Genomic DNA, 72,089 nt, shown 5'->3' on the forward strand with positions numbered 1-72,089 from the left:
ACATCCTCCCTTCCGTGGATATTCCATGGGTTTCGGCTAGTTCACAATGAAGTGTAAATAACATCCAAGATGGCGGCCAAGATGGCTGCCTATTGTACTATAAAACATTGCAATTATCATTATTCTGCTTATATACCTCATGAAGTAATACCTAGCTTTTTCTGTCAATATATCTGTTATGTCACCCATGTATTTCAAATGAATGTCCTTGTATGACCCTTGACATTGATGAGTAAATATAATCCAAGATGGCTACTATTATTATTATGAGAGCCATAGCCTATGTGAATGTGTATTCTGCTATTTTTAATGCTTGCCGTTTTCTCTTCTACAGACTTTCGGCATACCGGCCAAGAGTAAGTGATGGCTGAGCTGTGTGGCATTCCCACGTGTAGTGAGCCGATTACATCTGATCGTGCTTTAGTTCATGAAAAAGGACTTGATGGTCTCATCCGAGCCAGTATTGAGAGGGACGATGGTTTCCAACCTGTATTTGAAGGCAAGAGATCAGAATTACCTCTAGCCATCCATGGCAAATGCCGCAAGGAGTACACCCGAGCCAGCAATATAAACTCTAGTCAGGTCAAAATACAGTTTAACCCCCAAAAAATTGCTACAAAAGGTTTCTCAACTGATTCTGGTAGGGTTTAGCGTACGTTATAACATACTAAAAGTTTACCAAAGTAGGACCCCCGGAAAAGTGTTTTTTTCAAGATGGCGTCCAAGATGGCCGCCGAAACCTCTTAATGATCATAACTATGTAACTATCAACTCAAATTTGATGATCTTGGTGTCTATCCCTAGGTTTTTGGGGGCAAGGAACACATTAAGACCATTAAAAATGAAAGTGGGCCATTATATGTAACACAAAAATCCAATATGGCGTCAATAATGGCCACCAACACCTCCAAATGACCGCAAGTCCATAACTATTGACTCAAATTTAATGATCTTGATGTCTATCCCCAGGTTTTTGGGGGCAAGGAACACATTAAGACAACTTTGGATATTCCTGAGCTGTTGAATCATTATGAAATTGAACTCATGACCTTCAGCTGTCACCTAATGCACAAACACCTTTGTCCATAGAATAAGTTTCAGAGCGTTCAGTTTTGAGTGTCATCCTCCTCCTCAGTATCGACCTCTTGAGTGTTGTTTGGATTGTCACAGTTTTCAGTTTGGCAAGGGCCACATGCAGCAGTGCAGCAGAGTCCATAGCGTCTGCAGCTGCATCGAGAGGATTTGCATCCCCCCAAACAGTTGCAATGGATAAGTTTCAAGAGTTCGTCAGGCGCAGCATTGTTTTGGGTCATAATTGGAATTAACTGATCATTTTCCTGTTTCCATCCCCATTCAGTTGGGTTCATTTCATTTGCCATCCCCATCCATACCATAATTTGAAAGTACACACGTTGGCTATGGAATATTGTTGCAGGTGATGTTGGGGGGAGCCGTTCAGAAGTGACAAATGCTTGAGCAGTTGCCACTTTTTTGGTGAAAATGATATGGCGCAGTGATGATAGCGTATCATTAGACTTGCCACCAAAGAGATCAACCATCAGGTCTTTGCCAAGATCTGATATGTCCTCTTGAGATTTGTTTTGAAGGATGAATGCACTAGCACAGGACTTCATGACAGGATCAGATTTCACTAATTTCCGGAAGGCTGACTTTTTTCCGATGCCGAAAATCCTTGAAGTAGAATCACATCCTGAGTAGGCATGTACAAAGAGCAACTCATTGCACACATCGTCTCCTAAAGTTTCTTTCAACAGGGTAATGTTATACACTCTGTGTTCTTTTGACTGCTTGTTTGCATCAGAACGGAAGTAGATGATCTCATTGTCTGTTCTGGAGTAATGAAGGAGCAAGATCAGCAAATCTGTATCCTCACCGACCAACGTTGTGGTGCAATGACGGGATCGTTCAACAGTTGCCTTAACGATATCAACGTCTGCATCCCCTGGTGACTGAATGACATGGCATCCCCTTTTAGTTAGTGCTGTGCTGATGAGAGCAATCATGTCTGCCTTGTTTTTGTCACGAGACAAAAAGTCGTCCTTTTTGCCTGCAAACTCTGTTTCTGCAGTGAAACTAACAATAGGGTGCAGGTTTTTTCCTCGTCTCTGATGTGTGTTGTCTTTTATGGAGGGACCTTCACCATAGCCATCGAACACCACTGTCGCTTGTCCGTAATGTCTCACAGTGAAGTCTGCATAAGACTCAGCTATTGCATTATATGAGTCGCCTTTGTTCCACGGTAAACGATGGAGCAAAGAGCCACCATCAAGCACGTAACAATCTGTTTTGGGAATAGAGTTCATCACAGCCTCACTTGATAAGTCCGCAGCATGGTCTCGAATTGCCTGAGCAAGCTGAGGTTTGTCTGCTTTTCGAAGAATGTTCCTGGTCTCAAAGAGGGCTGGAGGGTAGGGGCTTAGTTCATACGTCAAAACCTCTTCAAGGGAAAGATCTCCTGACCTTGACACCAGAAGGAAACGCTGGAACAGAAGGGCAGGATCAATGGTACGATCAGGAGCAATCTTCACAGCAGAGATATTCCCAAGGGTTTTGGCTCTGTCTTTCCGCTTGAATTTGTAAGTAAATGCCGACTTTCCGATTATATCTTCAATGATCTTGTTTCCAACCGATTCAAAGTCATGTACATTCACATCTGGCCCAGCCACTATCCCGTTGACAATGTTTCTCAGAGTAGGATCAGATGTGAAGGGTGAGCAGGCTGCAAGCTTTATCCGAATTTTCTCGAGATCAGATGCATCTCTTTTGATGCGCGCCTCAGTTGAGTCTTTGTGTTGCGGACTTGTAGTATAGGTTAGGTTTGTGAAATCCTGCATCGCAATGTTGTACTCGGATGTTACAGGTGCAGATAAGGTCCAAAGGTTTCGCATGTCCTCGGTCATCCCACTGCCGCGAGTTAGACCACCAGTGCTCTTCAGAGACCTCATCAACGTTTGTTCGATGACAAGATCACTACTATGACAGCTCGTGGGCAATGACAGCTCGTGGGCGAACTGCCTGAATTATGGCATGACCAACTGCCGCAACCTTGCGTCTTGTGTCTTTCCCAACGAACAATGTTTCCAGTGCTGTCCGCAGACTAGTCGGAATGAACGATAGGGCTGAATCAAGTTTTAAATCATCACTACTTGGATACTGATTCGTCACGCTAGAAACCTGAGATTTTATATCACTTCTGATTAACCTAGCAGCAGTTTCAATAATAGCGCGTTTTTGGGACTCTTCATCGCCTTCCTGACACGTTTGCTTGTAGTATGATCTCAGAATCTGCGACGTTTGTTCTCTCATCGTAACAATATCGTCCAAGCCTTCTCTTTCACCAAAAATAATTGAGTCCTTAAAGCGTTCTTTAAGACGCTTTTTCAAACTGTAATTGTCATACGGTTCCGAATCAGGATTACAAAGATACCCTTTCATTATGAGGCTCAAAGATGTAACAGTTAGTTGTTCCTCACTGTTCAGTTCTAGGTAAGCACACATTTTCTGAAATGCTTCATACTTATCTTCATCTTTAGGACGACCACACTTTCTGCGCTTGGCTTCGGGGGCTTTCTGGAACTCTAAAGGCACAGACTTGAAGGACCGGAAATTTCCACTACACGAATGATGATAAAGTCCGTCTGCTGCATGTAAATCTCGTAAATAGTATTCAATCCGACCCTTTACAGTATGTCCCCAATCATCTGAACGGGATTCACAGACCTCCACAATTGTCTCCACAAATTTGTCAGTCCGTACCCAGCTAAAGTGTCCCTTGTCCAAATCAATTGTACATCCACAGAATACGCAATCCTTTTCACTGTCAAAACCTCCAATTGATTGTCTTGTGGTTCTCTTTGGTGGCACAGAACCACTACTTTTCTTTGCAACATGGCTTTTAATGTTTTTATCATTTATGTACTGTTGACGACAGCTTTTATGCACTTTAGTACTGGCTTCAACTACAAGATCGTCCTTCCGCTTTACACTGGCTTCATTTATTCCCTTCGCCCCCTTCCACTGAATTGCAACCCAGTTATCACTGGAATCCTCGATCTCCTCCTTGCAGATTGGACAAAAAGCTTGACTGGCTGTGCTTGCACTCATTGTTGAATCATGTCTGAAAAAGAGAAAGATGAGAATTAGTTATTCAGTTAGATCCAATTCGACACATTCTTCAGGTCAATATATGGAAAATGCCCCCTCAACCTGTTAGATAATGGCCCACTTTCATTTTTAATGGTCTTAATGTGTTCCTTGCCCCCAAAAACCTAGGGATAGACACCAAGATCATCAAATTTGAGTTGATAGTTACATAGTTATGATCATTAAGAGGTTTCGGCGGCCATCTTGGACGCCATCTTGAAAAAAACACTTTTCCGGGGTCCTACGTTGGTAAACTTTTAGTATGTTATAAAGTACACTAAACCCTACCAGAATCAGTTGAGAAACCTTTTGTAGCAATTTTTTGGGGGTTGAGGGGGTATTTTCCATATATCGACCTTACTACTCTTACAAAAGGCAAAGAAAGATGAGTTGGCCTCCACTAGTGACTCCTCAGCTTCAGTACTGCGTTCAAAAACCCCGACCTTCAGCCTCAAAGAAGACTGCTTGTACTGTGAGACTATAGTGTGGAGTCAAAGATACCCCGCCACCGAAGGGAACGGTCACATGATGCTATGACCAAGGAATCTCTTCAAAGCGTTATCAAGAAAGCTGATGATCGTGGTGATGAGTGGGGTGAGACTGTCAAACTTCGCATTTCAAATGAGTGTGATCTCGTTGCCGCTGAGGTCAAGTATCACCATGACTGTCAGGTCAACTTTTATGCTGGTAAACCACGTCCCAATGAAGATAATGTGGATGGCCAGCAACATGCCGGCCGACCTGTTGATGCCACAAAACACGAGGCTTTCGAAAGGTTGTGCTAGCACATACGTGACAATGATGAATGTCAGTATTCACTCTGTGAACTTGAAACATTAATGAGTGACTACTTAGATGGAGCAGAGGGGTATGACCCAAAGTGGCTGGGGCAAAAACTGGAGGAACATTTTGGGAAGGACATTGTACATACTCATGAGATTGGAAAGCCTACCATATATACTTTCTTTGATGAGAGCAACCGCATCCTCAGAGAGAATTATGAGAAGGGTACCATGACTAAAGACTCGATCATAGATATGGCAGCGGCACTCATACGGGATGATATAAGGTCAAAGGCATATGTCAGTTCTGAATATCCAGCAATGAACAAATTTCAGGACAGTGACAAATTAGTGCCTGACTCTCTGAAACGATTATTGAGTGGTATTATCAGGTCCAAATCTGAAAAGGTTGAAGTCTGTGAACGCCGGCGTATGGCAATTGCACACAGTATCATATCTGCTTGCCTACCTCAATCCTTCATATCGCCCATATTGCTAGCAATAGGTGTGTACATTAACCGAAAGTACGAATCTCGTGAACTTGTTGATATACTGAGTAGTTTGTCATTTGCAGATGATTACCGGGAGGTTCAGCATCTATATGGTGCTTTTCTTACAAATGAGCAGTTGTATGATCTTGCTGGCGAGTTTGTAAATTTTATTTTTGACAATGCTGACATCAATATAAGAACACTCACGGGGCATGGTACGTGGCATGTTCTAGGTGGTATTGCATGTGTTACTCCTACAGGGGAGGAACCGGCCACTACCAGTAGAGAGGGAGTTGACAAAAATGTTGCCCAAACTGGTCAATTTGGACAAGTGCCAATCAAAGTGTACAAAAAGAAAACTGCACCAGGGTTCAAGTCCATCAAAATAGGGCCCAATGAACCTCCCAAACCCAAACCACCCCTCCTCAAATTATCTGAATGCTTGGATAATATCTGGTTAGTAAGCTTCTCTCTGGGTATCCCTGTGTCACAATGTCCGTCATGGAGTGGCTTTGTGCAATGTGCTGTGAAGGGAGAAAATCACGAAATGAGTAAGATTCATATTCTGCCATTCATTAACCAGGATCCATCTCAACCTGACACCATCTATTCTGCTTTGTGTTTTGCCCAGAAGCTGTCTGAAAAGTATGGACTGGGTCTTTGTCCTGTCACATTTGACCAACCCCTCTATATCAAGGCAGCTGAAATTGTGAAATCCTCTCACCCAGGTCTGAAGAATATTGTTGTAAGACTTGGGGGTTTTCATCTACTCATGTCATATATGGGAGCAATTGGATATGTAATGGGTGGTAGTGGTTTAGAGGATCTGTGGGAGACCATGTATGCTCCAAACACTGTGATTCATATGATGACAGGTCATGCATATGCTCGTGCACTCCACGCTCATCTTTTGTCTTCAGTTGCCATAATGTCAAAATTACTTGACCAACCTGAATGTCTCAGTGGTGTGGATCTGCCCCCATCTTAAGGCTATTCACAAAGCCCTGCTGAATGGGGAATGCCCCACGTCAAGTGTGGAAGATGAGGAATGTGTCAACCAGCTCAGTGATATCATGGATGCTCTCATGGTAAAGGCAGAAAAGCAAGGTAGAACCGGTAAACTATGGATTGAATATTTGAAGCAAGTGTCCATGATCAGGCGTTTCATCCGAGCAGAGCGCACTGGGGATTGGGACTTGCATCTGCAGGCAGTCAATGAAATGATCCCCCTGTTCCATGCTGCTGGTCACCTTGCGTATGCTAAGTCTGCCCGCCTCTACCTTGACCAGATGAAAGACCTTGAAAGTACCATGTCTTCAGTGCAGTTCTATAACTACACAGAAAGAGGGTTCTTCACCATTCGATGGACAGAAAAGTTCTGGAGTGGCAATTTCAGCGACCAGACAATCGAACAAAATTTGATGCGATTGCTGAAAACATCTGGAGGTCTGGCTCATGGTCGTGGAATCACAGACAGCACAATAGCCAAATGGGTTCATGCCATGCCCCGATGTATCCCAATTTGTGATGCGTTGGAAGATTTCACTGGGGTTCATAGTCACACGTCTGACCAGCATGTGGACCTGCACGCCAGCAGCACAGCTCGTGACAGGAAAGACTACGAGACTTTCTTGCAGTGGCTGGAAGTGCACTCTCCGTTCTCATATGGAGAACATGACTCCCTAGTCAACATAGCAAGTGGGGTGGTTGCCGGCAAAAATGTAAATGCGGATCAAGCGGTTACGGTTGGCACCAAGGCAGCTTCGGCGATGATGGGCAAAACGTATGCCGACGTGAAGTTAAAACGAAACGATCGAGTGACTAGTATCAGTGGTGACAGAAACAAGATCACTGTTCGCGGCGTTGAGGTGGAGGTGAATAGCACATTACTATTCCTAAGGGTCACATGCGTGATCAAGGAGAGTGCTGAAATGGAGGGATATCTCCTTCATGAATTTGCCAAACAACCACTCTCCTTGTTCGATAAAGGGCTTATGAGAAAGAATGTGAAGAGTGGCCTGGCAAGTATCCTGAAGTCTAAAGTGAGTGTCCACCTCAGCCTTCCTGATGGAGCACGCTTCATCCTCGATGGGGTCACCTCCTTCAAAGCTTGCCCTGGCCTGAGAATGCCACATATGATCAGGTCTGTGACCACTACGTTTTGTACATACTTGAACATTATGGGATGCAGACCATAATCGTGTTTGATGGGTATGGCAGTGACTCATCGACAAAAGTAGCAGAACAGCAGCGACGAGCACAACAGAACACATCAGCTGATATTCTGTTTGAGCTGGAAATGAAAACCACCACAAGAAAAAAAGCATTTTTGGGTAATGGCAAGAACAAGGATCGATTGATTAAAAAGATGATGGAAAAATTTGCAGCCAAAGGTGTGAATGTCAAGCAGAGCACTGCAGATGCAGATTGCCTGATTGTATCAACGGCCATGGACACTGCCAAAGCAGATACAGCACCGGTTGTTGTTGTGGGGACCGATACCGATTTGCTTGTGATGCTGGTAGCACAAGCTACCACAGACATGGACCTCCATATGCTCTTTGGATGGAACCCATTGCAAGTGCACTCTATAGGGGCAATTCAGGCAGCCTTCCAGAACATCAAGCAACACCTGATGTTTGTGCATTCAATAACAGGATGTGATACCGTCTCTGCCCTCTACAATCAAGGGAAGAAGAAGGCTCTTGCAGTGTTGGATAATGGTGACAACTGGGATTGCCTGAGTGTTTTCTCTCGATCTAAAAGCACTCAACAAGAAATAGCGAGAGTGGGAGAGCTGTTTCTGCTGAAGCTGTATGGAGCAGCTCGATCGAAGTCACTGGACAAACACCGATATCTCATGTACTTCCGATCAATCCATAGAACATCTTTGACGTCATCTGGTTTCAAGCTGGAATCACTCCCACCTACTTCGGCAGCTACCAAATTCCACAGCTACAGAGCATACCATGCTGTTCAGCAGTGGCAGGGGAATGAACTTCTGCCAACTGAGTGGGGGTGGCAGTACAGAGAGGGACTACTTGTTCCAATCGAGACTGATAGGCCTGTCGCCCCTGAGAAAGTGCTGAAAATGATATCTTGTGGATGCAAGGTGGGGTGTGGAAAACGATGCACTTGCTACAAGTCTGGTCTGGAGTGTACCCTCTTGTGTACTGTTTGTAATGGCCATAATTGCAAAAACTCTCGGGACATTGATTTAGAGGGTGATAACAGTGTTTAAGTCAGGAATAAGAAAAGTGACATTCAGTTAACACGGTACTGTGCAAAACACTAGAATCAGGTTTGGATGACTGGGATCAAAGAGTTGGTCTGCTTTTGTGTCGTATTGTAATTAAATGTCAAATCCCCATGTGTTGTTTACCTCTTGCAGGCCTTGTGGTCACAAAGTGAAACATTTTGCATTAAATAAAATAATAGCAAATGAAACTTATCATGATTTTGATGTTTTTTTGCATTACAGCAGCGGCAATTTTGTCAGCCATCTTGGATTATATCTACATATCATTATCTGAGGTCACTGAAATATATTCTATTAAAATCCTAGTGTGCTAAAACATATATTTAGCCACGAAAAGTACACTTTTATGAGGTTCTAGGCTGAAGTTATCCATATTTATGTATTTTCCATCCAACCGGCGGCCATCTTGAATTTTGAAAATGCCACAAGGTGGGACTCGTGGGACTTTATATTGTGGGCATCCACATGGTATTCTGAAGCTCTGTGCAAAAAATCAGCTTTCTACTAATTTCTTCTAGGTCCTAACCTAATGCTCCTGGGCTTAAAAAAAAGGTGTATATGTAAGCCGTAATTCATTATCTCTGTGCCAAGTTTGAACAACAACAGTAAATGGATGTCCAAAAAATGGTTGAGGACGTGTTCATAATTGGGTTTTTTTTACAACTAAAATGGCCGCCAGTTGGCCATCTTTCATCGCATCGCGAAACAAAATAAAGTACATATATGCATACCGTCATGTATTGTCTTTGTGCCAAGTATGAACAAAATCGGAAAATGAATGTCCGAGAAATGGTTGAGACGTGTTCATAATTAGGTTTTTTACAACTAAAATGGCCGCCAGTCGGCCATCTTTCATCACATCGCGAAACAAAATGAAGTGCTTGTACGCATACCATCATGTATTGTCTTCGTGCCAAGTATGAACAAAATCGGTAAATGAATGTCCGAGAAATGGTTGAGACGTGTTCATAATTAGGTTTTTTACAACTAAAATGGCCGCCAGTCGGCCATCTTTCATCGCATCGTGAAACAAAATGAAGTGCTTGTACGCATACCATCATGTATTGTCTTTGTGCCAAGTATGAACAAAATCGGTAAATGAATGTCTGAGAAATGGTTGAGGACGTGTTCAATATTGGGTTTTTTACAACTAAAATGGCCGCCAGTCGGCCATCTTTCATCGCATCGCGGAACAAAATGAAGTGCTTGTACGCATACCGTCATGTATTGTCTTTGTGCCAAGTATGAACAAAATCGGTAAATGAATGTCCGAGAAATGGTTGAGACGTGTTCATAATTAGGTTTTTTACAACTAAAATGGCCGCCAGTCGGCCATCTTTCATCACATCGCGAAACAAAATGAAGTGCTTGTACGCATACCATCATGTATTGTCTTCGTGCCAAGTATGAACAAAATCGGTAAATGAATGTCCGAGAAATGGTTGAGACGTGTTCATAATTAGGTTTTTTACAACTAAAATGGCCGCCAGTCGGCCATCTTTCATCGCATCGTGAAACAAAATGAAGTGCTTGTACGCATACCATCATGTATTGTCTTTGTGCCAAGTATGAACAAAATCGGTAAATGAATGTCCGAGAAATGGTTGAGGACGTGTTCAATATTGGGTTTTTTACAACTAAAATGGCCGCCAGTCGGCCATCTTTCATCGCATCGCGAAACAAAATGAAGTGCTTGTACGCATACCGTCATGTATTGTCTTTGTGCCAAGTATGAACAAAATCGGTCCATACATCTCCGAGATATGGTTGTGGATGCACGAACGGATGGATGAGACCAAATCCAGAAGCCCCCGTTTTGGACAAAGTCCAAAGGGGGCTCATTACGAGGAAACATTGATTATGAATCTCACGATACGTTATGGACTTACAAACACAGATTACATTTTGAGTTCACGAGCTAATCATCTCATCACCTGGACGAAAATTTAAAAAAGGGCTCTATTCGTTTTTTACTTTTGGCTTTTTTGGGGGGGTCGAGGGGGGCTTTTTTCGATCGTTTTTTAATTTGTTTTTGATCTCCAACACATCGACATCATGAATCATCATGCCGAGTTTCAAAACGTCCATTTGAATCGTCTTGGAGGAGTAGGGAACAAATGAAATTTGTTTAATGGACTCATTGCCGGAAGGACTGACTGAAGGACATCGCTATGGCTTCAACAGCTCTTCTTCATACATGAGCTAAAATGGTTGTTTGAATTAGGAAAGGTTATTGGGGGTAATAAAGATCATGGATCATAATTGGGAATGACATGACGGTAATTCCCTCACTCAAACAAACTCCCTCACTCTCTGGAACAAACTCCCTCACTCTTTTCAATCCCTCTCCTCCCTCCAGGTCGATAAAACAGCTGTTCACCACCATCTCTCATCTTCCCCCATCCAAAACCTTGATCTCTTCTACCCCCGTTAATTCACCCCAGATCCACTTTTTTTGAAATCCCGACTTCTTTCTTTCCTGGAAGTTCTACCAGTGTCCATGTGCTTTATATCTTCCCCCCCTCCCATCCCCCCCCCCACCCAAGCCTTCTCCCTCCCACGGATCTTCCGTTGTCCCTGTTCTCTGCTGTTGTACTTGTGTGCATCCTTCTCTCTCCCCATCTTGTCTCCCGCTCCCTTTATTGTATGTTTTGTGTGTCCGTTTTTTTGTGATTGATGTTAGCTCTTACACGAGTCTGGATGTTGCATACAAAAAAAAAAAAAAATTACCGCACAATATGCGAACAACAAGCATCACCCGTCACACTAACAGTTTTCTGCATTACTCGAGCACATCCATAGAACAACAATTTGGGGTTGGGAAGAAAAGATGGGAAACATAATTTATTCATTCCGATGCATCATCATGATATCACCCTCACAATTGGGATGGTGATGTCATGCGGTTGCTGAACTGACACATGAATAGTCTCAACTAGCTTGAGCTGCATATTAGCAAGCTCGCTGCCATTGCCCACCCAACACAAGCGGGTCCATCGCAAAAGATGCATGGCACTAATTCAGATAACTCTAAAACTGTACATTCAATTGCTGAATTGCTTTCACCATTAGATGCCGAATCGTCAGTAACAGTGTAGAACAAACCACACTCTGACGTTGCAAGCACCCAGCCATGTGCAATGCCAGGAGCCAGACACCATCTCCCATGCATTATGAATCCTAAAAGCCAAATTACATTTCTCACCTGCAATTGACAGAGCTAATCAATCATCTCTTACGTAATCAATTCTCCCCAGCTAACTAATCAATTGTGCCGAACTTGCTTAGTACATCGCGCTACTCAACGTTGGAAATTATCTTTAGGTGGGGATTTCTAGTTTTGTCCCAACTGTGTTGGTCTTGATAATTTCTACTTGTTGCTAATTGATTGATCCAAACAGACGTAAATGTATTATGTTGAGTTTCCTTTTCACTTTGATTGATTTCTTTATAATAATTTTTTAAAAACAACCATGTAGAACCCAAACTTCCCCAGGGATTTCCATGGAATGTTGAGCAGATTCCCTCTGCACTGTCGCTCACAAATGGTGTGTAAATGTATGTCTGTAATGCAGAAAAGCATTTATTTTGTCTGAAATGTATTTACAGGTTTTACTACATCGTGTATTCTTACAAACAACACCTTTCTCTCTTTTTTTGTGCATACAAGATCGAGGCTCGTGTAAGAGCTAACATCAATCACAAAAAACAAGCAGTCACACAAAACATACAAAAAAGGGAGTGGGAGACAAGATGGGGAGAGAGAGAAGGATGCACACAAGTACAACAGCAGAGAACAGGGACAACGGAAGATCCGTGGGAGGGAGAGGGCTTGGGAGGAGGAGTCATGGGAAGGCGGTGGGGTGGGAAAGTATAAAACACATGGACACTGCTGGAACTTACAGGAAAGAAAGAAGTCGGTATTTCAAAAAAAGGTGGATTCGGGGTGAATTAACGGGGGTAGAAGAGATCAAGGTTTTGGATGGGAGAAGATAAGAGATGGTGCTGAACAGCTGTTTTAAAGACCTGGAGGGTGGAGTGGGATTGAAGAGAGTGAGGGAGTTTGTTCGAGAGGCGGGATAAAAGAGGAATGAAGGAGTGAAGGTGAGCAGAGAGTCTTGATTTTGGCAATTTCACCAGAAGAGGGTTACTGGCAGATCTTTTGTGACCTGTAGGAATATTTGGCGGACAGAGCCCAGAGAGAGCTGGGGGAGCAAGGCCGGAGAGGAGTCGGTAGAAGACAGAAAGACCACCAACCTGCCTGCGGTGAGTGAGTGAAAGGCCCTCGGAGTTAGCTTCATCGCAAAAGATTCCAATGATTCTGAAAATATTTTTAAATATTTTCATTCCATAAATTTTTTTATTCCATAAGTGATTGAATAATAATAATAAATCTTTATTGTCCCATATTCAGGGGATTATTATTGGGTGACACCGTAAGTTGACCATCATTAAAACATAAAACTCAAAGGGAATAAGAAAACGAAATAAAAAGATATAAAATATAAAATAAATATAAAATATGGAAGATTGACGAAACAGCAAAATGGCTTGGAATTTGAATTTAGCATTTGAATTGCACATGGTACAAATGACCTTTTGAAAATATTCTTCTTCATCCTTACACGAAAACGTCTCCTGATGGCAGTTTTTCAAAAAGTCCGTTCAAGAAATGACTTTCATCGGCACACACCTGCACCGCCTTCCTTTTCAGTGCCCGCAAGTACAGAGACTCCAGACTGGTTGAAGGCCCACCTACAGCTTTAAATGCCAGTGTAATGACCTTTCTCAATCGTGACTTATTCCGCACATTAAGATAACTGTACCAGGAAATCAAATTAAATAACAAAACACTGATCAGCAAAAATTTGTCAACATCCGCATCACATGAGAGCTAACACCAAATGAATTAAACTTCCTGAGAAGACACAATCTTTGCATTGATTTATTGTACACAGCATCAGTATTTCCATCAAAAGTTAGCTTGTTATCAATAAAGGTGCCCAGGTATTTAAATTTGCTAACAATTTCCACCTTATCACCATTTATGGATTCAGGCTCATGATTGTGACCTTTCCGAAAGTCGAAAATCATCTCTAGTTTTGCACACATTCAGAGTAAGACAAAAGTCCCCACACCACTTATTCAATATGTCGATCTCATCGAGGTAAAGATACAAAGGATGATTGATCGGAAAGACAGCCAACGATGGCAATATCGTCTGCGTACTTAATAAAGTTACAAACCTATTTTAGGCATAAGTCACACATAGGCGGATTTGTCGGCGACTACTGGCGACTGGAAAAATCGCCACCACCCGCCGACAATCGTAATGAAACCGTAATGGACGGTCGCCTGTAGTCGTGGTTATCCTCCCCAGGTCGGCTGCAGTCGGCAAGAGCCGCAAAGGGACCAAATATTTTTTTAAATGTTTAAAAACGGCGCGCTCAGTCGCACTCGAAAAAAATCCGCCATGCTGTCGTGAAGGAACCGCCATGCTGTCGTCGGTATCCGTAATAAGAGCGTAAAGCGGCCGCAACCCAGTCGCTCATAGTCTTCCGCAATCGCCCCACCAGCAAGCACGGCAGAGATGCGAATGCCATACGGCCTTCCTGCGGCATCTTCCCGACTACGGGCCGACACTGTTGCGGCTGCATATCGACTACAGAAGAACTGCCACGTCTCCCCTGCGGCTATGGGAGACTGACGACGACAGCAGTAGGACTAGTGGCGGCCGAGTTACGGCTATTGGCGACAGAGATACGACTGCCTGGCGACTGCATTACGACATACCACGATTCCATGGCAAGACAGGATGGTGTGAGGGTCTCCTTGGAGTGAGGTCCTGTGGTGCCGACAAGGATATGGCTTTATTGTTTGGACTTGGGATTTTTGAGAACTTTATTTTTGGGACTTTGGTCCTTTGGAAACTTTATTTATGGGACTTGGGACCAGTGGAAATAATTTGTTGGACTTTATTTCCATTCTCTCTCCCTGCAGAAAAGTTTGATTATTACATTACAATGATACATCTTTATTAACTTTCTTATTGTACATCAAACATCTTTATGCTTCATGTCACACATCATTGAAATGAATAAAGTGAAATGTAAAATAGAGAAATAAAGATTTAAAAAGTTGTGTGAATCGTCTCCAATCGCCGGCGGTCTTATTGCAGTCTTGCGGACGTCGGAGTAAACCGCCACCCGGCCCCAATGCAGTCGCCGCGATCCGCCATCGGTCGTAATCTAGCCGCCAGACTGTCGCCACGCTGCCGCCGTGCATCCGCAATGCAGTCGTCGTCGATCTTCAACAGTCGCCATCCCACTCGGGGCGTCGTCGCAATGCAGTCGCAATGTGGCCGCCTGCAGTCGCCATACTGCCGCCTGACCATATTTGACCGCCCTAAATCGCCAGTAGTCGCCGAAAAATCTTGATCGCCGGCAGTCGCCAAAATATCCGCCTATGTGTGACTTAGGCATAAGAGCCACACATCCATTGATGTACAAACTGAACAGTAGAGGTGACAATACACTGCCTTGTGGAGCACCAGTATTCAAGATTGATAACTTTGATAAACTACCATTCACCCTCACCTGCTGAGGACGGTCTCGTAAAAAAACTTTCCACACTTTGACGTTAATTTGACAATTAACATCATATTTATTTTCTGGTCAGGCATATGCAATGTTTTGTCTATAAACCATGCTTTAGAGAACTGGTCTGTATTAAAATTAACTCCTCTCTAGTGTTATATGAGGACATTGGCTCGGTTGCATAAAGCATCCTTAAGGGAAAAGTTAAGGAAATCCTTAAGTTGAGGATGATTGCATAAACAAATATCCTTAAGTTTTTCCTGAAATCCTCCCTCAGAGTTAAGGGAGCCCTCCAACACACTCCCTGTTATCGGCTTTTCTCCACCAATTAGAAGCAACCTTTCATAAATTACTGGGTATTATACATTGTAAGAAGGATTATGATTCGCTGTTTGGGTTAACGTCAGTTTAAACTCACTTGCATATGTATCGAGCACCATCGTGGCTCCACGTGATTTATGGGTTAAGGAAACATTTCCCTTTAGTTTCCCTTAGGCAAGGATTTCCTTAAGTGTTGTTGCATAAATATTAAGGTTAAGGAAATCTTCAGGAGCCGTTGCTATGCCAGGCAACCAATGAGATTAGAGCTAGAACACTCGACCGAAAGCAAAAGCTCCGTAACGAACATGTGATTTTAATTAAATGACGCTTGTTATATTGATACATGGGGAACATGTGATTTTAAGGATGATTGTTATATTGCTACACCAGTAAGGTACATAAGCTACACTTCCGGGAGCCAGAAGCAAACAAAAAATTCGAAAACGGTGAATGTTAAAGCATAAAACCAATAAATTCCACATTCCTGTGCCACCTTCAGCATTTATGAAACCTCCACCTACCTTAGGATGCCTGCTGGGACCCCAAAACGTTCCACGGGTCTTGTAGGTTAGCTCCAAAACTGTGAGAGTAGTACTGTATAAAATCAATGTGCCTTTAATCCGAATCCTACTATATTTTACGACATAATCCTACCACCTGAAGTCTTTTCGGACCTCGACTCAAAACCATTCAATTCCACTAAACATGCCAAATTTGAAATCAATGACCAAACAAATGTTGATACAAAACACGAATTACGAACTAATTACGAATTAATTAATTATGAACGAAAAACGTAGCCGTTTGAATGGTTCTATAACCAATCAATGGCGAATCTGCAAATGGCGATCCGCGAATGTCACGCTTAGAAAGTAGAAACTGTCATGGCTGGTTCTATACCCAGTCAATGGCGAATCTGCAAATGGCGATCCTCGAATGTCACGCTTAGAAAGTAGAAACCCTCATGGCATTTCTTCATTCACTTGAACTCAATATCTCTATTTTCATTCCAAGCAGCATAACTCCAATCACAAATTAAATAGCATTAATATAAAAAATAAACTTTCACCAACATTCGTGACATAAACAAATATTTAAATCTGGATGTGAAGTAGTTCCGTACGGTTGGGTGAATACAATTACGAATTCAAAATCGTAATTGTATTCACTCAATTCCAAACGTCAGTCCAATCATAAATTGATACTTTAACAAAATACTGTTTTAAATGATGGTTATATTGGGATATTATCAAACCAGCTCATTGCCGTCATCTGTCCACTTCCGGATTTGCGGCAGGTTCGTATCGAGTTATTTTCAAAATCATTTTTTTGAGGATTTTTTGAAACCTCCTACCTACCTTACAACTGCCGCTGGGACCCCAAAACGTTCCACAGGAGGTTTGGTGGGGCTAGCCCCAAAACTGAGGGAGTAGTTTGGGGACGGCCAGACAGACAGACAGACACTGCTGTTTTATAATATCGACACACGCTTGTTATACGTTGCATGGGGAACACGTGCTTGTGGTTGAAGGAGGAATAAAATGATTTTTGTGTAAAATTCATTTGATTCTCATTGGGCATCTTATTTTGAACGTGCAATATGTGCAGTAACTGTTTGGAAACTTTCCAAGAATGGTGAAAGTGTGAAATTATAAAAGTTAATTACAAGCGAGGAACTACAATCACAATATTGTGGATGTCATGAAAGAGTGAAAATTGTGCAGAGTTTTGTGATATCAGTCTCTGATAATCGTGATAATCTGCGATAATTGTCCTCTTTGTGACCAATTTTGATGACGAGCGCCTTTTGGAAACTCAAACGTTCATGTTTAAGGATGGGGGGGATGCTCCCTTAACTTTAAGGAAGAGTTTAAGGAAGGAGTGAAGGATTATTGGAATATGCAACAACCATCCTCAACTCAAGGACGTCCTTAAGGGACAAATTAAGGGAATCCTCAAATTTTCCTTTAAGGATGCTTTATGCAACTGGGCCATAAACTCCGCCCATCTTCAGTGGCGGAAGTAATAAAATGCTCAATGAGCATCAATTAATTTTACACAAGAATCATTTTATTCCTCCTTCAACTGCAAGCACGTGCTCCCCGTGCAATATATAACAAGCGTCATTTGATATGTGTTCATTACGTGTTCTTGCTTTCGGACGTCTCTTCCTATCTCTAATCTGATTGGTTGCCTGGCATAGGAAGTCTCTTCCTATCTCTAATCTGATTGGTTGCCTGGCATAGGAACGGCTCCTAAGGATTTCCTTAACTTTAAGAGGAATCCATATCCTTAAGGGTTGTTTATGCAACAGCACGTAAGGAAATACTTAGCTAAGCAATCACAGCGTACCTTAAGGGAAATCTTGAGATCTTTCCTAAAGGTTAAGGGAGTTTTATGCAACCGTGCCAATGTATTTATTATGAGGACAACTGAGTCACACTGAGAAGCCAGACTTAAAACGTGATTACCTGAACTCAAACTCAGCGCCTATGGACTCGGACTCGATTAGGTTATTGTAAACACCCTGGTGGTTGATTCTAACAGGGAAAGCAATTAAATTGTGAAGGATGGTCTTGCAGGTGTCGTGGATTGCAAGTTTCCACTTTGGTGGCTTCACCATGGTCCAATAACCTTTCCCCTGGAAAATACTTTCAGGAAAGTGTTGCTTCTGATGATTATTTGTTGTTTTTTCCATTGCCTATGTTTTCTGTTGGGTCACTTCACAATGGTGGTGGCAATGTTTCGCATGATTTGAGATCCACTGTTCAGATGTGGACTGACATGATAACCTAGGCCATAGAAGTATGCCTACCTGCCTCTGATCTGTCTGGTCTGGGATTGAATCTTGCTGTTTCACATGCACACTGAGGCATCAATATATGTCTCGTCCCTCGGGTGGATGTTAAACTGGGCATCCCGTCTGCCAACACAAGCTGATGGATGTTAAAGACCTCATGGTGTCCTTCAGGAAGAATATATAACTAGTTATGTAGCCAGTTATGTTCTACATCCTGAAAAAATTACACATTCGTGCCTGCACTGGGTAGAGTGGTCTCGTTTTCTTGGAAGTTCTCTAACATCTGGTTGTACTGATTGCAATCTTAGAGTGTGGTTGCTGCCTGGGCAGAAGTTTCTGTGTTAAAAACAAAGTAGATGAGGTTTATATGTATTTCATGGGATCACCTTTCTACTTTGGACAACCAACTTATTTTAGTTCAGATGTTATCCCTGCAGGTTCCCGACACCGACTCGAACACATTCAATCTTTGATGTACCATATCATGTTCTGTGAACTATTTACCTTCCCTGCCAGACAGAATAGACCTTGAGTCTTCATCTACAAAAACAAAGACATTTTATTAATGAGAAAGTAGGAAGTTATGGAGGCATTAGAAAATGCACAACATGTAGAAAATAATTAAAAACAGAATTTCAGTGAAAACGCTTTTTAACTTCTGTGGACGGAGATTGTGTTTTAACCCCTGTCTGTCTGTCTGTTTCTCTGTCTGCGAGCAGGATATCTCAAACAGTTATGGACGGATTCAGGCGAAACTTGGTGGACATGTTGACAAGGATGAATGGGTTCAATTTCGGTGAATATCCAGATCTGGTAAGGTATTTTGTTTTAATTTTTCACGTGATTCTTCACTATTGACCAATGGGGCCAAAAACAATATATACAGTCACGTGAAAAAGCAAGTACACCCCATGTAAAGTTTTGACTTTTTCAACATATTTCAACATACAGCTATTTGATCTTCATTTCAACAATATTGATAGATAAAGGTGATATAATACAACAAATATCATGAAACATTTACATTTTGTAGTCCATTGTATAATTTAAATAAACATAAATGCAAATTTTGCATGTGGAAAAAGTAAGTACACCTCTCCATTTATCACAACTTCAAATACCTAAAATTAGAATCATGTGCACCAGCTCAGGTGCAAATGATTAGAACATCATTAGAGAGGATCTTGGAGGAACCCGTCTTATTTAAACCTCAGACATTTCGTTTGGTTTGCTCTTTGTTGTTGGTGTGTGGCATCACCATGCCTAGATCAAAAGAGCTCTCTGAGGCCTTCAGAAAGAAGGTTATAAATGCCTACGAGTCTGGGAAGGGATTTAAAAAGATCTCCAAACAATTTGAAATCAATCATTCGACTGTCCGGAAGATCATCTCCAAGTGGAGAAGATTCCAAACAACTGCCAACTTGTTCAGGCCAGGCCGCCCCAGCAAGTTCAGCCCGAGAGCAGACCGCAAGATGCTGAAAGAAGTCTCGAAGAACCCCAGAATGTCATCACGGGACCAACAGGTAGCTCTTGCCACTGTTGATTCAAAGCGCACGAGTCTACCATTAGAAAGCGGCTGCACAAATTTGATCTACATGGGAGGTGTGCCAGGAGGAAACCTTTGCTGTCCAGAAAGAACATCAGGGCATGACTAAAGTTTGCCAATGAACACCTAGGCAAAGACCATCACTTCTGGAACAATGTGCTCTGGACAGATGAGTCAAAGGTAGAGCTATTTGGCCACAGTACCAGAAGACATGTTTGGCAAAAACCCAAGACAGCATTTGACCACAAGAACCTGATACCAACTGTAAAGCATGGTGGTGGAAATATTATGGTTTGGGGCAGCTTTGCTGCATCAGGGCCTGGGCAGCTCACCATCATAGAATCCACTATGAATTTTTCATTGCACCAGAGGATGCTTGAGGATAATGTGAGGCCATCTGTCAGAAAGTTGAAGCTCAACCGAAGGTGGACCTTGCAACATGACAATGACCCCAAACATACCAGTAAATCCACCAAGGAATGGCTGAAAAGAAAGAAATGGAGGGTTCTGGAATGGCCAAGTCAAAGCCTGGATCTAAATCCCATCGAGATGTTGTGGGGGGATTTGAAACGAGCTGTGAATGCAAGAAACCCCTCAAAGATCGCACAGCTGAAAGAATTCTGCTTGGAGGAGTGGGCAAAAATTTCTCCCAGTCGATGTCAGAGACTGGTAGACAGTTATAAGAAACGCCTACTTGAGGTTGTTTCTGCCAAAGGGGGCAATACCACCTGTGAGAGCCAAGGGTGTACTTACCTTTTCCACTTGTGAAATTTGCATTTATGTTTATTTAAATTATACAATGGACTACAAAATGTAAATGTTTCATGATATTTGTTATATTATATCACCTTTATCTATCAATATTGTTGAAATGAAGATCAAATGGCTGTATTTTGAAATATGTTGAAAAAGTAAAAACTTTACATGGGGTGTACTTACTTTTTCACATGACTGTATGTGTTCATTACGTGTTCTTGCTTTCGGGCGTCTCTTTCTATCTCTAATCTGATTGGTTGCCTGACATAGGAAGTCTCTTCCTATCTCTAATCTGATTGGTTGCCTGGCATAGGAACGGCTCCTAAAGATTTCCTTAACTTTAAGGGGAATCCATATCCTTAAGGGTTGTTTATGCAACAGCACGTAAGGAAATACTTAGCTAAGCAATCACAGCGTACCTTAAGGGAAATCTTGAGATCTTTCCTGAAGGTTAAGGGAGTTTTATGCAACCGGGCCAATGTATTTATTTTGAGGACAACTGAGTCACACTGAGAAGCCAGACTTAAAACGTGATTACCTGAACTCAAACTCAGCGCCTATGGACTCGGACTCGATTAGGTTATTGTAAACACCCTGGTGGTTGATTCTAACAGGGAAAGCAATTAAATTGTGAAGGATGGTCTTGCAGGTGTCGTGGATTGCAAGTTTCCACTTTGGTGGCTTCACCATGGTCCAATAACTTTTCCCCTGGAAAATACTTTCAGGAAAGTGTTGCTTCTGATGATTATTTGTTGTTTTTTCCATTGCCTATGTTTTCTGTTGGGTCACTTCACAATGGTGGTGGCAATGTTTCGCATGATTTGAGATCCACTGTTCAGATGTGGACTGGCATGATAACCTCGGCCATAGAAGTATGCCAACCTGCCTCTGATCTGTCTGGCCTGGGATTGAATCTTGCTGTTTCACATGCACGCTGAGGCATCAATATATGTCTCGTCCCTCGGGTGGATGTTAAACTGGGCATGCCGTCTGCCAACACAAGCTGATGGATGTTAAAGACCTCATGGTGTCCTTCAGGAAGAATATATAACTAGTTATGTAGCCAGTTATGTTCTACATCCTGAAAAAATTACACATTCGTGCCTGCACTGGGTAGAGTGGTCTCGTTTTCTTGGAAGTTCTCTAACATCTGGTTGTACTGATTGCAATCTTAGAGTGTGGTTGCTGCCTGGGCAGAAGTTTCTGTGTTAAAAACAAAGTAGATGAGGTTTATATGTTTTTATGTATTTCATGGGATCACCTTTCTACTTTGGACAACCAACTTATTTTAGTTCAGATGTTATCCCTGCAGGTTCCCGACACCGACTCGAACACATTCAATCTTTGATGTACCATATCATGTTCTGTGAACTATTTACCTTCCCTGCCAGACGGAATAGACCTTGAGTCTTCATCTACAAAAACAAAGACATTTTATTAATGAGAAAGTAGGAAGTTACGGAGGCATTAGAAAATGCACAACATGTAGAAAATAATTAAAAACAGAATTTCAGTGAAAACGCTTTTTAACTTCTGTGGACGGAGATTGTGTTTTAACCCCTGTCTGTCTGTCTGTTTCTCTGTCTGCGAGCATGATATCTTAAACAGTTATGGACGGATTCAGACGAAACCTGGTGGACATGTTGACAAGGATGAATGGGTTCAATTTCGGTGAAGATCCAGATCTGGTAAGGTATTTTGTTTTAATTTTTCATGTGATTCTTCACTATTGACCAATGGGGCCAAAACAATAGAAAGCATGATATCTGAAACAGCATTAGTGACGGATTCACGCAAAACTTGGTGGATGAGTTGGTTAGGTGACAAGTACAAGCTGATTAGATTTTGGTTCAGGTCCGAATCTAGATCCGGCCTCTCAGTGGGATTCAAAACGCAAACTGTTCAGGCTGGCGGAGAGATGCGCTCTAGTGAGTGTAGTTCTCGCATTTTTTTTTATCATTCTGACACACACAAAGCCATCGACCATTACGTTTGTAAACTGATGAAGGGTTGTAACCCACAGCAGCTGAAGGCGAAATGGAAGGAAAATAATTCTACAAAACATGTGTGTGACTGTTTTACAAGATCAATAAAATTGCTTTACATAAACATATAAATTGGGAAACAATAATCTGATAATTTCGCATTGTTACCGTATATGTTTCAACATAAAAATCGCACCCGAGTCCGAAGGAAGCACTTCAGTTTGGCATTTTAAATATGAAATAGGCAAAGCCTAGAAACGAACACAACCCATTAGAATTACCCTTTAGAACCCTTTATAACGCCTTCGATTCTAGGAACATAACTTAGAATTACCCTTTAGAATTAGCCTTTAGAACCCATTCGACTTACCCTTTAGAATTACCCTATAGAATAACTTTTTAGAACCCTTTAGAATTACCCTTTAGAATTACCCTTTAGGATTAGCCTTTAGAACCCATAAGAATTACCCTTTAGCATTACCCTTTAGAACCCCTGAGAATTATCCTTTAGAACCTATTCGAATTACCCTTTATAACCCATTAGAATTATCTTTTAGAACCCATTCGAATTGCTCTTTAGAATTAGGCCTTTAACCCTTTAGAATTACACTTTAGAACCCACTATAATTACCCTTTAGAATTACCCTTTTGAACCCTTTAGAATTAGGCCTTTTAACCCTTTAGAATTACACTTTAGAACCCACTATAATTACCCTTTAGAATTACCCTTTAGAACCCACTATAATTACCCTTTAGAACCCTTTATAATTACCTTTTAGAACCCGTTAGAATTACCCTTTTGAACCCTCTAGAATTATCTTTTAGAATTACCATTTAGAACCCTTTAGAATTACCCTTTAGAACCCACTATAATTACCCTTTTTAACCCTCTAGAATTATCTTTTAGAATTACCATTTAGAACCCTTTAGAATTACCCTTTAGAACCCACTATAATTACCCTTTAGAACCCTTTATAATTACCTTTTAGAACCCGTTAGAATTACCCTTTTGAACCCTCTAGAATTATCTTTTAGAATTACCATTTAGAACCCTTTAGAATTACCCTTTAGAACCCACTATAATTACCCTTTTTAACCCTCTAGAATTATCTTTTAGAATTACCATTTAGAACCCTTTAGAATTACCCTTTAGAACCCACTATAATTACCCTTTAGAACCCTTTATAATTACCTTTTAGAACCCTCTACAATTATCTTTTAGAATTACTATTTATAACCCTTTAGAATTGCACTTTAGAATTACCCTTTAGACCCTTTAGACCCCTTAGAATTACCCTTTAGAACCCTTCAGAACCCTTTAGAATTAAACACGGTGGGGTAGAAAGGTTCTTCATCTTCATTTTGATGGACGGATGGAAGGAATGACAAAGCCAAATATTGAACCTCTTCACCGCTTTAAAAGCAACTTTCTTCTCCAATATTTTGCTCTTATGGAGAAGGTTGTACATGTATCGCATGTAGGGTGGATATTAATGGGCATCAATGTACATGTCAGTGAATTGGAAGGACATTAGTAGACAATAGACAAACTACATATGGTATACGGAATTTACATGTATATATAGGATCCCAACATCACGAGTTTGTCTGCTCAGTTGGAACACCAAGAAGGCCAAAGTGAAGTCGCGAGCTCAGTTCCTTTTCAGACGTGTTGAGCATTAAATGAAGTTGCTTGCAATACTCAGGTACATGTACGGCAGTTAAACTCTTACATGTTATGCCTTTCTTCATTCCCACATAAAAGACCGCTCAGAATGACAAAACAACTTCAGCGATTGTGCAGTTTCAGTCCTAGATTCAATATCTTACTGGCTTTCCTCATGTCGTGTGACGTTTGAGGGTTTTTTTTTAACCACAAACAAAATCGCCAAAATGTCAAGTTTCATGCTCGTTGTGGTCAAACTTTATCTTGAACGGGCAGCTTCCTGTACGTACGTTTGGTTTCAATGTGGGGTATCCTGCAGTGTGGGGTATCCCTTGAGTGCTTATAATAAAAGGAAACGTGAGATATCACACACACACACACACATACACACACAAGACCTGACCGATAGAGGCCACAATGCGTTGCTTGCTTTTGGTTTTCGCATTGACATTGGGACAATGTTGTCAAGCACGGCCCAGGATCGCAGTCCTGAATGTGACCGAGGGGAGCTATGTGAGAGTGCTGTGTGAGTGTGCCCGTGGGAGGTCGACTTCGGTCCTCTGGCTCCGATACACAGACGTGGACGGAGTGGCCGAACAGGAGATCAGCTGCAGTGGAAGCAAATGCGATATTACCGAATGCAACAAGGGGCAGATAAAAACCAAGCAGGGCCGTTATAGGATGCTACCCAATGGGACTCTTCAAATAAGCAGAGTGCACCCGAGTGATTCTGGCTTTTACAGGTGTCTGAAACAAACACGACAGGTACCCTCAGCCCACAGCGACTCGACGCCATCACTTTGTGCTTCCCGGGAGCCGCACCGTCAGCAGGGAGATTCTGCAGCTCAGGATCACTGGCACACGGCATTCCTTCTGTCCATCTCAGGTACCTGCACCTCATTTTCATCTTTGACCAGGTATTTTGGTCACGTGTTTGTATGGTTATGAATATTGATTAGCCAATAATGTTCCGTTGTTATTCGAAAATTAGTCCAAAAGGAGTGGGTGCTCCATGGTCACTTGTCGACCATGTACCTCCGGGTATGGCTTTGACTTCCATTGATTGCCTAGGATTGAAATGGATTGTAAATCATGCCCATTATCCTGAAAAACAAACTGAATACTTTTTTTTCTCGTAGTCGTGTACTTGTGGTACTTCATTGTATTTAATTACCATAATATATCACTGTGCTGTGATGTCTGCTTTTTACTTTTGTTTCTTCTTCTTATTATTCTTCTTCTTATTCTTTCCATTTTACTCGTTTTAATTAACGCTTCCGACCAAAACTTTCCGGTTCATTGTTTTAGACTTTACCTCTTCGTGCCGTGCTATGATTTTACAGTTTTACAGGCTTCATGGACCTAATGGCCACTTCTTCCTTTGAAGCTCCTTGTAGGGGGAGCATACTGCTTATTATAATTACCTATTACCAAATAAATTACCAAAAGTATCCGTCTGCCCCCAGTGACAGGAAAAGTTTAAGTTAATCTCTCAATTTAAATAGGGCCGGGTGTTGGCTTAACGGTAAAGGTATTTGGGTCCTGAGATCATCTTTGGGTCCTGAGTTTGAGCCCCTGCCATGCCGTTGCATTAACACCAGGTGGGTTGACAGCCTGTTATCCTTCTGAGGTCGGCAAAATGAGTACCAGATGACTGGTTTGGGAGACATTGCATCAGAGGCAGCAGAGGCACTTCCCCAGAAAATGATGCAACCAGCAGCCATAGGCTGCACACGAACCATCGCCTCTCAATTTAAATTATTTAATGGTCTTTAAAAAGGTTAATTGTGTTGCGCTCTTTGTGTCACTCAAAGCCAAATCTCCGAGCTGCTTATAACCGCCCACCCCAAAATGGTGGTGCAACATCGGGCGGCGGAGGTTCGATTAGTCTAAAAAGAGGGCAAACTATAGCGATTTTAAATTGTGTTACTCCATGAAGATCTGTATCAAATCTATTTTAATCCAGATGTTCATGGTGATTTTAAAGATTACTGGAAAGGACGATAAAGTGACTGAGTATATTGCATCAAGAAAGGTGAACTTAAAATGCAAAATAGCCAATCAGTGGTTGCGGTAAAGGGGAGACAGACGAACGCACGAACAGACACCCTTTGGAACAACTTCAGTAGCAACAAGGGGCAGATACCGAATGTGCAAGCTTTTAGTCTCCTTAAAATGTGCAAGCTTAAAACGGTGTCCTGCTATGTTTACGTTCGCAATATATAATAGATGACTTCCCTTCCAAGGAACTTCAACACGGAAATAGACCATTCAGACCATCAAGCTTGCACAATGGTTGCCAACCTATGATTTTGTCCATGCTCTCTCTATCCTTTTGAAATGATGGATGGGAGCACAAAATCTCAAAAAAACAATATTTTGAGAAGTTTTATGAAAGCCGCTCCCCAAACTTTAGGACACGTGCAGGGACTCCAAAAGCTGCTCAGAAAAGTTTTGGTGGGGCTGGTCCCAAAACTGTGGGAGTAGTAATGTGTAAAATCAGTGTATCTTTAATTAATGATGATGATGGTGTTAGCGGCAGAGAGGGGATTGGCTGTTTTGTGCCATGATGAAGGAAATGGGTTATTACAGAAAAATATCTAAGTCTCAAGCGATCACGTGGTGTGATATTTATGCAAAAGTGTATATATGGATAATGCCGAAACGGCGAATGTTTCCACATTCGCTAGTAGTGAAACTGAATATATGTCGCAGCCTTCCATTCTGATTGGCCACAAAGTGTGCTGTCTTCCCATACATTTAATCTCATAATTTCCTCATTCCCCTTTAAACTCATTCGCTCTATATTTTCATTCCAAACAGCATCATTCCAATCACAAATTAATACAACTGAACCACCTTTAGAGGCCATTTCCCCCCGCAGAGCAGGGGTTGGCCTTTTTCTGGCACCTTGGTCCCCTTTTTTGAAGCAATGTTTTATGGCCGGATGCCCTTACTGCCGCCAACCCTGTTGGTCTCCTTTTTGTGACACACAGGGAATTACCAGTGAACTGGTACTCAATTTGCCGACCTCAGAAGGATGACAGGCTGAGTCAACCCCCCCTGGCATTAATTCGGCGATCGACCGGGATTCGAAACCAGGATCCTAGGATCCCAAGCCGGCACCCTAACCACTAAGCCATCACCAGGCTCACAAATTAATACTACTATACCATTAATATAACAAATTACAATGTTACAAACACTTGTGAGGTAAACAAATATTTATATCCATTCTAATGTGATAACCAACACAGACGAATCTTCCCACGAGCGAGGGCGAACACGTAACACTTCCTACAGATCAAAACTCGAAATCATAATTGTATTGATAAATTTCTGAAATCTCCCACCGAACTCAGGATGGATAAAAGCGGTGTCGTGCAGGTGGAATCTCCAAATCAAAATTGTATTGAGATAGCACCAAACCAGCGAATGTTTCAAGAAATGGCGAAACTGCGAATGCCGAACCCGTGATTGAGTTTACTCCGGATAGGGAGCAGCTTCGTACGGATATAAACTCAAGATCATCATTGTATTGAGACATTTATGAAACCTCTCACCCACCTAAGGACACCTGCCGGGACCCCAAAAGCTTCTAAGGAAGGTTTGGCAGGGCTAGCCCCAAAACTGAGGGAGTAGTTTGGGGACGACGGACACTCCTGTTTTATAACATGGATATAAGAATGGATTCAATTAATGCTGTATGATATTTCACAAATCGTTGTTTAATCGCTGTAAGTGTGTTCAGGTTGCTGAGATGACATAATAACGATGTACAAATTGGCCTGGCCTGGTGAATTCCCATATGAACACTTCCTTCATGATGATGTGATCTCAAGTTCAAAACCCTTGGGCTGTGTAAATTTGCTTATCGTCCACCAATGTCATGGTAATTCATGTAAAAGTACACTAGAACGGCACTCAGTAGAGAGCATACCTACGCCAGGTGAACGGTTTAGTTTTGTATCCCAGAGTAGACCAGAAAATCACAATACAGAATCACATTTAATCAAAATAATCCGTCCACAACTTTTTGAGATCCTGCTATGTATCATTTTTCGCCCTGTCTCCCAATGGTGAAGTATCACTTTAAAAATTATACTATCCGGATCCGGATCTTCAATTCAAAATCGAATCGAATCGTCCTTGTCAGACACACAACCTCTCCACCAAGTTCGTCCAAATCCGTCCACAACCTTTTGAGAAATCCTGCTATGTATCGTTTTGGCCCGATCTCCCATTGGTGAATAATCACTTTTAAAAAACAATTAAATAATTCTCATATCCGAATCCATATTCAGATCTTCACCAAAATCGAAACGAATCGTCCTTGTCAGACACCCAACCTCTCCACCAAGTTCGTCCAAATCCGTCCACAACCTTTTGAGAAATCCTGCTATGTATCGTTTTGGCCCGATCTCCCATTGGTGAATAATCACTTTTAAAAAACAATTAAATAATTCTCATATCCGAATCCATATTCAGATCTTCACCAAAATCGAATCGATTAGTCCTTGTCACACACACAGCCTGTCCACAAATTTCGTCCGAATCTGTCCACAACCTTTTGAGATATCTTGTTCACAAACGGACAGACAGACAGGGGTGAAAACAAAAGCTCCATCCACCTTTGTTAGCGGAGGTAATAAATGGCACCCAACATCTTCACCAAACATGTAATACAGAGTGGCCCGAAAGTACATTTACCAAGATGGCCGTGTTCATTTTCACCAAAATAAGTGTACGTCACACAACACAACGGCACAACTTAGCAAACGGTGAGAGTGCGGTTCACGTGAAACATGCGAATAACTTGATGAATTTGTTCGTGGTGCAGAAGCTGTGCACCAATGACAACTACCCTCCAAGATAGCAAGCAGTGTGCGCTGTTGTCAAGGAACCTCCATGAAGACCAGACCAGAAGAGCAGTCAGGGCAGCAATTTGCAGTTTTTTTTTTTGTTTGTTTGTTTGTTTTTGTATATAAGATCGAGGCTCTGGTAAGAGCTAACATTAATCACAAAAAGACAAACTCACACATAAAACATAAGATAAAGGGAGCGGGAGACAAGATGGGGAGAGAGAGGGACGCACAGAAGTACAGCATTTGAGAGCAGGGACATCGGGAGATCTGTGGGAGGGAGAGGGCTTGGGGGGAGGAGACACGGGAAGTGGAGGGGGGTGGGGGGGGAATAGCTTTGCCTTGTTCAGGAAATAGCCTTGACCAGGGCTTCAGTGATAGCTCGTCTACTCCTCAATTATAAAGGACACCGTGGGATCTATAACGTCCACCAACTAATGCTAGCAGATGGGACGCCCCGGTTTAACGTCCATCTGATACACATTGATGTTTCACTGCCTGTGAAACACCAGGTTGACAGTTTATAGCTTAGGCTGAGATTCAAACCTAGGTTAGACAGCTCTGAGGTAGGTAAGCACACCGAAAGGTTGTCCTACCATTTTCCACATTTTTTTCCGACAATGGATGAAAAATAAAACAAAGGAAGTGTTCGATTTGCTTGCCTTCTTCATTCACAAACATTTGACAACGATCAACCACAGAGTGACAGATTGTGGAACGATGTAAAACTCATTCAATTAAGATCAAGTGATTCACATCACAAGGGTTTTTTTTCTTTTGAGCATCAACGATAATGCTCTACAATGGAAAATCACGGTGTCAAATCAAGGGAGCCTGGCGGCTACTCAGTGGTTCCTCGACAGCCAATTATCCACTGCGGGAATGCTTCATGTTGGAAATCTCACACAACTCGTCCATAATGTAGGAGAACTCCATTGTGCTGGCAGATCAATGTTTCATGGATCTTCTCGAAATTGTGGCAGCATCGTTGGAATTTCTGCGGACTGTCGGCGAATGTGTCAGAGACCAGCTGTCTGTTTCTGGCTCATCTTGGTCGACCATTTATTGGTGCGTTGTTGGCAAGGGTCACACTAGTTGGTTTACCATTGGCTTCCCAGTTGTTAGGGCAGGGGTTTGTAATTTGTTCAGAGCGCAGTCGATAGCTCACCCTCACTTTGAGGACACCGTGGGGTCTTTAACATCCACCAACAAAAACTGGCAGATGTGATGTCCAGTTTGAGGTCCATCCGAGGGACGGCACACATATTGATGAATCACCCTGCCTGTGAAACAGCACAATTTTTATTTTTTTTGAATACAAGATCGAGGCTCGTGAAAGAGCTAACATGAATCACACAAAACATCAAACAGACACATACAACATATAATAAGGGGAGCGGTAGACAAGATGGGGAGAGAGGGGGAAGCACACAAACACACCATTTGAGAGCAGGGACATCGAGAGATCTGTGGGAGGGAGAGGGCTTGGGGGGAGGTGGAAGAGGTATAAAACATATGGACACTGCAAGGACTTCCAGGAAAGAAGTTGGAATTTCGAAAAAGTGGATCTGGGGTGAATTAGCGGGGGTAGAAAAGATCAAGGTTTTAGATGGGGGAAGATAAGAGATGATGGTGAACAGCTGTTTAAAAGACCTAGAGGGAGGAGTGGGATTGAAGGGAGTGTGGGAGTTTGTTCCAGAGGCGCGAGAAAAGAGGAATGAAAGAGTGAAGGTGAGCAGAGAGTCTTGATTTTGGCAGTTTAACCATAAGAGGGTTGCTGGCAGATCTTGTGCGACTTGTAGGAATATTTGGGGGACAGAGCACAGAGAGAGAGCTGGGGGAGCTAGGCCGGAGAGGAGTCGGTAGAAGACGGAAAGACCACCAACCTGCCTGCGGTGAGTGAGTGAAAGGCCCTCGGAGTTAGCTTCATCGCGGGAGATTCCAATGATTCTGAAAGCTTTGGTTTTCGCTTTTTTATTTTTCAGCAATGACAGGTTTTAGCCGGGTTGGGTTGCGAGTGTGCGTATCTCAAGACCATGTTGCCAGCCCACCACAACAATAGTTAAAGGACAATAATCCTCTGATCTTGAACCAGACATCTCTCCATATCATCGACCTGAATTTTGTTTAATCTCCACTGCTTAAAAAACGTAGAAAAACAATTATATTACACTAGGCAAGAGGACCTTTTGGGCCACAAGGCAAGTCCATTTGGAGACCTAATTCGACTTTGACGTAATTATGGTCTTCAAGCTCGTTTCATTGAATTTTATGCTTTCATCAAATGTTATGGATCGTTGAACGTAGTTTCCAAAATATAGTTGATCATATTATCGTTAAAGTAATCAAAGGTCATTTTGTAATTGGGAGAGTCAATAATCAACGATAATTATGAATGAACTGTTACGGGGTCAACCTCGAGGGGAGCCCCGGCAGAAAGATGTATGGTCCTTGGGTGAAAATAAGTCAATCAATAACGAGTCCACACCAAGGGTTACGAACAAACCCCAATATATTCCCAAATCCCGCACAGGAATCACAATGCGTTTACAGCACTTCCATACAATCCTTATCTATAGTATAGGTGGCGCCACCTTAACCCACAACAGTGTTGGCAACACTCACGGCCCTTGCCCCCAATGTCTCTGCACGTCTCCCAGGTGACGTCAAGTCGATCCAGCGATCGGGGAAGCAATGTCCGATTCCTGCACGCCTCCCAGGTGACGTCGAGTCGATCCAGCGATCGGGGAATCTAGGTCCGATTCCAATCCGGGGCTGGGAGTGAGGATACTCGACAACCTCAGCGAGGATACCCGACTTCGCAGGTTCCGCAGTAATCCGGCACTCTCCTGACGCGTGGACTTCGGTTCGCAGAGGCACGGTTCCCTTGTCCTTCACGTTCGGCGGCTCGGTCTCGAGCTCCAGTCTCAACTCTCAACCATCTCCTTCCAATCTCTTTCGTGCTCCAGGCTCAAGGTGCGACCCATACACGCCCTCGTAGGCGTCGAGGCGAACAGTGCTGGGCGCTTGGTTCCTTCCAGGACCACACGGCACCTTGACACGTAACCGGCAATCAATCACCCCGCACAGGTAACTCCTCTCACCAGACAGGCTTATCCAACTCCGTTCCAAAGTAGGTAACGATCGCCTCCGCTCGCGTCGGAGCTCTCGAAGCTTAAGATGGCCGCCCTTTTTCTTCTCCTCCTCTTCTTCACGATCCCGTTTCCGGTCTCGTTTTTCCCAGAAGGGCTCCTGACCCTTTAATCACAACAACCTTTAATAGAATATACATTAATAAGAAAGAACCTGAATTGTAACCCCCATAAACCCGGAATTCGTAACATTTCCCCCCTTCAAGAAAGAAAGTTTGAACACCGCGAAAACTTTCTTTGCAGGCCAACTTTGATAAACAAACCAAAATAACTCACACCCCAAATCATCAGTTCCCCCCGGGCACAATTACCACATCTCAAAAATAAAGCAACAAACCCCCAGAGATTCCAAAGGTAATTCCCTCTGGACCAAGCGTCAACAACTTCTAGTTTCTCTTGGATGACGGTTAAGGGGTGGTGACCAAAGCCCCAAAGTTACACAACTCGATAGCACTTTTTTGGGAGGCCCAGCTGAGTACTCACTACATCGACGCCTTAAAGAATGTGGAGTTCACGGTTAGTCCGGGGAGGAAGGTTCATTACATGGACGCCTTTAAGAACATGGAGTTCACGGTTAGTCCATGCAGGAAAGTTCACTACCTGGACGCCTTTAAGAACGTGGCGTTCACGGTTAGTCCGTGTAGGAGCCCAGGCTCGGCAGCTCCACCGTATATAGTGCTTCAACTTCTCCGGACTCCTAACAGTTACGGTGGGACCCCTTGTCCCTGCCGTTACCTGACTGGCGGTCTCCTTCTCGGCCAGTGCTCTGACAATCATTCTTTCGGGAGGTGCCGTAACTCTGGGAGCCTCCACAGTAATATCGGCTGCTGCCAACACCAAAACTACCGCCAAGTTGTCCTCTTCTGTAGACCTCTCGACGCCTACGAAATGCCTTCCCTACTGTTATGGTCCGACCCTCCAAATCCTTACCATTCCAATTCTTCTCTGCCTCTCTGGCGTCTTTTGTGCTTGCAAACGTGACAAAGCCGAACCCTCTTGACCGTTGCGTTTCCCTGTCTTTTACCAACTGCACTTCCACCAGCGGCCCATATCTGTTGAAGACAGAGGTCAGAACTGCTTCCTTTGTTTTGAAGTTCAGTCCCCCTACAAATAACTTGGTACGTTTGTCGCCATCCCGAGCTGGTGTGGTGTTATTTTCCTTGCTGGGCTCTTTACCAACCCCCGGGTTACCATAAACCTGACCCCCGCCAAATCATTCCCGATAACCACAGATACCCCCTCTACAGGAAGCGTGGCTTGTAAACCGATGGTGACCGGTCCTGACACCAAATCGGATTCCAAATGGATGACATGAAGTGGCACCCTAACACAGCCACCGATCCCTTGCAACCGAACACTATCACCAGTTGCTGTACTCTTTGACAATGGCAAAATGCCTTCAAGCATTAAGGATTGATGGGCTCCTGTGTCCCTCAATACCCTAACAGGTCTTGGGTTAGTCAAGTCTCCGTCTAGTGAGACAAACCCCTCATAAATAAATGGTTGGTAACTTTTCTGTGGGCGATTTCTTACGTTTGCCATCGCATTCGGAGTTGTACTAGTCGGACTCCACTCTGGGTTGTCCCTTTTCATGAGGTAACAACTGGACATCAAGTGTCCAGGTTTTTTGCAAAAGGCACAAGTAGGCCCGGAGGAAAAACTCGTGGTCTGCCTCGGGCCCCCCAGGAAATAAGTTTGTCTTGGGCCCGTAGCCCCCTGATTTCGAACAGTTGGGGTATCAGAGTTGTCCCCATAATCCTCTCGAGGCCGCCGCCATGTATTGTCGTTCTCCGCACCGGGTGTTCCATAACTCCCCTGCTGAAGTCTAGGCGAGGAGTTAGGTTTGTGGACCCCTATCCGGTGTGTTAAGGCATAATCATCTGCCATGGTGGCTGCGTCCCACAACTTTGGTACTTTATTTTCCTGCAGGTACACTTTGATGTCCTCGTGGACACCCTGTTGAAATTCCTCCACCAGGATCAAGTCACGCAATGCTTCGAAGTCGTTCCCGACTCCTTTTGACTCACACCACCGATCAAACATGTTTTCTTTCACTCTGGCAAACTCCACATGGGTCTCACTCTCCCTCTTCCTGGCATTCCTGAATTTTTGCCGGTAAGCTTCAGGAACCAACTCATACGCTTTGAGAATGTGCTTCTTCAATACCTCATAATCTGCACATTGGTCCATTGGTAGCGCCGAATAAATATCTTGAGCTTTACCCACCAGCACACTTTGCACTAGTATGGTCCAGGCCTCCTCCGGCCAGTTTAACTGTCGAGCGACTTTCTCAAAGTGTGGAAAAAATTTAGCGACTTCCTTTTCACTGAAGGGTGGAACCAGCCTCACATGTCTGCCCACCTCCCAGGTGTTCTGGCTAGGTGTCGGCCCAGTCAGCAAGGGTGGTACCTCTCCCCGTTCTCTCAGTAACTCCAGCTCCTTGAATTTAATTTCTTGCTGAAGCGCCATGTCACGTTCCTTTAATTCCCTTTCGGCTTTTCTCTCCTCTGCTTCGAGGTCCCTTGCAGCTCTCCTCTCCTCTGCTTTTCTCCCTTCTAACCTTTCCTGGAGTTCTCGTTCCACTCTCCTTTCCTCTGCTTGTTTCTCTTCTCTCCTCTCTTCTGCTTTCCTTTCCTCTTCTGATCTTTCCTTTTCTGCTTTCCTTTCTTCTTCTGCTCTTTCCTTTTCTGCTTTCCTTTCTTCTTCTGCTCTTTCCTTTTCTGCTTTCCTTTCTTCTTCTGCTCTTTCCTTTTCTGCTTTCCTTTCTTCTTCTTTGATCCGTTCCTGGCTCCGTAATTGCAACTCCAGTTTCCGGAGCTCAACGTCTTCTGGGTCTTCGGGTAGCCACTCCCAGGCTAACTCGTCCCATGTTCCTAATCCCACCATAGACTGTATCACCATGGTCTGCAACTCTGCCTTCCTCAAATTAGTTCGGACCTCCAAGTTAAAATGTTTGGCCAATTTCAAGAGGTCCGATTTTAGTAATGCTCGGAACTGTGCCTCACTAGGGGTTACCGCAAAGTTCTGTGCCACAAACGCCATGGTGACTACTGGTAACACCTGTTAACCTTCACCCCAGAAATTTCCAACAAAGAAAAGCAACAGTATCACTATTATTGCTATTGTTTTTTTTTTTTGTTTGTTTTTTTTGTTGTTGTTTTGTCGAAAGAGCAAAACAATTTTGGGAACGTTGGAAAAGTTCCCACTCTTGGGAATTCTTTCCCGGACTAAAATTTCGAAAATTTTATAGATCCCGGACGTAGACCCAATTGCGAATCCGCAAATTGTAATTTGGACGAGCCCCCAATTCTGTTACGGGGTCAACCTCGAGGGGAGCCCCGGCAGAAAGATGTGTGGTCCTTGGGTGAAAATAAGTCAATCAATAACGAGTCCACACCAAGGGTTACGAACAAACCCCAATATATTCCCAAATCCCGCACAGGAATCACAATGCGTTTACAGCACTTCCATACAATCCTTTTCTATAGTATAGGTGGCGCCACCTTAACCCACAACAGTGTTGGCAACACTCACGGCCCTTGCCCCCAATGTCTCTGCACGCCTCCCAGGTGACGTCGAGTCGATCCAGCGATCGGGGAAGCAATGTCCGATTCCTGCACGCCTCCCAGGTGACGTCGAGTCGATCCAGCGATCGGGGAATCTAGGTCCGATTCCAATCCGGGGCTGGGAGTGAGGATACTCGACAAGCTCAGCGAGGATACCCGACTTCGCAGGTTCCGCAGTAATCCGGCGCTCTCCTGACGCGCGGACTTCGGTTCACAGAGGCACGGTTCCCTTGTCCTTCACGTTCGGCGGCTCGGTCTCGAGCTCCAGTCTCAACTCTCAACCGTCTCCTTCCAATCTCTTTCGCGCGCCAGGCCCAAGGTGCGACCCGTACACGCCCTCATAGGCGTCGAGGCGAACAGCGCCGGACGCTTGGTTCCTTCCAGGACCACACGGCACCTTGACACGTAACCGGCAATCAATCACCCTGCACAGGTAACTCCTCTCGCCAGACGGGCTTTTCCAACTCCGTTCCAAAGTAGGTAACGATCGCCTCCGCTCGCGTCGGAGCTCTCGAAGCTTAAGATGGCCGCCCTTTTTCTTCTCCTCCTCCTCTTCTTCACGATCCCGTTTCCGGTCTCGTTTTTCCCAGAAGGGCTCCTGACCCTTTAATCACAACAACCTTTAATAGAATATACATTAATAAGAAAGGACCTGAATTGTAACCCCCATAAACCCGGAATTCGTAACAGAATGGCAAAGTGGGAAATGAAAATCAGAATAAACTTGAGGCCTTCACCAAAACCCATGAAGTCCTTTCCTTCATTCCAAGCTGTAGTCTTTGCTGGTAAAAGTTTGAGCTAATTTTGCATTTCCTATTCTCATAAGTTCGTCCAATTTTGGTGATAATTTGATGATTGTTGCATAATTGTACACCATTTTCCTGCCTTATAGTGTTATTCTGTGGCTCACAGGATGGCCTAGTCGCCCCAAAGCTGTCCAGTCTGGGTTTGAATCCCAACCCGCCTATAAACTGTCAGCCCTGTGTTTCCCAGGCAGGGCGATTCATCAAGGTGTGTGCCGTCCATCAAATGGATGTGAAACTGGGCGTCCCATCTGCTAACATTAGTTAGCGGACGTTAACGATCCCACGGTGTCCTTCACGAAGAGTCGGTGAGCTATCACTGGCACCCTGGACAAATTGCAAAATCCTGCCCCAACTCTACTGCTGACAAGGCATTGGCAAACCACCCAAAATAACCCAAACCTTGCTCAGGAACTGCTTCATTAGCATTGATACTCTGTAAAGTGTTTGGTACATTGATGATGATGGTAATAGTGTTCTGTGGGTATGGAGTACTAGCAGGAGGACCCGGCATTGCCCGGTGGTATTCTAATGTTGTTGTTGACATTTTGAAAAAAAAAATTTTTTTTTCCCTTTTGTGGATGCCTAAAACAGTTTGCAAGACACACCCACTATGGAATGTGGTCAGGGATCATTTACTACTATATTTCACATAGCTACAAAGTATTAGGCACCATACAACAACAACAACAACAACAACATGCATTTTAAGGCCATTTTCCCTGCTAGAGCGGGGGTTAGCCTTGCGGGCCCCATGACAATCTTCTCCATTTTGCCCTATTTTCTGCATCTCCCCTTGTTATAACCCCCTTGCCCGCATTTCTTCTTCGACCACCTTTAGCCAAGTCTTTCTCGGTCTTCCCCGTCCTCCACTTCCTTCTACATTCATTTCCATCACTCTTCTCAACCAGTCACTTTCATCCTTCCTCAACACATGACCAAACCATCTCAACCTGTTTGGCACTATAGAGCAAAAAAAAAAAAATCCCCCAAAAAATTTGAACTTTTTTTCAAACTTTTCAATTATTTTGCCCAAAACACTACCAGACACTCACAGATGAACCTCTGAAAGTTTGCTGAGGATCCGTTCAGCCATCTCTGAGCCAAATAGCGACAGACAGACAGATAGACAGACTCTCCTTATAGTATAGATTCATTTCATAATTACCTCCGCCACTAAAGATGGATAGAGATTATGTTTTCACCCCTGTCTGTCTGTTTGTTTGTCTGTTTGTTTGTCTGTCTGTTTGTCTGTGAGCAGGATATCCCAAAACATTATCGACGGATTTGAAAGAAATTTGATGGACTAGCTGGGTGTGTGACAAGGACGAATTGGTTCGATTTTGGTGAACAGACGAATCCGGATCTGGATAAGAGAATGTTTAAGTGATCGCTTCACCATTGAGAAATGGGACCAAAAACGATTGAGAGATAGGGCATGATATTTCAAAAAGTTGTGGACCGGTTCGGACAAAACGAGGTGGATGGGTTGGTTAGGCGACAAGAACAAGCCGATTAGATTTCGGTTCAGGTCCGAATCCAGATCCGGCCTATCGGTGGATACAAAACATAAACTGTTCAGCCTGGTGGAGGTGTGCGCTCTATCGAGTTCCATCCTAGTTTGTGTTCTTTTCATAAATAGTCACTCGCTCTTTTCACATTTCCTTTCATTTGGTTGCTTATTTCTATCATCATCTACAGACTTGGCATTTAATATGGAATTTTTTTTTTTTGTGGGAGTGAACTTAATTTTCAAGATGACTTGGGACCAAAAGTTCATTGAAATTAAGTTGAAATTATTCTAGATTTTGTTAATGTGACCTTTAAAAGAAACAAAAACCACATTTGACATTTCGAAGCAAATAAATTGATCCTTGAAAGTGATGTAAACTGATATCGAACTCAATTCATGGACAGTACTGTGTTAAACTTCTGTACGTTTTCCAGAAGTATCTCTTTATTTTGCACATTAGCCAAAAAAAATTTCAACAAAAACAAAAGTTAAATTATGACTGGGATTACGGACAGTAAAATTACAGTTCAGTCCTTCGTGTAACCCCCACGAGCATTCAGGAGAGCACATACACGTCGAGGCATGCTGTTCACGAGATTTGCCAAGGTTTGGACAGGAATCGCTTGCCATGCAGTGACAATAGCCTGCTGCATTTCACACACAGAGGTAGGCTGCTGGTCCAAGTTGTTGATTTGACGCGTTAATTCTGCCCACAAGTTCTCTATCGGATTCATATCCGGGGACATGGCAGGCCACTCCCTATGCTCTACACCACGGTCAGCAAGAAAGTGTTGGATCATGCGAGCACGATGAGGCTGTGCATTGTCATCTTGGAAGACAAAATTTCCTTGAAAGGCTGCACGAGCAAATGGAAGCAATGTTTCTTCCAGAATGACCCTGTACTTGAACTGGTTCAGGTTTCCATTCAGAACAACCAGGTCAGTTTTGCCCCCTGCATGAAAAGCAGCCCAAACGGTCACCCCACCACCTCCAGCTTGGACTCTTGGCACTATACTATCTTCGTTGTGGGCTTCATGCTCTTGTCTGCGCACTCGGACACAGCCATCTTGACGATAGACCAGAAATCTAGACTCGTCACTGAAGGTCACGTGATTCCAGTGTCCTGGCTGCCATTGATGATGCTCTCTGGCCCACTGCAATCGGCGCTGGCTGTGTTGTCTGGTCAATCGTGGCTTTCGCAGGGGACGCCTGGCACGATAGCCTGCTTGAACCAGTCGTTGGTTGACTAGCCTTCTGGATACAGGCACATTTGTCAGTTGCTGCCACTCAGCCCTAAGCCGATTAGCTGACTTGGTACGGCCATTGCAGACTAATCGGTGCAGCTGGCGATCATCTCTCCTTGTGGTTCTGCGTGGACGTCCTGGCCTTGGTATTGGAGTAGGGACACCCCTCTGAGCATTTCGTTTCAGGATCTTTGACACCTGACCTTGAGTGATGCCATACTGCCGAGCAATAGCACGCTGTTTCATGCCAGAATTTCGTAAAGCCACCACTCCATGACAAACAGCATTGTCGAGTTGACAGACCATCTCCAGAGGAAGCGGCAATAACTTTTGTAGACGTGCAGCAGTTGTTTTCCACGAATACAGAACGCAACAACCCTTATATACCCGATTGTGAAGCCAATCGTCAAATGTACCTGTCCTTACATTTTGTCACGCCACCTGTGATATAATCCTGTTATTGACTTCTTGCTGCGAAAGACAATCAGTGACATGGTTCTTTCAACAAAGACATCACCGAAGGGTAAAAGAAACTCACCAGATTGATATACTGAGTTCAGAAAGTAAACCCAAGTCAAGAAAAAAAAAATATTCCATATTAAATGCCAAGTCTGTAATTCCGACCAAGTACGACATGTAATGCCATTCCTGGAGCTATGATGATTCAGTAACTTGCTCTTGAGGGAGACTGTCCATGCTTGTTAAATCGATGACAACACCCGAACCAATGACACATTTAAGAGAAGTGCAGTCTGGAACATCCTGGTCTATCAGAAATGGCCTCAATTCCTACAAATGATGTTAACGAGCACCGAAAAGCTCTGGGCTCCTATAAAGTATGTAAATTGTGCAACTCAGCATTTGGAAATAATTTCCAACTTTGAATGCAGTATTTCTGAAACCACATCCTGAGTGTTCCACTGACATGGCTTTTCGTGGCCCATAATTTGTTCCAAGAGTGAAGGGCACTTGAAAGGTCGCAAACATGCAACTAACAGCTGGAACAAAGATTATGATAAATGTGAGCAAATCGTGAAAATGCAAGACAAGTGCAATTGGAAAATTGGCTTGTCAGGACTTATGTTTCATACGTGGATCCAACATGTTGAGCATTAAGTTACTATGAGTATTTCAAGGACACACCTTGTACTTTTATGTTCTTTATCTGTATCGCCAAACTTATGCTGTGTGGTGTTTTATTCCCAATCGATTAAGCATGCCCCATCTGCTCACATCTTCTTCAGTCGTGGCCAAAATTATTGCCACCCTTGCACCTTTTTCAAATAATGCACCATTTATTCCAGAAAACGGTTGAAATTAAAAAATCTTTTAGTTTCCACATTTGCATTTCTTTGGTTTGTAGTGGAACAAAACAAAAAAGCTTTAAAAATCACGAAATCTTAGCTTATTCCACACAGAAATCCTAAAATGGCCCGGACAATATTATTGGCACCTTTCAGAAGTTGTTCGAAATAATTATATTTCAAGCAGGTGATTCTCCTTTACTTTGGAATTGAACTCACCTGAGGTGAGTTTCAGGTAGCTGCAAAATAAAAATCACTCATTCAACCAGTTTGAACAGAGAAAAGAGTCATTCTGCTGTTTTGTGTCACTGTGTGTACCGCAGTGAGCATGGAGAAAAGAAAGAAAATCAGAGAATTGTCTGAGGAGGTCAGACACAAGATTGTAGCCAAGCATGGACAATCTCAAGGCTACAAGTCCATCGCCAGAGACCTTCATGTTCCTGTGTCCACTATACGCAATGTTATCAGGAAATTTAAGGACCATGGCACTGTAGCCAACCTCCCTGGACGTGGCCGCAAGAAAAAACTTGATCGAAGATTGCAGCGAAGGATTGTTCGAATGGTGGAGAAGGCACCTTGATCAACTGCCAAACAGATTCAAGCTGACCGTCAGACACAAGATGCGACAGTTTCAACTCGCACCATCTGTCACCACCTCAATGAAAGGAGACCCAGGAGGACCCCACTGCTCCTGAGAGAGAGACTTAAGAAAGCCCGACTGGAGTTTGCCAAAACACACCTTAACAAGCCAAAATCCTTCAGGGAGAATGTCCTGTGGACAGATGAGACAAAATTAGAGATTTGTGGTAAACGCACATCATCTCTATGTTTGCAGAAAACAAAATGAAGCCTTCAAAGAAAAGAACACCTTCCCTACAGTCAAACATGGAGGAGTTTTAGTGATGTTTTGGGGTTGCTGTGCTGCCTCTGGCACTAGGTGCCTTGAACACCTTGAATGTGTGCATGGCATCATTAAATCAGGAGATTACCAAGGCATTTTGGAGCGCAATGTTCAACCCAGTATCAGAAAGTTGGGTCTCCGTCGAAGGTCATGGGTCTTGCAGCAAGACAATGACCCAAAATACACTTCAAAAAGCACCCAGGAATGGTTCAAAAAGCACCCAGGAATGGTTCAAAACAAAACGCTGGACTGTTCTGAAGTGGCCAGCAATGAGTCCAGATCTAAATCCCATTGAACACCTGTGGGGAGACCTGAAAACAGCAGTTGCGAGAAGGCACCCTTCAAATCTGGGAGAGCTGGAGCAGTTTGCACAAGAAGAGTAGCACAAACTGCCAGTAGAGAGGTGTAGAAGCTCATTCATGGCTATAGGAAGTACTTGATGGCAGTTATTTTGTCCAAAGGCCGTGCTACCAAATATTAAGTCGAGGGTGTCAATAATTTGTCAATGCCATTTCTTTTTATTTTCTGATTTAAAAGGAAATATTATGTTCTGAATCAAAAACAAAGGTTCTGTAATATTAACAGTGAAATAAAAGAATTCTTGAGACCAAATACTTTTGTCAATTTCAACTTATTTTTAGAGAATTTGAAAATTATTTGAAATTTGAGTTATTTGAAAAAGGTGCAGGGGTGCCAACATTTTAAGCCACGACTGAGTAAGTGGAGGTTAACAAGATCCCGAGGTAACTTTTGAAAGGGTAGGCCTTTGTGTGCCAGTATTATAGCAAATTTAAAATTGCAGCTGCACACAAAAATCTGCAGTAATCTGTGATGGCCAAGTGGCCTGTTCCTGGTAAATTTGCAGGTCGAGAATACGCTAACAACTGGTCATGGTGGACCAGAAAGGGTACGATATTATCATCAACAACTATGACAAACTAGAGAGTTCATAGAACACCTTACTTCGTGCGGTCTTGAGAAACAAGGACATGTGTGGGGTCTGTGAGCTGGAGTTTGATTGGTCTTGATGACGTAAAATGCCGTAATATTTTCTCTAAATACTGTCGGACCCCCGACATTTGGAGAGGATGCGTTCCTGGAAAATGCTGCGAATGTCAAATCTGCAAATGTCGGGGCAGTGTTTCAATGGGAAAAGGGGGCTTGGTTCCTGGCGGATCGTGATTCATATAATAGAAATTGTTAAAATTTTACAAACACAAATGTACATGATTACAGTTTCATGAAAAATGCTTAAATATAAAAATACTGTACACCTTTCAAAAAGGTTAGCTCAATGTTTTGCCGTGAGTGTCATGTCATTTTATCGAAAACGAACCGTTTTTTTGGCTTCGATCTTGCGTGATTCCCAAAGTGCGTCTCGATGCAGGAAATAGTTGCTGTTTTAACCACTCGGAGTTTAAATTTGAAGAAAGATACCGTGTTCTGTATTATCTTACAAAGATAGACGTTGAGTTTAAATTGAGACGTTGAGCTTAAATTGAGACGTTGAGTTTAAATTGAGATGTTGAGTTGAATTACCCTTTAGAACCCCCTAGAATCACCCTCTGGAATTACCATTTAGAATTACCATTTAGAATTACCCTTTATAACCCATTAGAATTACCCTTTAGAACCCATTAGAATTACCCTTTAGAACAAAAGGAATTACCCTTTAGAACCCATTAGAACTACCATTTAGAACCCTCTACAATTACACTTTATAACCCATTAGAATTACCCTTTAGAATCCTCTAGAATATGCCTTAGAATTACCATTTAGAATTACCCTTTAGAACTCATTAGAACTACCATTTAGAACCCATTAGAATTACCATTTAGAATTACCCTTTAGAACCCATTAGAATTACCCTTTAGAACCCATTAGAATTACCCTTTACAACCATCTACAATTATCCTTTAGAACCCATTAGAATTACCCTTTAGAACCCTCTACAATTACACTTTATAACCCATTAGAATTACCCTTTAGAATTACCCTTTAGAACCGTTTCTAATTATTTATCCTTTCAAATTAATCACGATGGGTTAGAAAGGTTCTTCTTCATTTTTGCTGGACGGATGGAAGTTTGCTGGACGGATGGAAGGAAAGATATGGCAAAACATTGAAGCGGCTTCACCGCTTAAAAAATAGTCTCACTCCTCTCGACGCATGTGCAGTCGGGACAAATTCAGAGACAAAGTAATGTTGCAAGTTTGCTTTCTGATTCATGTTCTGAATCATGTTCAAAATACGTGTAACTTTCAATTGAAATTAAATTGTTCCTCGATAATAATAAACTGACAATTGTACACAGAAGGACAGTCAGACAGACAGAGTGAACCAATTTCTTAACTACGCTTCGCGTGAGTGGGGCAATGATCCCTCTCCAAATGAGAAGAGGATTCCATCTGTAACACTAAAACAGCACTCGGTAGATTGCACACCTCCACCTCCGTCAGGCTAAACAGTTTATGTTTCTTATCCTGCTGGGAGGGAACATTCCTTCTTGTCATTCACAAAGATCTAATCCCCTTGTTCTTGTCAACTTCCCAAGTTATCCACCAAGTTTTTGTCATATTCTGTCCCCAACTTTACCAGATATCAAGCTACATGTCGTTTTTGGTCCCATCCATCAATGGTGAAGAATCGCTTCAGAATTTTAAAAATTCTCAAATCCGGACCCATGTTCAGATCTTCACCAAAATCGAATCGATTCTAACTTGTCACACACCCAACCTGTCCACCAAATTTTGTCCGAACCCATCCATAACTTTTATGAGATATCCTGCTCACAGACAGACTGGGATGAAAACCTAATCTAGGGCTATCTAGTCTGGGCCCACACCTCTTTATGATGCATTATATGCCCCCCTCCATTTGGTGGATGCATCTCCCTCTGCCCCCCAGGTATGTAAGAGGCTGTTGCCCCTTGATGTTATTAGTCCCCTACCGGTGTACACCGGAGGGGACTATAGGTTTGCACGCCGTCCCTCGGTCCGTCAGTCTGTCAGTCCGTCAGTCAGTCCGTCAGTCAGTCCGTCAGTCAGTCCGTCAGTCCGTCACGCAAAGAACAGTTTTCCGGACTTCTTTTCTAAACGCTTAATGCTAATGATTTCAAACTTGGCACATGGTTTCCTCATGATAAGTTACAGATCAAGTTCGAACTTCACGACGTTTTGATCATTTTTAACAAAGTTATGGCACTTTGAACTTTGGGAATTGTGATAATTCTGATGATCCTTAAGTCAGTGCCATTTTAAGTTTTAATTTCCTTTAAAAAAGATTTTCTCTGCAATAATAGGACCGATTGAGATCAAATTTTCACCATAGGAGGGACTCGGTCTGTAGAATAATTTAATGGTAATTATGACGTCACAGGTCACGTGGTTCGGGCGCCATATTGTTTTTCGTGAAAACACGAAAACCCCTTTTTCTCTGCAACGGCTGAACAGATCGAGGCCAAACTTTGCAGGCAGAATCGCATACCCATAACGAACAAAAAAGGTCAGCGAGCATGACGTCATGCGTCACATGGTTTCAGAGTTATGACGTTTTTAAGCATGAACCTTTAAAACCGAGCCCCTCCCTCATTTTTGATCCAATCGAGGGGAAACTTCACAGATCTGTTCCGCATGTCAGTCTACTAAAACGTCCTTTTGGAATTTGCGATAGGGCACGTGGTTTGGCAGATATCGTTAATTAAACGAAAATATTATTTTTTTAAAATAGATATCTCTTGAATCGCTTTATTGATCGACGTGAAACTTCATACTATAGTAGAAGTCATGAAGAGTAACAAGTGTGCAAAATTTCAAGATGATTGGATGTACGGTCTGGAAGCTAGAAGTTGTTATTGCGTGAAGAAGAAGAGGCGTCAGGTGTGCGGATTTTAATTATTTATCACATGTACAGACTGAAAGCATCGTTGGAGACGACCTGTCGCGGTCATTTTAACCTCAAATAAAATTCTAATTTAAGATTTGTCAATAGCTGAGGTATATTAACAAACGAATAAAACAGATTTGGTCAAATTCTGACTTTTTAAACTCGATCGCATTTGACAGAGTTGTGACAAGCTGAGGAAAAGAAACCTCGCATTGGCTTCTCCAATGTGCCATAACAAAATGGATATCTCTTGAATCGCCAGTACCTCAGACCGTGAGTTGGTAATAATTTATATAATTCACACAGTGCAACACGTGCAGGCCGCTCCACAGACCGACCTTGCGAGCTTATCAACGAGGCGAGGCGTGACACACGTGTCTCAGCATACCTCAGATCAAGTTTGAAAACCAGCATCAGCCGTGCATAAATTTGCATATTCGATCATTTTTGACAAAGTTATGGCACTTTGAACTTTGGTAGGGGACATGTATTGCAGCGCAATACTCAGAATGCTTCTTGTATTCGTCTCACTTTCCTAAAGCTCTTATTTCTAAGGTAAATTAAACAATGCCCAAGAAAGTGAGTCGAATTGACACCGTTGTGTCCGACCAACTACGTGGTGTGATAAAGATTATTTCATGTAGCAGTAAAAAGAATAATTAGATGTTGTGGAACCTTCCAGCTCTTCCCCAACAGGAATACAAGGGCTCCGTCCATACAGGAAGCCATTTCGGGTCTGGGACAAATGCAAAAGTCTTCATCAACCTGTGTGGAGAAATTACTTGTGTGGAATCGGAGCTCAAAACGTCAACACGTGATCCTTTTGAAAACGGGCAGGTAATACCATTTACCTTATTTATCTAACAACTGTGCAAGGATCATTACATTTTATCAGCCCAATGCAAAGGAAGCCATTTTAATCCACAATTTTATGTGATATTTGTACAGAAAGATGATTTTACCATCAATGGGCCTTACCTGGGACATCTTACCAAGCTGAAGATCTGGCATGACGGTGCAGGAGTTCTACCAAGGTGGTTTCTAGAGAAAGTTACAGTCAAGGAACCACTGTCCGGCATGTGGTACACCTTTACCTGTAACTGCTGGATTGACGGAAACTCAAGGAAAACTCTCTCAACTCAGGTATTGTGCTTACAGTAAAGCAAGTAATGAGGCCACGGAGTAATTACTAACATTTACAAATGTAAGCTTGGTTCCCAAAAGCAAATGTAAACACCGAACTGTAATGGGCGAAAAGCAAAATGGAGAATAGATCTTTTTTAGCTCACCTGGAACTAAGTTCAGGGGATCTTATGCGATGGCGCGTCGTCCGTCCATAAACACTTGAAGCTTCTTCTCTGAAACCGCTGATGTGATTGCGACCAAATTTGGCACAAATGATATTTGTTGTGTTGTGACTAAAGTTTGTTCACGGCATTAACAAAATCGGGGTTTAAGGGGGTTTAGCGGGGTCACAGTGGATCCAGGTTTGACCCCCCCAAAATAGGAATTTGCTTTCTTCTCTGAAACTACAAACACTATTTCGATGAAACTTTCACCACAACCTTCACCACCCGTGTTGTACCAAAGTTTGTTCCTGGCATTTAAAAAATCCGGGTCTAAGGTGGTCTATGGGGGGCTTTCCCCCCAAAATAGGTATTTGCTTTTTCTCAGAACCTACGTACACAATTTTGATGAAACTTCACCACAACCTTTATCATCCGTGATGCACCAATGTTTGTTCAGGCCATTGGTAAAATTTGGGTCTGAGGAGGTACACTGGGTGCGGGGGGGTGAAGGGGGTTGCCCCCCAAAATAGGTATTGTTTTGTTTGTTTAAAGTCTTGTGATTATGTTAGAATGATTCTACATACTGCCCTGTCTTCTAGCAACCACAGAAATTTGTTTAAAATACCTTTAATCAGTGCAGTATACAGTTTATTCTACCAGGTGAGCGCCAGGGGTATTGCCCCTATGCTTTAATAATTAAATACCAGATTACAATCAGTGAATGAGGACTCAAAGTCGCTGGAATGTGAAGGATGAAACACACCATTGATCATGGAGATTGCACCACATATCGCTTTTCACCCCTCAGCCCAAATTGGGCTAAGGGGTATTGTCGTCACGGGGCGTCGTCCGGGTGTCCGGGGGTCCGTCAACTTTTGGTTTCCGTCAATTTCTAGCAGAAAGGCTTGTCCGATTAAATCCATTTTTGCAGTGTGTGTTGGGGTTGAGTAGAGGAAGGATCCTTTCGAAAATGGGCGCGCTGCGAATTTCAATATGGCTGCCACGGCAGCCATCTGGGCGTCCGTCAACTTTTGGTTTCCGTCAATTTCGAGCAGAAGAGCTTGTCCGATTAAATCCATGTTTGCAGTGTGTGTTGGGGTTGAGTAGAGGAAGGTTCCTTTCGAAAATGGGCGCGCTGCGACTTTCAATGTTACCGCCACGGCAGCCATCTTGAAATCGGTTTGCGTTAATTTCGAGCAGAACGGCTTGTCCGATTAAATTCATGTTTGCAGTGTGTGTTGGGGTTGAGTAGATGAAGGTTCCTTTCGAAAATGGGCGCGCTGCGAATTTCAATATGGCTGCCACGGCAGCCATCTGGGCGTCCGTCAACTTTTGGTTTCCGTCAATTTCGAGCAGAACGGCTTGTCCGATTAAATCCATGTTTGCAGTGTGTGTTGGGGTTGAGTAGAGGAAGGATCCTTTCGAAAATGGGCGCGGTGCGACTTTCAATGTTACCGCCACGGCAGCCATCTTGAAATCGGTTTCCGTCAATTTCTAGCAGAACGGCTTGTCCGATTAAATTCATTTTTGCAGTGTGTGTTGGGGTTGAGTAGATGAAGGTTCCTTTCGAAAATGGGCGCGCTGCGAATTTCAATATGGCTGCCACGGCAGCCATCTGGGCGTCCGTCAACTTTTGGTTTCCGTCAATTTCTAGCAGAACGGCTTGTCCGATTAAATTCATTTTTGCAGTGTGTGTTGGGGTTGAGTAGAGGAAGGATCCTTTCGAAAATGGGCGCGCTGCGATTTTCAATATGGCCGCCACGGTAACCATCTTGAAATGTTATAAATACATTTTGTTTATAACAGAATACGAATAAGAATACGAATAAGTTCGCTCTTTCACGAGCCTCGATCTTGTATACAAAAAACAAAACAAAAAAAAAAAAAAAATTGGTTTCCGTCAATTTCAAGCAGAACGGCTTGTCCGATTAAATCCATTTTTGCAGTGTGTATTGGGGTTGAGTAGAGGAAGGTTCCTTTCGAAAATGGGCGCGCTACGATTTTCAATATGGCTGCCACGGCGGCCATCTTGAAATTGGTTTCCACCATGCATGGGCTGAGGGGTTACGCCCGCTTTGCGGTGCTATTTATTATTTCTGTCGCACAAACATCATGTATATATTATAATGAGATGTCATTTTAACTCAGAATTATTTAATAATGACTCGTATAGTCTTTTATTTTCCCTTGCTGTCTCAATAATTCTTAGCACCACTTGTAGTTTCAAACCAGGTGCTTGTTGTGGAATAACTGTAACCACACTCGTTAGAGCGCAAACCTCCACCAGGCTGAACAATTTATGGTTTGTATCCCACTGATAGGCCAGATCTGGATTCGGACCTGAACCAAAATCGAATCGACTTGTTCATGTCACCGAACCAACTCATCCACCGAGATTTGTCATAATCCAACCACTGCTTTTTGATATATCATCCTATAGATAATTTTGGCCCAATCTCTCAACGGTGAAGAATCACTTTAAAAGTTCTCGTATCCGGATCCGGATTCAGACCTTCACCAAAATTGAATCAACTCTTCTTTGTCATACTCCCAACCCGTCCACCAAGTTTCGTCCAAATCCGTCCAAATGTTTTTGAGATATCCTGCTCACAAACAGACAACCGTGAAAACATAACCTCCATCCGCCTTCGGTGGCGGAGATAATCATCAATATGTAGTCGAGATTGCACCTTACGCTAAAGGGAAGATCATCATTAGGATCGAACAGTTTTCAATTTGATATGCTTTTTGGCCTTCTCAGGAAAAACCCAAAGAGATGACGAGCTATGTTGTGAAGTGCAAGGAAGAAGAAAATGAACCGAGCACTGCCACTGGTGAGTTGCAGCCATTGAATTTCCATTCACTCGTCCATGTGCAGCACGTGACTGCTGGTTGAATAATCTGTGGGATTGTAGCTGTGCCGCTGATGCAGTGCCCCCTGCAAGTTCTGTCGGCAACTTTGAATTTTCTCAGTTTGCCGGCGATAACTCGTCGACTCTTTCCAAAAAGCCACCGTAGGATCCTTAACGTCCAACAGCAACCAATGCTAACAAATGGGTCCCCAGGCCCATTGTACATCCAATGGATGGTGCACTCCATGATTCCATGCAAAGCACCAGGATGACGCAATTTATAATATGCCCGAGAATCTGAGAACAATGGCGACACACAGACACACGTACAAACGGCTCTGTTATAGTATAGATATGGCGTATGATATGTTGTGATCAATAAAATTTCTTTCAAAAGTGACAAAAAACTATGCCCAGACTGCATTGCAAAAAACTATGCCAAAAACTATGCCCAGACTGCACTTCACCCACTCAGATGAAATTCTACAAAAATGATGTGGTTTATGTGTAACGACAATAAACATTGATGTTATTGTATTTGACAGGTTTATTTTGCATACACCTCTTTATTGATTTATCTCACGTGATGAGCATAAAAATATGATGTGATGTAATTCTACATATCACACTTATTGGGGAATGATCGATACTATGGGGCACTCCCGCCTTGCGGGCAGGAGCACCCTTCTTGGCCCACCTTAGGTGGGCAATGTGCTGCGGCACAGACTTGGAAATGCACTTTATAATTTTTGTCACTTTTAAAATAAATTTTATTGATCACAACATATCATACGCCATATCTATACCATAACAGAGCCGTTTGTACGTGCGTCTGTGTGTCGCCATTGTTCTCAGAAATAGCTGAACAGATCTTCGTGAAACTTTTAGACTTAGAGGTTTATCAGTGAGTGCCGTGGAGTGTTTTAGGCAGGAAAAAATTACTTGCGAAACAAATTCTATTTTTTGGGGATTTTTGAAAATCCTTCTGTAGTGCCTGAGCCTTTGTAGCTATATGAAAGGTAATATTAAATTATTCCTGATTAGTGTGCGATATTATAATATTAAATATAAAATTTCCCCAGTAGGGGAGTGTTTTAGGTACCCACAAAAAGAATACAAAAAATATTTTGATTTCTTCAAAATGTCAACAGTCTTAGAACATCACCGGGCAACGCCGGGTACCCCTGATAGTCGTAAGGTAAAGGAAGATGATTTGTAATACCGGCTATCACCAAAGGTGGCGCTATTCACGCCACAAGTCGATTTTGAAGGTTCGGTGACATCCACATGTGCTCAATCACAGTAATATTTTAAAATATAATCAGGAGTTTGTTCATTTCAATGAACTTTGTTTCATGTGTCAAAGTATTGTTCCCAGGGTGACGTTGGTAATGGTATAAGTGTCCTTTTCTATGTTTAATTAATTTGTATAATATATATAATAAAGATTATCACCATATCGAGTGAACGCAAGAGTTATTTGTGCCCGATTGGGCCTGAAAAGGATGGAATGTGGATAGTAAGATCCCCTCTATGGCTTCTTCCACACCTGGTGGGTGCCTGTTGGTTTATCCGTCATGCAGGGAAAGCATACTGTATTTTTGTTAAATTTATCAGCAGAGGGTTTTACATCACAACAGGCATATGCAACAACCAACAACCATTGTGTAAACTATAAAGCAACAATACACAAAGTGGTAGCCCAAGTCAAATGGCCTAAATGTTTCACCCCTATTGAGGCATCATTGGGGACAAGTACTGAGCAATGCCTGCAAGGCCAAAGGCGTGCACTGATGCTTTGAGCATTCCAAAATGGAGAAGGCAATCTGCCATCCCAGTTGCAGAAACAGCTTTGTTGAATAAACGAGACTTATCGGCCGAACGTGCCATCATTAGATTTGGGGCAATTCCTGTGTGCCTTTGCTTGCGTACTTATTACCGAAAGAGCCTGTGAAAAGGTCATCTTAACCTCTTCTAATGAAGGGTATGTTGTCTCACCAGATCCTTGGACTGAAGCCAACAGCATCAATGTGGAAAGAAACATCACCCAACATAACACAACAGAGTCAACAGAAGCAATAACGTTGAAAGAGATATCAAAGCCAAATGCGCAATCGTCAGGCATGCCAAGAAGAAATGTTCTGATTGCAATTGGGTTTTTTTCAATCGTTTGCCTTCTCAGCGTTGTGCTTTTTATTTACCTCCTGATACGAACATACGTCAAAGGTAAGCTTGATCTATCAGCACCATTCGGACATCTGTAAACAAGCACCTCACCTCAGTTGTTTCTGTGATAAACCCGATGCTGGCTCAGTGAAGTGTCGTCGGACAACCTGTTGATACAAGGGAAGTCCGACATCGATTTCTGCCAGGCAGTACAAGCAGCTATCAATTATATCACATTTATTACACTTTAATTGGATGATGCTTAACTTTACAACAACTCCTGCACTGCAACGCTATTATTCTAAGGTTCAATCGAGCTGGAAAACGTTGTCGGGGTATCGGGTTTCTTGAAAGGGATGGTTCTATTTTAAACACAACTATCATTCGTCGAATAGAAGATGGCTATAGTGAAGAGGGGTATCAAAAGGATGAAACTTTAAACAAAGCTCTGCTCCATTGTTGGTGAACTTGTCAATGCCACCAAATGATGAGCGTTTCGAGCAATAAAAGTGGAGCCTAATGATTTTCCTCTTGCAGATAAAAGTGTAGGTCATTGCGAAAACTTGAGGTGCAAATACTTCAACTTGAACCTCCTTTTGCAGGTTCAAGTGGAGAAGATGACGATGTTTCTAAAATTCCCACAAAGAACACCCTCTCTCACATTCCCAAGATAATCCTGCAGCAAAGCAGAAGCTCCGCGTGCTCCACAAACGCGTACGTACCCCAGGGTGTCGTAATGTTATACGATTACTGTTTCCTGTGCAATGTTTTCTTAATTACTGATACTGTGTTTGTTATTGATCTGGAACAAGGGGCGGGAAATCAAAGGAATCGAAGAATGAAGAAGAAAACAAATTCGGGAAAAAGAAGAACCCATTCATAATCACTGAGGGTGAGTTTGAGATTAATATTTTTTATACACTACTTTTATTATCGACATTATCTGATGTTTGAGTGTGTTTTGTGAAGCAAAAGGAAATTGCCTATGCTATGCGTAAAGATACTGTTTTGTTTGTCAACACCATACCAACAGGGTATGTTCATTACATACCCTGTTGTAATGGAACAACAGGAACAATCATTACATGTTCATGCAACTACATACATATATGTACATACATACGGTCACGTGAAAAAGTAAGTACACCCCATGTAAAGTTTTGACTTTTTCAACATATTTCAACATACAGCTATTTGATCTTCATTTCAACAATATTGATAGATAAAGGTGATATAATATAACAAATATCATGAAACATTTACATTTTGTAGTCCATTGTATAATTTAAATAAACATAAATGCAAACTTCGCATGTGGAAAAAGTAAGTACACCCCTACATTTATCCCTACTTCAAATACCTAAAATTAGAATCAGGTGCACCAGCTCAGGTGCAAATGATTAGAACATCGTTAGAGAGGATCTTGGAAGAACCTGTATTATTTAAACCTCAGACATTTAGTTTGGTTTGCTCTTTGTTGTTGAAGTGTGCGGCATCACCATGCCTAGATCAAAAGAGCTCTCTGAGGCCTTCAGAAAGAAGGTTATAGATGCCTACGAGTCTGGGAAGGGATTTAAAAAGATCTCCAAACAATTTGAAATCAATCATTCGACTGTCCAGAAGATCATCTACAAGTGGAGAAGATTCCAAACAACTGCCAACTTGTTCAGGCCAGGCCGCCCCAGCAAGTTCAGCCCGAGAGCAGATCGCAAGATGCTGAAAGAAGTCTCTAAGAACCCCAGAATGTCATCACGGGACCTACAGGTAGCTCTTGCCACTGTTGATGTCAAAGTGCACGAGTCTACCATTAGAAAGAGGCTGCACAAATTTGATCTGCATGGGAGGTGTGCCAGGAGGAAACCATTGCTGTCCAGAAATAACACCAATGAACACCTAGGCAAAGACCAGCACTTCTGGAACAATGTGCTCTGGACAGATGAGTCAAAGGTAGAGCTATTTGGCCACATTACCAGAAGACATGTTTGGCGAAAACCAAAGACAGCATTTGACCACAAGAACCTGATACCAACTGTAAAAAAAAGAAGAAAAAAAAGAAGCATGGTGGTGGAAATATTATGGTTTGGGGCGGCTTTGCTGCATCAGGGCCTGGGCAGCTCACCATCATATAATCCACTATGAATTCTTCATTGTACCAGAGGGTGCTTGTGGATAATTTGAGGCCATCTGTCAGCAAGTTGAACCTCCACCGAAGGTTGACCTTGCAACATGACAATGACCCTAAACATACCAGTAAATCCACCAAGGAATGGCTGAAAAGAAAGAAATGGAGGGTTCTGGAATGGCCAAGTCAAAGCCCGGATCTAAATCCCATTGATGTTGTGGGGGGATTTGAAACGAGCTGTGCATGCAAGAAACCCCTCAAACATCGCACAGCTGAAAGAATTCTGCATGGAGGAGTGGGCAAAAATTCCTCCCAGTCGATGTCAGAGACTGGCAGACAGTTATAAGAAACGCCTACTTGAGGTTGTTTCTGCCAAAGGGGGCAATACCACCTATTAGAGCCAAGGGTGTACTTACTTTTTCCACATGCGAAATTTGCATTTATGTTTATTTAAATTATACAATGGCCTTCAAAATGTAAATGTTTCATGATATTTGTTATATTATATCACCTTTATCTATCAATATTGTTGAAATGAAGATCAAATAGCTGAATGTTGAAATATGTTGAAAAAGTCAAAACTTTACATGGGGTGTACTTACTTTTTCACGTGACTGTATATATATATATATATATATATATATATATATATATATATATATATATATATATATATATATATATATATATATATATATATATATATATATATATATATATATATATATATATATACAGTGAAACCTTGACTTACGAGTGCACCAACTTACGAGTTTTCCGAGATACGAGCCGTCGCTCGGGCGGTTTTTTGCTTTGAGATGCGAGCCGAGATCTGAGTTACGGGCTTACGCCACCCGCCACCAGGTGGGTTCAGGTCACGTGGTTATCTTGCCGTGCAAGCAGCTCTGCCGTATATCGCTGCTGCTTTGTTTTCGCATGTTGGTTATTTTGGAAAATTTCTTAGTTTTAACCATGGGTCCTAAGAAATTGAGTGCCAAGGGCAGTACTGAGAAGAAGAAGAGGATGATGTGCTTGGATATAAAACACGCAATCGTCGAACAACATGAGCGAGGTGTGCATGTTGTCGACTTGGCGAGGCAGTACGATCGTAGTACTTCTACGATATGTACGATTTTGAAGCAGAAGGAGTCGATAAAGGCTATAACGCCAGCCAAGGGCGTTAAGATTATTTCAAAGCTCCGGACCTCTATCCATGAAGAGATGGAGAAGTTGTTGTTTGTGTGGTTGACGGAGAAGCAGCTCGCAGGAGATACCGTGACCGAGAGCATCATGTGTGAGAAGGCCCGAGACATTTACGGGGATTTGGTGCAGCAGACGGCGGGAACATCAACGGACGAGGCATCGGAAGAGTCATTCAAAGCCAGTCGGGGATGGTTTGATAATTTTAAGAAGAGGACCGGCATTCACTCCGTCGTCAGGCATGGTGAGGCAGCAAGCTCGGATGTGAAGGCAGCTGAAGATTTTATTATAACTTTTGCCAAACTGATAGAAGCTGAAGGATACATCCCCCAGCAAATCTTCAACTGTGACGAGACAGGGCTCTTCTGGAAAAAGATGCCGAGGAGGACGTATATAACGGCAGAGGAGAAGAGCATGCCAGGCCACAACTTGTTCAGAGTGCCGGCGATAGCTCGCCTTCTCTTTGTGGAAGACACTGTGATTTTTTTTTTTTTTTTTTGTATACAAGATCGAGGCTCGTGAAAGAGCTAACATTAATCACACAAAAAGACAAACCGACACACAAAACACAAAAAACAAGGGGAGCGGCAGACAATATGGGGAGAGAGGGGGAAGGACACAAACACAACATTTGAGAGCAGGGACATCGGGAGGCCTTGGGGGGAGGTGGGAGAGGAATAAAATATATGAACACTGCAAGGACTCTGGGGTGAATTACCGGGGGTAGAAAATATCAAGGTTTTCGATGGGTCATTGATGAAGTCAGATGGGTCATTGATGAGGTCATTTCGATGAGGTCATTGATGAAGACCAAAAATAGCACAGGGCCCAGAACACTACCAGAACACTACACAGATCCTCATTTCGATGAGGTCATTGATGAAGACCAGAAATAGCACAGGGCCCAGAACATTACACAGATCCTTAACATCCAACAACTAATGGGACGCAAACGGGGCGCCCAGTTTAGCAGTACACACATTGATGAATCACCCTGCCTGTGAAACACCGACATGACAGGTTATAGCTGGGTCGGGATTCAAACCCAGGCTGGACAGTTTAGAGTCAAGTGTGCGTACCTCCAGTCCAGGCCATCCTGCCAACTTGTATGCTGCATACAGGTGAAATATAAAGCGCGAGATATTTTTATATATACTGTATATTAAAACAAAAATTGGTGTGGTTTTTGGCGGGCTGGAACGGATTAATAGCATTTCAATGCATTTTAATGGGGAAATTTAATTTGAGAAACGAGCAAATTGAGTTACGAGCTCGGTCACAGAACGAATTAAACTCGTAAGTCAAGGTTTCACTGTATATATATATATATATATATATATATATATATATATATATATATATATATATATATATATATATATATATATATATATATATATACATACATACATATATACATATATATATATATACATATAGATATATATATATATATATATATATATATATATATATATATATATATATATATATATATATATATATATATAGATATATACAGTGAAACCTTGACTTACGAGTGCACCAACTTACGAGTTTTCCGAGATACGAGCCGTCGCTCGGGCGGTTTATTGCTTTGAGATGCGAGCCGAGATCTGAGTTACGAGCTTACGCCACCCGCCACTAGGTGGGTTCCGGTCACGTGGTTATCTTGCCGTGCAAGCATCTCTGCCGTATATCGCTGCTGTTTTGTTTTCGCATTTTGGTTATTTTGGAGCTGACGCCACCCGCCACCAGGTGGGTTCCAGTCACGTGGTTATCTTGCCGTGCAAGCATCTCTGCCGTATATCGCTGCTGTTTTGTTTTCGCATTTTGGTTATTTTGGAGCTGACGCCACCCGCCACCAGGTGGGTTCCGGTCACGTGGTTATCTTGCCGTGCAAGCATCTCTGCCGTATATCGCTGCTGCTTTGTTTTCGCATTTTGGTTATTTTGGAAAATTTCGTAGTTTTAACCATGGGTCCTAAGAAATTGAGTGCCAAGGGCAGTACTGAGAAGAAGAAGAGGATGATGTGCTTGGATATAAAACACGCAATCGTCGAAAAACATGAGCGAGGTGTGCGTGTTGTCGACTTGGCGAGGCAGTACGATCGTAGCAGTACGATCGAAACATTTTGAAAGGGAGGAAGAAACAAACCTCGTTGGACAGGTTTTTATTGAAACGCCCTGCAAGTGAAAGCGAGGAAAGTGTGGCGAAAAAGGCAAAAGTTATCTCCTCCACCTCTGCCAGCATCTTCGTCTGATCTTCAAGGTAAATACACTTAATAAAACCAGTTTATTTCTTTACATTGTGGCGGACACGGAAGCTCACTGGCGTGGTGACATCATTCCACGCACCAAGTGGGCGGGGCCACGCCGAGGGGTAGGCGTGGCCTCAGGATATACACCGGGCGCGCAGCCCGGAGCGCGCCAGTGTTACAGTGAGCTCTTGAATAAAGACTCTTACAAATTACCGCGTTGTCCGTTTCCTCCTTGTTTACAAGCAGCGCGCGTAACGCCGCTTATTAGTTATTACGTACAGTATATACGAGGTCGTGCTTGTTTATACATTATTTGTTATTTATAAAGTACATTTTTCTTATTTAAAAACACGTAACAAAAAAAATTGGTGTGGTTTTTTAGGGGCTGGAACGGATTAATAGCATTTCAATGCATTTTAATGGGGAAATTTAATTTGAGAAACGAGCAAATTGAGTTACGAGCTCGGTCACAGAACGAATTAAACTCGTAAGTCAAGGTTTCACTGTATATATATATATATATATATATATATATATATATATATATATATATATATATTGTTACAGGTCGCGGACAGATGTTATAGACCGAGCGGTGGTGTTAGACCGCGACCTAACAAAACTCACCCGATTCACCCAGAACTTTGGCCGTATCGCACCGTAGCTGCTCAATGAGGGAAAAGACAAAAACGACGCAATGCAAGAGGAAAAGGAATTAAAACGAGAAGACGTACAGACGAGTAATGGGGTTTATTATTTACACACACAAGCAAAAAGGAGCAATCAAGTTTATTTACAACACATAAGACGCAGGTGACACAGTGCAAATACTAGCTTATCTACAGGCTTAACTTATCCCAGGACAGAACAAACAAAAGACACTGACTCACGTGGGGAATTGCAGGAATCGCAGGATGTGGAGGGCTGGAGGGAGAGGGAGGTCCAAAGGGGGGTCATGCAGCACGATCGGCGCGTTTAGCAGCCGCCGTTCCTTTTCGGCCCTGCTCCAAACCGCCGCCCAGGCCCCAAGCGGCTGCCGGGTGTCGCTGCTGCTGCCGCCTCCACTTGCCTTGCCAGGCCTTGTCCCACTCGTCTGGTCCAACCCTCAACTCTTTCTTGGTCCCTCACTCTTTACCACCACTCTCTTGACGACCAACTCAGACCAACTCAGACCTCTCTCACCAAGACCAACCCTTTGTGACCAACCGACTCAGACCCTCTACTGGCAACCGACTCACTCCAACTCCTTGTGACCAACTCTTTGTGCACCCCTGACCAACTCCTCCTGACCACTTCCGTTTTTGCGCCTTTTATAGCGCCTCCAGCGATTACGCCCCCGGCGTTTTGGACACGCCCATCGGGGTGCTCACCTCGGCCCTGGTTGGTCGCGCGACCCTCGGGCTCCGCCTTGGATGACGACGGGCGGGCACGCCCCTCCTCCCCTCTGACGAGGTGGAGACACGCCTTTCTTCTCCGACTCAAGCCTCGTGGTCAATGGTGGTTATTGGAGGGGAGGTGATTGGAATCGAGGGCTCAGCAGTGACGAGAGGGGATGTAATATGGAAATGGAGGTTTTGGGGATGGGAAGGAAAGGGAGATTTTGGGGATGGGAAGGAAAGGGAGATTTTGGGGATGGGAAGGAAGGGGGGTCTATTCTCTTTCACTGGTGCAATGGAGTATTTCAATTAATGGAAGACACAGCCTTACACTAATACACATAATAAGGATATAACTGTCAAAAAAGATATATCGTGTCCTGCATGTATGTTTTATGGACTAACTACGGAAACGCCCTTTGACCTTTATACAACCACAAACGGAGGGAGGAGGGGTGATATTTTACAACAACCTTTTACAACAACGTTTTACAACAACGTTTTACCACAACAATAAAATAAAAAAACATTCTCATATCCACAACACTGCACCCTCCTCCCCTTAGGCACGTCCCGGGCCTATAACTTTTACCTTAGTGTGGCACGTAGGTGTAGTTCCCTCTACTTTTAACCTGACCCTGAGTGCGACATTTTTAAAACATAATAAATGTGTCCCGCTGCTCCATTGCACCCTGCCTAACAGACTTACGCCCACAGTTAACCGAATTGCGGAATGGTCTTCAAACTATACACTGACGGTGGGAAGCATTATTTACAATGACGCTATTTTTATTTACAAAACTAACCCAGGACCTGTGATTGTTCTTTCTGGGGGGGAGACAGTCTGTTCTGCATCGACGCACCATGAACGCACCCAAAAACGCACCAATACAAGCCCAAGCACCAATCGGTGCAGTCACCATTGTTCATCAATGTTCAACAATAAAATAAATTCAACAACCCCTAACCCTGCAGGTGTCTCTTGCTCTTCGGCTCCCTCTGCTGGTGATTATTATTTGTCTTCCAGATGTTGTCATTTTCATTTTGCTTTGCTTACTGGCGGCCTATTTTCAATAAAGTGTGCCCAATGTGTCCTTTTTTTATTTGCTTTATTTATGGCCCACAGGGCCGACTATGTGTGGTTCACCTGTAGGGCATCGGTGCCCTGTGGCCAAGGTCCGCCAGCAAGATTTCGGGCCCTCATGGCCGGTTCCAGCAGAGGGGCCATGCCCCAACCCATGGGGTCCATAAGTGGTGCTCGGCCACAGGCATGTGGTCCATAATGTGGTGCATCGATGCAGACAGCTGGTTCTGGGAATTTCGGGCGCACAATGGCCGACCCACGCACGCTCCCCTCGGCGCCCAACGGCGCACAGGTCATGTGGGAGACAAAAGGGGAAAGACAATTGAGCGAGGGGTAAGGTCACAAGGGTACACATCAATAAGGCAATGCAAGGCGAAATGCGTACGGAGGGCGAAGTGAGAAAGCTCGTCCCTACCGTACGTCACCCCCCTGTCACCTACACTACCCTTGCCCTTACCCCATATGTACAAAAATCTACACATTTACAAATTCGTCACTACTGTCACGTCTTCCCCATATTTCCCCTATACCAAATTCGTCTCCACAATCCCTCTACTTCAAAATTTGCCATCACCAATTCATCATCAATCCTCATAAGGAGGGAGAGATGGAATTACGCACAATGTCACACCCACGTCATGATGCGTCTCACAATCCAAACATTTGCACAGTAAAAATAATAAGACATGGCATGGTGCGGAGTACCTGTCACCTCAGGTGAGTGGATGCAGATGGTGCGAGGAGATCCTTCATCCTAACTATCCTCTAAATGATTTTAACACACTTTACACTACCCGGGGTCTTTCTCCGGCCAAACCATTGGCCCTCTTACACTATGGGTTCTAAAAACCAATTCCCATTGAGCAAACTGTGGTGCTTTTCAATTTGGGGTCTCACTCCCCCGATTCATCTCCCGGTGCCCTCGCACAATTTCCGGGCTGTGACGTATACCTCTCCCAGCGGGTCTACCCACCTGCACACCTCCACCACTGCAGTTGCCTCCGAGCTTACCTGCTCCTTACCCTAACCTAACTACCTGGGGAAGGCCCTCTGGCGCTCTCCCCACTCGGTGCCCTCTCTGGCACTGGGCTGCCCGATCCACACCCGGGATCCTCAGGCACCCACTCACAACTACCGGCTCCCAGAGCCCACCTGCGGCCTCACCTGGCCGACATCCTTACAGTGGTGGAGTGCCCAACCAACTACACACACTAACAGGCTACACGCCCAGCCATTTCCACAACACTAATGCACCCATCCGCAACACCATTCTGTCACCCGCACCACAGATGCCAATATCCTACCACAATTTACCTGTACCCTCTACCTAACACTTACACTACCCGCCCCGGGTATCCGTGATGGGGGTCCACTCTTCCCCCATTCACACCTTCGCACCATGCACACCACTCCGTACCACTTACTCCAACTCTCTCCACACACCTGTACTTGCACACCTGTGCTCTCACACCTGGTGCCACCTGCACCCTTCTCTCCCCAAGCGCATTCGCGCTGATCCACAACACTCACTACTCACACACTGCTCCACACACCTGTCCAGTTGCACACTTGTGCAATCACACCTGTTCGAAATTCGGGTGCCCTGCGAGGATCTATGATGAAGATATCTGGACGGGTGATCCGTGGTGTGCCCCAAGTTCCACCAGCAAGGAAACCATCAGAGTTTGATTCCTTCTGCCAGCTGTTCCACCTCCTCCGTCAGATCTTCTATTCCCCCTTGTAACTTTGCCGTATTATTTCTCACCTCTTTCTCTATACGCTTTTCACCTCGCTTTACCTCCTCGCGTAGCCCCGAGACCTCCTCACCCACACCCCGTCGTATCTCCTCCTTCATCTCCCCCATCTCTTTTGTAGATGCCACCCTCATCTGTCCCAATTCATCCCTCTGAGCATCCAGTTTGGTTTCTACCCCGATTTTTACCTCCTCTATCTGCTCTCCCATTTGTTTAATTTCTCGGGCGGATTGCTCCCCTATCTCCCGCAATTTGCCTTCCATCCTGTTTTCTAGCCCCATTAACCCATTTTTCACCCCTTCTAACTGATTCTCCTGGGCAGCCATTCTATTTTCCACCCCCGTTAACCCATTCTTTACTTCTTTTATCCCGTTGTCTAACCCCTCAAAATTATTGTCTAACTTCCCAAATTTCTTGTCTAACTCCTCCCCAGTACCCCTCGCTTCGTCCCTCATTACCCCCATTTGGCCCTCCAATCGCTCACCCAATCGCTCATTATCAGCCCTCATTTCCTCCCTCATTTTCTCGCTATTCTGGGCCATAAGGGCCTTCATTTGTATGAAAAAAAGGCCCCAATCCATCGGCGGCGCTGCTACGGTCACGGGCGTGGCTAAATTTGGCGCCACAATAACCATGTGCGCGAGGCCGCCATTTTGTACACCTGATACACCCTCAACCACCTCATTGCTCTCCTCTTCCCTTTCTTCCCCGAAGTCCTGGGTTACTTCTAACCCCTCTATCTCTCCCACCGGCATCCCGTCGCCTTGAACAGCCATGGCGCGATTTCAAAATTCGGGTTTTACTTTATAAAACAAAATAAATTTCGGTTCTTTATAATTTTGAGCGCGTGAAGCGCGCTCCGGATCGATCCCACTTCTGACACCAATTGTTACAGGTCGCGGACAGATGTTATAGACCGAGCGGTGGTGTAAGACCGCGACCTAACAAAACTCACCCGATTCACCCAGAACTTTGGCCGTATCGCACCGTAGCTGCTCAATGAGGGAAAAGACAAAAACGACGCAATGCAAGAGGAAAAGGAATTAAAACGAGAAGACGTACAGACGAGTAATGGGGTTTATTATTTACACACACAAGCAAAAAGGAGCAATCAAGTTTATTTACAACACATAAGACGCAGGTGACACAGTGCAAATACTAGCTTATCTACAGGCTTAACTTATCCCAGGACAGAACAAACAAAAGACACTGACTCACGCGGGGAATTGCAGGAATCGCAGGATGTGGAGGGCTGGAGGGAGAGGGAGGTCCAAAGGGGGGTCATGCAGCACGATCGGCGCGTTTAGCAGCCGCCGTTCCTTTTCGGCCCTGCTCCAAACCGCCGCCCAGGCCCCAAGCGGCTGCCGGGTGTCGCTGCTGCTGCCGCCTCCACTTGCCTTGCCAGGCCTTGTCCCACTCGTCTGGTCCAACCCTCAACTCTTTCTTGGTCCCTCACTCTTTACCACCACTCTCTTGACGACCAACTCAGACCAACTCAGACCTCTCTCACCAAGACCAACCCTTTGTGACCAACCGACTCAGACCCTCTACTGGCAACCGACTCACTCCAACTCCTTGTGACCAACTCTTTGTGCATCCCTGACCAACTCCTCCTGACCACTTCCGTTTTTGCGCCTTTTATAGCGCCTCCAGCGATTACGCCCCCGGCGTTTTGGACACGCCCATCGGGGTGCTCACCTCGGCCCTGGTTGGTCGCGCGACCCTCGGGCTCCGCCTTGGATGACGACGGGCGGGCACGCCCCTCCTCCCCTCTGACGAGGTGGAGACACGCCTTTCTTCTCCGACTCAAGCCTCGTGGTCAATGGTGGTTATTGGAGGGGAGGTGATTGGAATCGAGGGCTCAGCAGTGACGAGAGGGGATGTAATATGGAAATGGAGGTTTTGGGGATGGGAAGGAAAGGGAGATTTTGGGGATGGGAAGGAAAGGGAGATTTTGGGGATGGGAAGGAAGGGGGGTCTATTCTCTTTCACTGGTGCAATGGAGTATTTCAATTAATGGAAGACACAGCCTTACACTAATACACATAATAAGGATATAACTGTCAAAAAAGATATATCGTGTCCTGCATGTATGTTTTATGGACTAACTACGGAAACGCCCTTTGACCTTTATACAACCACAAACGGAGGGAGGAGGGGTGATATTTTACAACAACCTTTTACAACAACCTTTTACAACAACGTTTTACAACAACGTTTTACCACAACAATAAAATAAAAAAACATTCTCATATCCACAACACTATATATATATATATATATATATATATATATACTTACTTACTTACTTATCCTGGTCGTCCCAATGCGGCATAATGCTGCCACAAGCTTCCCCGTTTATCTCTATCCTGAGCTACATTCTTAGTCTAGTAGGAAGACTAGGTCCCCCTGCACCCCCCGGAGATATACTTCTAATCAGTGTTTCTAGATTGGAAAAAATGTGTAGAAAATGACTAGCTATGGCCCCAAGCTGAAAAAATGTCCCACATACCATTTTTATGCAAATTACTGCTGCAAATTTTATGCAAAATTATGCAAATTTTATGCAAATTTTTGATGAGGAGTAGAGTTGAGGGGTCTTTGAGGGCTTCATCGAGGTGCTCTCGGTTGCAAGACTGGGTCATTCTGAGAAGCACAGCAGGGTCAGAGATCATGATGTTCTCCTCCTCAGTGAATCTCTCCATCAACAGCCTCTCCATTGCCTCACACACTGTTTTGAGGCAAAAGAGGGACTTTGCGTAGGCCTTTCCACTGAGAACACCTTTGAGAGATCCACTTGTTACTAGTTGTGCCTCAAAGAGAATCTCTGCATATCCAGAACCACGCATCTTGTGTCCAGTGAGCATCCCGATGTAGTTCATGGATGTGTGGAAGGGTCCAATCGTTACTACATGACTAGCAAATTCATTTGGCCAGCGCCAGATGATGGGAAGGGCTTTCATGCAGACACCCAGATCAAATGTATTCAGGACCCATCTCTGACCCACCTCAGCAGTTGCTGCCTCGGAACGCTTCAGTAGCTCACGAACAACTGCGTTGTCTGTGATCGGTTGGTGGATAGGCGTGCAGTAGTCGACTGTTGATTTGCTGGGTGGGGGAGAACCAGTTGCAGAGGTGAAACCCCCTAGCCCAGGCACAGGCTGCAGGCCATTGCCATGCCATGCAGGCACCAGGCACAGACCGATCACAGACAACGCAGTTGTTCGTGAGCTACTGAAGCGTTCCGAGGCAGCAACTGCTGAGGTGGGTCAGAGATGGGTCCTGAATACATTTGATCTGGGTGTCTGCATGAAAGCCCTTCCCATCATCTGGCGCTGGCCAAATGAATTTGCTAGTCATGTAGTAACGATTGGACCCTTCCACACATCCATGAACTACATCGGGATGCTCACTGGACACAAGATGCGTGGTTCTGGATATGCAGAGATTCTCTTTGAGGCACAACTAGTAACAAGTGGATCTCTCAAAGGTGTTCTCAGTGGAAAGGCCTACGCAAAGTCCCTCTTTTGCCTCAAAACAGTGTGTGAGGCAATGGAGAGGCTGTTGATGGAGAGATTCACTGAGGAGGAGAACATCATGATCTCTGACCCTGCTGTGCTTCTCAGAATGACCCAGTCTTGCAACCGAGAGCACCTCGATGAAGCCCTCAAAGACCCCTCAACTCTACTCCTCATCAAAAATTTGCATAAAATTTGCATAATTTTGCATAAAATTTGCAGCAGTAATTTGCATAAAAATGGTATGTGGGACATTTTTTCAGCTTGGGGCCATAGCTAGTCATTTTCTACACATTTTTTCCAATCTAGAAACACTGATTAGAAGTATATCTCCGGGGGGTGCAGGGGGACCTAGTCTTCCTACTAGACTATCTGTTCCTCACACCATGATAGACCAATCTCCTCCAGATCAGCTACCCGTCTTACGGATACAGAAAAAAAAAAGTTTTTACATTTTCCCTGTCACAGACAGGTCAGCGGTCTCTTTGTCTTCTACTGCCTCATTTCTGGTCTTGCACCGTCTGTTCTTTCCATGTTTTCTTCCCCTCCACCCCCCACGTTTATTCAGGGCTCACACTGCCCACCATTGACCCCATTCTGGTGAAACTACCTAAATCCATGATCACTGCAGACCTCCGAACATTTGCTCCTCTTTTTTTCCTGCCTGTGGAACCAACTTCTACATTCTCTTCAATCTCATTCTTCACTCCAGCTCTTCAAGCAGCTGTTCACCACCATCTCAGATCGTCCCCAATCCAAACTCATGATCTTTTCTACACCTGTCAACCCACCCTACGCGAATCCCTCTTCCTTTCAAATTTGCAGCATTCCCTCCGTGTAATTACCTTGCGCTCGCGAAGTGAAAGGCAGGGTTAGGCATTCGGTTGTGTACGTGTGGCGTACGTGCGTGTCTGCATTTTTAAGATTCATTTTCTCAGCAACCGTTGGTCTGATTGACACAAAATTTTACCAGAGGAGCGCCTCCACCTGTAGAATTTTTTTTATTCATAATTATGACGTTATAAGTTATGTGGTATGGACGCCATCTTGGAAAAACCAAAAAACGTTGCACCTCTATATCTCCAAAACCGCTCCATGGAAAAAATTGAAACATGGTGCGTTTTCAAGTACTCCCCATGGGGAATATGTTATTAACGATGACGTTATGGTGCTGTAATTATGACGTCATGATTCGACTCGGACAATGCTTAGTCTGATCAGTTTGAAATTTATTGAGCGTGTTCTACGCAACAATTATATAAGAGAATATAAATTTATGATGTAATCGCTCACGTGGTCTGGCAGCCATATTGGATAAAAGAAAAAAAAGCCTTCAAAAACAGAAGAGTTGGCTCACACCAAGTTGACTACGTCGGGTAAGTATTCCATGAATACCATCTAGTTTCATTCTGTAGCCATCTTGTCCACCCCATGTGTCCTCTCCTGCCCCTCCACACTCCCCCATTCCCCCATTCCTCCCCACACCCATTTTTGTCCAAATCTCCCTTTGTTTTGTCCTTCAACTCTGCTGTTGGTGTCCACCCCTCCTTCCTCCCTCTTTACTGTTCCTTTTGGTCTGTTGCATTCAGTGTTATAGCTCTTCCCCGAGCCTCGACTCTGTGTACAAAAAGATTTGTTTGTAAATAGTGTGGTAAGATACAGGATAGTGATGACACAATGAATACATAGCATGACATATTCAGTGCAGTGAACATCAATTATATAGTGAACAAACACATCATAATTAACACTACAAATGCCAAAGAATAAAAAAGCATCAATCCATCAAATAATAATCAATTCCTGCATTGCTCAGCCAGCGCTAGATTGAATGATTCCGCTCTTATTCAGCTCATAAATTCATGTAGGTGTCCATCCTCTCGATGACAAAGCAGACAGACCATTTTGCCAATCGACTAGCGCCGAGGCCGTTTAACCCCAGACATGCTGCTCTCGGCAACGTTATCCTTGTCTCGCTTTTTGGTAGCTCTCTCCAACTTCTCTTTGCTGAACATAACATAGCAAGATTTGTGCCATGCACCCCGGTTTTGGACCAGTTCACCTACAGTCATGTCTTCTCCAAACTTAAGCATCACTCATCACTGGCAATGTGCCCAGGGCTCTGAAAGAATTAACGTTATTCAGGAAGGAGCTGTATGGTTCTGACTTGTCCCTGCTTCTTTGTGCATTGAGTGGGCATTTCAGAAGCTCTGTAGTCTTTTCTTGACAGACCAAGCACATGTTCCAATCCATCATGCTAGTCAATCTGAAAATAAATGAAATTATTAATTTCTTATGAAATAATCATCATATAAAACATGTCACTTAACTTCTCCATCTGTTTTACTTATTTTTCTTTCCTCTATGTTGATGGAACTGTTCCGCCTGAAAAAAACAAAACTGAAAATAACCAAACCTTTATTTTTGACCAAATAACCAATCTGACACTATCCTAAATGGTATACTTGTATCCGTTGACCCTGAAAATGTATGTTTAGACACCAAGATTATGATCCTAAGTGGCTTAGAAGCTGAGATATTGATAGACATAAGTTTTTACATGGTGGCCATTTTGAAAATCCAAGATGGCCGCCATAATGTATTCGGAGAAAGTGGTTCCTACCAAAAATGGAAAGCTAAAGCTATGGGTAGCATGTGGGGAAAATTTAGTGCTTTTGTCCAGAACGTCCACATCCATTTGCTATGCTGCCTGACTATCTGTCAAAGCTGCTCGGAGGTCTCCTGTGTTGTTGTTCATCGGTCCACCCATCCCTTATAGTCCAGTCAAAGTAGTGGCTTGACCCACGACTAATTGCAACAAATTTTTTTTAACTGCAATGCATTTCACAAATATACGATCAACACCATACTAAAAGTATACCAAAATATATTTGGTGGAAAGGTGTCAAATTTGCATAATATGCAAATTAGCTGCCACCATTAGGAGAAAATCAATTTTCCACAGTAAGTCTGTATCTAAGTATCCAATTATGAGAAATTAAGTGTCCAAACCCATGTTTTCAGGGTCATTGAATATGATTAGCACATTTCTGGATAAATTATACACATTGAATAATGTGAAATATGCAATGCTGGCCTTGACGGACGAAGCATAAGTGACACTTCCCAGAGAAGGTCAATATGGTATGTGGGATCATAAACTTCCATCGCTTGTAGTTCTTTGTAAGTCAATGGATTCTTTCCCGTGTGCTGAGGTTTGAAGTGCTTGATATTGATTCTTCGAACTTTGATAATGTCATCTGACATCACTGATATTCTAGGTTCAGGTTTACTATCCATCCATTCCTGGCGTAAAAATGGAAATTATTCCCATACCGTGAAATGTTCCAAAGCCATCAAGAGTTCTGATATTGTGATCAACATTGTCACCAACATGCTGAATACACTCCCCTGGTCTGGGTGCAGGCAACTCTGTCCCATGTGTAAAAGCGGCATTTTTCTCAAACTTCTGCACTTCGGAGTATGAACACCCAAACACATGTTTATGAAGGGTATCTACGAAAAACCTTGAGGCAAAGTGATGGTGCATTTCAGTTGAAAGGCCAAAATGCAATGGAGCTAGAAGGATTCTTGGTCTGGTTGCTTGCATAATAGCTTGTCCAATTGATGCCACCTTTGAAATCAACGTTTTGTCAAACAAATAAAACTTGTAGAAACGCCAACAGTGACTGTGGTATGAAATTCATTGCCTCCTCAGTTGAAGACATCTCTTCTCTAGTTGGATATGTACCCCTGGAAGTATCAGCAAACTTGATGTCATTCTTGATAAGTTTGGCAGCTTTGCGTATTATTCTATGTACGGTATACACTAACCCTGAAAATTTGAGCCTCCTGGCCACCGCCAAACTCTTGTTATCGTAGAACATGCTCTTGTCAATGTTCATCCGTCACACCACAAACCCCTTAGATACGGTACTCTGCAACAGAATCAAAAACATGCACATAGTTAAATAGCAGTTTCATATAATGAGGATAGCTCATTTGAATTTTTGCATAATTGTTTGCATACAATTAATCCAGAAATGTGTTCATCATATCCAATGACCATGAAAATATGGGTCTATACACTTCATTTACCATGATTGGATGCTTGAATACAAAGTTATTGCAGAAAATCTCTTTAAATATATATATAATGTAGCATCTAATTTGCATACTTCATTGAATTGTATGCATATAATTGATCCAGAAATGAACTTTTCATAATCATCAACCCTGAAAACATGGGTCTAAACACTTCATTTGCTATGATTGGATGCTTAGATATAAAGTTACAGTGGAAATTCTGTATTTTTTCCAACTAGGGAGATACCCGTGCTGGCGTGCTATGCATGGGTGGGAGGCCAGAGGCAAACAGGCAATGCAGATACGGCGAATGCTAAAGCATGAAACCAATAAATTCCACATTCCTGTAGCATCTTCAGTCGCACGTCAGACATGGACAGCAAGTTTGTGAAGGACTTCCATGAAAACGTACCCGTTCGCAAACAAACGGGTACGTTCACGTATAGAAACATCGATCGTGGGACCGTGGCGAATCTGCATATGGCGATCCGCAAAGTTCACGTTCAGAAAGTAGAAACCATCACGGCATGTCGTCATTCACTTGAACTCGATATCTCTTTTTCATTCCAAACAACATAACTCGAATTAATCACAAAATAAACTTTTAACAACATTGTTAATGTTTCCTTCATTGTAAAAACTACCAAATCAACAGTTAAAAGGATTTTGAGCCGATAGCTGTTACGGCCTTGGCGAGATCGATGGAGACAGCGATCTGTTAGCGATCGATGGAGACAGCGATCTGTTAGCGATCGCTGGGGACAGCGATCTGTTAGCGTATTCACTGCCCAAATAGCGATGTGGAATTCTCTCATGTTGAGATTAAATGTCGTTTGAACTTTGGCCAAGGTCATTATTTACTTTTAATGATGTTTGTATTGGTTTTGGGTCGTCCTTTCCGCATATCTTGTGGGATTGTAAGTTCAAGGATTCGTTCAAGGTTCAAGGTTCGTGGGATTGTAAGTATGTAAGATTGTTGTTGTCCGGGTTCGATCTGTGCAGCTGTGCGGCAATCGGTGCAGCCGTTTGTGCGGCACCCGGGAAAACAACATCATCACAATGAGAACGATGAACGTTATGCGAACGCGAATGTTATGCGGGAGTCCAAACCTGAGAAGGCTGGAGACTAAAGCTGAAATTAGGAAAACTAAATAGCCTATTTTACTCCTGGAGATCCCAGGATTGTCCACTCAAAATATCTTTGCGATCGGTTCAGCAGTTTTTACGGTACCTTCGAACAGATAGACAGACGGACATTTGGTGAATTATAGTAAGACTAGTGGGGTCACCCGTGGGAATCCCATGGGCATGGACGTGTGTGACATTTCGACATATTCATAATAATAATAATAATAATAATACATTTATTTTGTATAGCGCTTTTCAAGAAACCCAAAGACGCTTTGACATAGTACGTAAAACAAAGACAAAAAAACACAAAAATACTTAATTAAATAACCAAACAGAAAGGAAGGAGAAGGAGGAGAGATGGTCAGGGGTTGAATGCGGTGTTGAACATCAGGTACCCCAGCATCATACCCCAGCCCGGCATCTAATATTTAGTTAGATGCTGCACCTGCACATTCAGTTTCACAAAATGGTTACTGGCAATTATTCAGATGCACAAATGATGTCATCTACACAATGTATTTACTTCTGATAACATGTGAATGCATGTGCGTGCACACCCACACACACATACACACCCACACACATATATACACATACACACACATATACACCCACACACATCTACACATACACACACATACACACACACACACACACACACACACACACACACACACATACATCCACACATATATACACATACACACACATATACACCCACACACATATACACACACACACATATACACCCACACACATACACACACACATATACACACACACACACATATACACCCATACACATATATACACATGCACACACATATACACCCACACACATATACACACACACACACACACACACACACACACACACACATATACACATACACACACATATACACCCACACACATATACACACACACACATACACACACACACACATACACACACACACACACACACACACACATATACACCCACACACACACACATATACACCCACACACATACACCCACACACATATACACACACACACACACACACACACACACGCACACATATACACCCACACATATATACACATATATACACATACACACACATACACCCACACACATATACACACACACACATATGCACCCACACACACATACACACACATATACACCCATACACATACATATATATATATATATATATATATATATGTATATATATATATACAGTATACATATATATATATCTATATAAAGCAGTAAAGTATGTTTGTTTGTTTGTTTGTTTGTTTGTCCTCTTATAACTCGAGAACTACTCATCGCAGGGCAAAACCAAAGGCATATTCAGAATCAGTACGTCTCAGAGCAACTACAGCACACCTTAAAATTTAAAAAACGTCGCGTTTTAAAATTATGACGTCATTAGCGTATTTCGGAACGTTAATTTTTTAACTTCATATTCGGAATCAGTACGTCCCAGAGAAACTTCGTAACGTTAATTTTTCAACTTCATCCAATTGACATGGGACCAACGGCATGTGACAGAGAGTGAAACATTTATTTGACGACAATGACTTCCGACTTCCGGGTTCGGAATGCGGGACCAATGCCATTTGACAGGGAATAAAAAATAAATGCGACATTCAATTGACG

At 43.2% G+C, this 72,089-nt stretch overlaps 1 protein-coding gene across 1 annotated transcript; it reads left to right on the plus strand.

The window, feature by feature from the left end:
* Positions 1 to 24,732: 24,732 nt before the first annotated feature.
* On the plus strand, positions 24,733 to 52,858 carry LOC137431019 (uncharacterized). Its single transcript, XM_078781190.1, has 7 exons — positions 24,733 to 25,252; positions 46,280 to 46,434; positions 46,546 to 46,740; positions 49,648 to 49,720; positions 51,740 to 51,964; positions 52,507 to 52,618; positions 52,717 to 52,858. Exons 1-7 carry the CDS (start codon positions 24,784 to 24,786, stop codon positions 52,856 to 52,858), a joined length of 1,371 nt encoding a protein of 456 aa, XP_078637316.1. The 5' UTR covers positions 24,733 to 24,783.
* The last annotated feature ends 19,231 nt before the right edge of the window (positions 52,859 to 72,089 follow it).

This window comes from Myxine glutinosa, chromosome 7 (genome assembly GCF_964187855.1).
Source record: "Myxine glutinosa chromosome 7, kmMyxGlut1.1, whole genome shotgun sequence".
NCBI lineage: Eukaryota > Metazoa > Chordata > Myxini > Myxiniformes > Myxinidae > Myxine > Myxine glutinosa.

Bases quoted from the DNA above. Each gene is read 5' to 3' on its own strand.
- LOC137431019 (XM_078781190.1), top strand. From the start codon at position 24,784: ATGCGTTGCTTGCTTTTGGTTTTCGCATTGACATTGGGACAATGTTGT. The intron at 25,253-46,279 runs GTACCTGCACCT...GGAACCTTCCAG, and splicing joins ATTCCTTCTGTCCATCTCAG to CTCTTCCCCAACAGGAATAC. The intron at 46,741-49,647 runs GTATTGTGCTTA...TGGCCTTCTCAG, and splicing joins GGAAAACTCTCTCAACTCAG to GAAAAACCCAAAGAGATGAC.